Source organism: Elaeis guineensis, chromosome 7 (genome assembly GCF_000442705.2).
Source record: "Elaeis guineensis isolate ETL-2024a chromosome 7, EG11, whole genome shotgun sequence".
Taxonomy (NCBI): domain Eukaryota; kingdom Viridiplantae; phylum Streptophyta; class Magnoliopsida; order Arecales; family Arecaceae; genus Elaeis; species Elaeis guineensis.
Genome location: NC_025999.2, coordinates 91,612,604 through 91,684,692, shown reverse-complemented (window position 1 = coordinate 91,684,692; position 72,089 = coordinate 91,612,604). Strand labels below are relative to the sequence as shown.

The 72,089-nt window shown below is 36.8% G+C and overlaps 5 protein-coding genes across 5 annotated transcripts in view; 4 read left to right on the top strand and 1 right to left on the bottom strand.

Annotated features, from left to right (window-relative positions):
- LOC105048496 (ubiquitin-conjugating enzyme E2 variant 1D) overlaps positions 1–6,534 on the top strand; it is a 9,658-nt gene extending 3,124 nt beyond the window's left edge. The window contains exons 2-5 of the mRNA XM_010927813.3: positions 5,422–5,561; positions 5,670–5,795; positions 5,914–6,040; positions 6,149–6,534. Coding sequence (XP_010926115.1) covers positions 5,422–5,561; positions 5,670–5,795; positions 5,914–6,040; positions 6,149–6,207 — 452 coding nt within the window. The 3' untranslated portion in view covers positions 6,208–6,534. The remainder of the gene's footprint in view (positions 1–5,421; positions 5,562–5,669; positions 5,796–5,913; positions 6,041–6,148) is intronic.
- Positions 6,535–7,635: 1,101 nt separating this feature from the next.
- LOC105048495 (plasmodesmata-located protein 7) lies at positions 7,636–8,765 on the top strand. Its single transcript, XM_010927812.4, has one exon. It carries the CDS (start codon positions 7,781–7,783, stop codon positions 8,570–8,572), a length of 792 nt encoding a protein of 263 aa, XP_010926114.1. The 5' UTR covers positions 7,636–7,780; the 3' UTR covers positions 8,573–8,765.
- A 23,103-nt stretch (positions 8,766–31,868) lies between these two features.
- LOC105048494 (probable inactive receptor kinase At1g48480) lies at positions 31,869–34,937 on the top strand. The gene is made up of 2 exons (XM_010927811.4): positions 31,869–33,309; positions 34,170–34,937. Exons 1-2 carry the CDS (start codon positions 32,001–32,003, stop codon positions 34,784–34,786), a joined length of 1,926 nt encoding a protein of 641 aa, XP_010926113.1. The 5' UTR covers positions 31,869–32,000; the 3' UTR covers positions 34,787–34,937.
- A 4,052-nt stretch (positions 34,938–38,989) lies between these two features.
- Positions 38,990–56,513, top strand: LOC105048493 (phosphoglucomutase, cytoplasmic 2). Its single transcript, XM_010927810.4, has 18 exons — positions 38,990–39,220; positions 40,098–40,179; positions 43,335–43,390; positions 44,162–44,275; positions 44,399–44,461; positions 45,682–45,801; positions 45,884–45,984; positions 46,367–46,426; positions 46,526–46,625; positions 46,726–46,883; positions 46,964–47,059; positions 51,949–52,012; positions 52,089–52,170; positions 53,577–53,752; positions 53,865–53,941; positions 55,622–55,754; positions 56,013–56,129; positions 56,222–56,513. The coding sequence occupies exons 1-18, from the start codon at positions 39,140–39,142 to the stop codon at positions 56,291–56,293; spliced, it is 1,752 nt and encodes a 583-aa protein (XP_010926112.1). The 5' UTR covers positions 38,990–39,139; the 3' UTR covers positions 56,294–56,513.
- An 11,284-nt stretch (positions 56,514–67,797) lies between these two features.
- The window catches only part of LOC105048492 (glutamine synthetase cytosolic isozyme 2), a 4,318-nt gene continuing 26 nt past the window's right edge, over positions 67,798–72,089 (bottom strand). Inside the window, exons 1-13 of the mRNA XM_010927809.3 lie at positions 71,953–72,089; positions 71,166–71,205; positions 70,949–71,052; positions 70,789–70,837; positions 70,492–70,598; positions 70,193–70,280; positions 69,317–69,445; positions 69,151–69,225; positions 68,923–68,976; positions 68,701–68,738; positions 68,394–68,553; positions 68,252–68,312; positions 67,798–68,155 (exon numbers count right to left, since the gene is read on the bottom strand). The exon at positions 71,953–72,089 is cut by the window's right edge and continues 26 nt beyond it. Of these exons, the coding sequence (XP_010926111.1) occupies positions 68,061–68,155; positions 68,252–68,312; positions 68,394–68,553; positions 68,701–68,738; positions 68,923–68,976; positions 69,151–69,225; positions 69,317–69,445; positions 70,193–70,280; positions 70,492–70,598; positions 70,789–70,837; positions 70,949–71,052; positions 71,166–71,205; positions 71,953–72,026 (1,074 nt within the window). The 5' untranslated portion in view covers positions 72,027–72,089 and the 3' untranslated portion in view covers positions 67,798–68,060. The remainder of the gene's footprint in view (positions 68,156–68,251; positions 68,313–68,393; positions 68,554–68,700; positions 68,739–68,922; positions 68,977–69,150; positions 69,226–69,316; positions 69,446–70,192; positions 70,281–70,491; positions 70,599–70,788; positions 70,838–70,948; positions 71,053–71,165; positions 71,206–71,952) is intronic.

The window sequence follows — 72,089 nt, the reverse complement described above, 5'->3', positions numbered from 1 at the left end:
AGATTTTTTTTCTTTTTTATTGTCATTTGATTTTACAATTGTAACCACACATTTTTTTGGGACAACAATTAGGTTAACATTTGCTGTTTCATGACAGGTAAATGTTAAATCGTAACATTCTTCCTTGTAGTCTTCTGTAGTCTGAATAAGGAAATTACTTTCCTATACAACACACAAAAACACTACATATTTTGCTTTAAACCTCTGAGGTTACTTGCACTCTTTAACTAACCAAAGAACTGGATGAAAGCTGATATTACTTGCAAATTCCTAGAAAAACTATGGACGAACATAAATTATCAAGCATTTTTTCAACAATATATCCTTGTTTATGTAATATTTTTAATGAGTTCTTAACTATTTATTTTTACATAATATTTTTTAAGCCAAAATATATGCACATTCTGGAAACATGTTTTCATTATTTTCATATTGTAATATACTTAACTTGAAGTTTTATGTATCTATGTGGAGGTCTTGGATGTATACTGATTGTAGCACTCTTTTTGTGGTTCATATGGATGGAGTTGAATCATGCTAGATGAAACTTGGTTTTATGTGGCTTTCATACTTCAGGTGGGCCACTATCCTCCTATAAAGTGGTCAAGAGATGTATGCTTGTGGCAATTGGGAAATGATGAGTGCTACACTGACATGTTTGATGAGGTTTCCCTCACCTGCACATGGCATAAGCTTCACAACTCCACCCACTTTTGCAAAGTTTCAGACAGGGGCCACACTTAATGGGAGGAAGGAGTGGTTCACAAGGCATGTGGTTAATAAAATCTTACATGCCATGTATACAAAGTGCATATCTTGGATGGTGGTCTGGGAATTGGATTCACATGGCCAAAGGCCAGTTATGAAGTCCTGCAACCATTAGATAAGATGCTTCATGATAAATTGTGACTTTAAGATAAATAATATGGCTACATGCAAGAGTCAAAACATTTCCATTGCTATTCTTGTGTTCCATCAACCACTAGGTCCGTTGGTGATCCATATTATTAGAAAAAATTATCTATAGATCCTTCGATTGATTTGGACTTATTTTTAAGTCTCTGGACCTCTCAGGTGGAATAAAATCTCTCTGAACTGCATAAGAAGTTGTTTTAGGTTCCTACCATCCACTCAAGTCACCTGCTGCTGTTTAAGTCCACAGAAATGACAAAAGTGCCCTTGGATGGTTTTGGAGGGAAAGATTAACCCTTGTAACCAAACCATATATCCATGTCATCGAAAATTTATTATGTGTAACCAGAAATAAAAATTGGATAATCAGACCAAATGACCGTCTAACTAAGGCATATAACTGTGTAACCTGAACATAAACCTGTGTAACCAATTATCCAAAACCATCCAAGGGCACTTTTGTCATTTCTGTAGACTTAAATGGCAGTAGGTGACTTGAGTGGATGGCAGAGACCTAAAACAACTCCTTATGCAGTTCAGGGAGATTTTATTCTACCTGAGAGGTCCAGGGATTTAAAAGTAAGTCCAGGTCAATCGAGGGACCTATATATAATTTTTTTCATATTATTATTAGTAGCTATATTTGCAGCAATGGGGCCTTAATCAGCCCTTGCATGTTTACAAGGAAGATAATTCTGTGGATAATGGAGATCAAGAAAAAGGCAACAGAGGAGAGGATTGTTCTTCTTCTCAATTCTTGAAAGCACTCAACGCTTCAAAAGTGCAATTTTTTGAAGTCCTTTATAGATCCAATTTTTTTAAGGTCTAGGTTTTTGTAGCATTTCTCCATCTGTTGAGAACCTAAGAAATTAGGATTCAGAGTGATAACAGGAGCTTTAGGGGGATATGTTGGAGGAATAATGAGTTATTTACTGTTTATGATTCAGAGTGCCGCAGGGTGCGGGAGTTGGAGAAGGGGTGGGGGGAGCAGGTGTATGGCTTAGGAACATGTTAAACATCTAATTTGTGGTCTTTTCTTTTAACTTCAAAATTAATGACTTGGGATGAAAATGAATTGTTGAATTATTGGTTGGAATGTGGCACTGATATTTATGCAAAGGAATTATAGCACAATGAACACTAGGGCTCACACCATAGATAAAAAGTACAAGGAGAAGGTAAAATGAGAAGAGAGAGATGAAGATTTGGCATTTGGGCTTTGATATGATCTGGATTTTTCTTTCCAGTTATCTGTTGCTGTCATGGTTTCCCCTTGCTTTGGACAGGTTGGATACTCAAACGAGGGAGTCAGAACAAAACATGTCATGCAATTGTGTATGAATATAAGCTCAGCACTTTAAATGTCGGTACTTAAGCTTTTATTCACAGAATTATGAGCACATATATCTATCATAATCTATTAGATGGCTACCAAAAATTATTTCTAGGAGCAATTTGCATTCTTTCCATGTAAAACAAAAAATATATATATAGATATAATTAGACTCAAGGATTTAGGTACCGGCGGGATGTCCCGCAAGATATTAGGACAAGTATCATTCCATGTGTCGGGACAGGATCATCCTGCTAATGTCTTAGCATCTCAATCGGGACATCCTGGGACATCCTCTGTCCTAAGTGTTAGGATGGGGATGGAAAGTAGTGGATCTCGTTCCATGAAAAAATCGAGACAGTCCCATCACGCAGGGTTTAAAACCTTGATTGGATTTACTTTTGGACCAGGAAAAAATTGATGAACTTGCATTTTCAATGAGACTTTCTTTTGCCATGCAAAAGTGAGCCAAATTGATTAGCTTCTAGCTTTTCTTGATGACATACAAGAATAGGGTTTCCTCAATCACAAATACAAGATACAATGTTTAGCTCCTTCCGGTCATTAGATTGGTGATATGTTTTACGTAGAAAATTTTGAAAATTGAAGCTCAATTTGCAGCTTGTTCATTTTTAATTTATTCAATGAATTCTTGAAATGGGATATTGCCGAATTATTGAAGTTAGTATTTTAATGCAAATTGTTAGAAAAAAAGTGATGCACCAATCTGAATAATCACCGAATCAATTTTATAAGCTTTAATGCGAGGTTTTTTGTGTGAACTCATTGGAGAAAGATGGAGACAAATGACGTCAATCTTGAACAACCAAGTTGACTATACACTAGGAAGGCCAGTTCTGGAGATTGTTTTCTTATTAAAGGCAGATGGTGAAAATGTATAAAGTGGAGAGAATCCACTCCTAGGTTCTTGCTAGCATGAAGAGAATCAACAATCATTATTGATGCAAAGAAAGCATGTGATAAAGTGCAACATGAAGTCAGTTAGTGGTTGTCAAGGTAGAAAGGTGCATATAATAAAGTATATCAAGTGTGACTAGTGCTCAGATTAGCTATGGTGAGACAAAATAGTTGCCAATAGTGGCATAACCATATTAATTGTGGCCTGGGTCATAAGTTCATATTACTTCACCGATATTCCATCGATTGATTTAATATATATAGCGTTCACATTGATGCTGAAGTGTTATATTTTTTAGGGAAAGGAGGGACTGCAAAATCTATACTCTAACTGTGGGACGATAACTGATGATGATGAACTACCTCAATTTGATCCTTTTGCTGCTTTGGTTTTATTGCATAGAAATTGAAGGGTGGGTTGTAGATGCCTTTGGATGTATTTGGTGCTTGTTATGAAGGGTGTGGCAACATAAGTGTTAAATGATGAGAATGTGCAGGTGTATCTGTGATAAAAGCAGAAATATGAGTGCTTGAAATGAGGAAATTAGAGGAAGCATTGAAGATAAAGTTCAGGATGAGTAACGAACTTCAATCTTTGATTCTAGTGTTTGATTCTAGGGGGCATACATATGACACGAAGATGAAACAGGCTCAATAAGGAGAGGAACCGGTAAGGAGAGGATCTTGGATTACAAGTGGTGACAAATTGCCAATGGTTCAAGACATATGAATGTAATCGAGGTAAAAGTTCTAAGAATTTGTTGAATTTATGGTGGCATGTAACTGTGTCTGGATTTAATGACAAAGGAGGATTTTGTAACAAATTCCAACCATTGGGATTACAGTGTTGCTCTTACTTGGAACTTATCTATTCCATTCCTCATGTCAACCTGTGGAACTCTAGTTAATTTTCTTCAGTGATTTGATTATTAAAAATTTACTTATATCAGGTGGTTGTAAAGTGTTGTGATTTTCCAGTGTAACCATCTAGATTACCAATTTGTCAATCTTCTAATGAACTTGGTTCTTGTATAAAACAGATGGAGCAAGGTCAACATGTATCATCTGAAAATAAGAACAAATTGGATGGAGCAATTGTTGTCATGTTGCAACATGCTTGTTTTTCTATAAGCTGTTGTGAACATTAGGCCATTGGAATTGTATTTGACAATGTACAACACCAAAAAGCCTAACTAGAGCTAGCAATTGGTTGGTTTTGGTCAGTTTCAACGTGGATCAACCTCCACCATCAAAGCCCAACTGGCCTGAGCTGATTGCACTTCGCTGACTAAATCCTTTGACAAACCGGTGAAAAAGATCCAGCCAGAGTCCGGTGGGAGAAAAGGGAGAGAAAATGGAAGAGGAAAGGAAGGAGAGGACATCAATGGACTGTGGTTTCTTGTGTCTTTGATGGTGCAAAGGCAACATATGGCAGCAAGATGTTGGCCTGTTGCGAGGCAGTGGGAGGACACTGATATGGGGACAGGGTGGTTGGTTGTGGCGGGCCTACAAGTGACTGTAGGACACTGGAGGTGACAGGGATGGAGGCAGTGGTTGGGATGACTGGATAGGTCAAGGAGGGGAGGATGAGGATGATGGAAGGGTACACAGAAAAGAAGTGCAGGAGAGAGAAAATTTGGAAAGAAGAAAGAGACTTGGGGATTTACCATTTATGAATTTGGTATCATATTAGTAGCATCTGTATAAATTTTCTTATTAAAATACTGTACGTGCTGATTCTGTGTCAGACCATGTTAACTCAAATTTGATCGTACCTGATAAGTGCAGCCTCTCTTGATCCAGACCAACCATATGGTTGCAAATGGGCTTGGTTAGGTGGATCAGGTTGGGTTAGATCAATTAATTGGGATCAAGATCACCAGTGTTAAGCATAACGAGGTAGCATTTATAATCTTGTGGTCATGTCTCTTTGTACTTGGGCAATTGATAGCCTCCTATCAATGATGAGTTTTTGGTGCATTAATTAAGATTGACAGTCCATTCTCACGATATCTTGATCGTTGATTTCTTGAAATTTTCCTATTGTTTATTTGTTTTGCTTTCAGTTCAGGCTGTTTCAGAGCAGAACTGCAGCTCATTGTTTTACTTTGCATTTTAATCTAATTACATGCTTAAAACAAGCTTATGTTTCTGAATTATTTGATGCATCTCATACATGTGCAAGGGTGTATTGCTGATAAGGCAATTAATTTTGCATATGTAACTATACATACCATCTCATTTGTTTTATTTTTCAGTTCCTAGAAACTTTAGATTGCTGGAAGAGCTTGAGAGAGGCGAGAAAGGTATCGGTGATGGAACCGTGAGCTATGGAATGGATGATCCTGATGACATCTATATGCGTTCCTGGACTGGGACAATTATTGGTCCACACAATGTATGTGTTGTCCTTGCACCTTGTTTAAATTAATGAAGATGTCATGTTCATGCTATCCTCTCTGCCTTAAATAAATGTCTCTGATGATATATATTGCTTAACATTCAGACTGTTCACGAGGGACGGATATATCAGTTGAAGCTATTCTGTGACAAAGACTATCCAGATAATCCACCAACTGTGCGATTCCAGACTCGTATAAACATGACATGTGTAAATCAGGAAACTGGAGTGGTACATATATTATACACTAGCTAAGACTTTATCATACATTATATGCTAGCTAAGATTTTATTATCTCTAATACTGATGAAATGTTGCACTTTAGCTAGTTATAACTTTATTTTGCCAGGTTGAGCCGAGCCTCTTTCCAATGCTTGCACGCTGGCGAAGGGAATACACGATGGAGGACATACTAGTCAATTTGAAGAAAGAAATGTCGGCTCCTCAGAACCGGAAGCTTTACCAGCCTCCGGAAGGTAGGTCTCTCAGTGTTCTAGAACCCATCTGTTAGATATTTAGTTCCCTTACAAATATGTTGCGGTAGCTTGAGATTTACAGTTTAATAAATTAATAAACTTTTGCAGGCAACGATGACCAGAGGGTGGAGCAGAAGGGTTTGGTTCTCAGGTGCTGTATCCTTTAAGTGAAAGAGATGAATGCAGTGATGTAAATATCATCTGGTTAAGATTGAGGGCGTCGCGAAAAGGCACCCTAAATTGGCACTGTTTGCAAGCCAGTGCCAAACCTGTGAAGTTGGAGCTGTAATCCTGTTTCTATAACTAGTAAATAAGTTATATGCTCCAGTTGCTATTAGCAATGATGCTCCTGCGTATATGGTACTTTTGAGTGCAGAAGGCATACGAGCTTCAAATTAGCCGTTAAGGTATTCTTATGTCTTGACTTTGACCTTTGTCAGAGAACAGTGCAATGAAGGTGCAATAAAAAATAGTGCTAAGAGACCTATTTATTATGTTTTCTCATTTTTCTTTGTTTTTGTAAAGTAAATGTTTGCCTCGGGTGATCAATTATACTATTGAAAATATATTCAACAACATGTTGATTAAACTATAACAGTTTATATCCTTAAATCAAATTTACATGTTTTAGTTTAAGTTCATGGGATATTATTTATACTTGTAAATATCGATGTTTATTTAAAAAGGCTGTACTGAAAATACTCTGTCGTAATCCACATTTGTCCTGCTTTCACTGTTGCTGGCTTCGTCAATGATTACATGTCAGTGATTGCAGAATCCTAAAAGTTATTACATCCGCGCTGCTCTCTACTTTTTTTTTTTTTAATATTTTTGGGGGAGAGAGAGAAGATTACACAAGGCTAGTTCTTTTCATCAAGAATAGTTCGCATGTTAAGTCTAACATTTAGCCTACAAAAGTCCTCATCAAAAGCTTTTTGAAGGTTTTTTTCCTTAAAAAAAATGATAAAAAATAGTTTTTTTTTTTTTTTCCTGATAGAGGATTAAAAAAAAAATTTAAAGAACTAACGGTGAATAAACATAATATTTTTAGAAGATATTTGATTCATAATCAAAATTAAAATATATTGAAATTAAAATTAAAATGATCAAATCATCTAAAATATTTGGTTCGATTTGAAATTAAAATCGAAATCAAAATTTGAATCTTTAAAAGAGATTAAGAATTGAATTTTAGATAAATTGAGTCATTTTTAATTTACTCTGATTTTAATTTTAAATTTCAATTTTTTCCGATCAAATATCTCCTTAGGCTACCATCAATCCAGCATCTTGATCCTTCTGGACATATGCTGGGGACGCCAGAATATAATCTCACTGTGCAACTTCATTGTCGGTTATATCCTCCTGCTTGTCGTTCATCCGGTCATTCAAATATCCGCCACATTCCTCAACTATTAAAAATTCCTAAAAAGAAGATTGCAGAGATCGCAACCACAAGAATTTGTCCATCCAGGTTTTACCAAAAAAAAAAAAAAAAAAAAATTCTCCATCCAGCCCTAAAAATTGATGCATCTTGTACCTTGCACGTGCCTCATCAAAAGTATCAACCAATGATTTCGCCCAGAGATTCGAGCTGTCTACCCTGGAACCGCTACCACCTTTGCTTCCTCTCGCTCCCTCTCCCTCGCTCACCTGCCAAGTTACTTCCAAACTAAGTATCCATCAGCTACATAAACCGCAAACAGACAAACCCAGAGAAAACAACCACAAAAACCAAAAATGAAAATTTATCCCCTCTCCTACGTGTCACTCCTCCTGCTCCACTCCCTTCTTCTGTCCACCGGCGCCGCCTCCGGCGACGACTCCACCTTGGTCTACGCCGCCTGCTCCAACCTCAAGTACGATCCAAACTCCCCCTACCAGTCCAACCTCGACTCCCTCCTCACCTCCTTCGCCAACGCCGCCGCCCTCTCCACTTACTCCAACTTCTCCTCCTCTTTCGCCACCCCCGCCGCCCCCATCTTTGGCCTCTACCAGTGCCGCAGCGACCTCTCTCTCCCCGACTGCGCCTCCTGCGTCCGCTCCGCCCTCCCCCAACTCTCCACCCTCTGCCCCTCCGACACCGCAGCCACCCTCCAGCTTCGCGGCTGCTACCTCCGCTACGGCAACGACTCCTTCCTCGGCCGCCCCGACACCTCCCTCTCCTTCAAGCGCTGCGGCCCCGCCGCCACCTCCGACCACTCCGCCACCATGAGCGACATGGCTCTCTCCTCCCTGGCTTCGCCGGGGGCGGCGGTGGGACCGTTCCGGCTCGGCGTCGCCGGGCAGGTGCGCGGGGCGGCGCAGTGCGTCGGGGACTTGAGCCCGGAGGACTGCGGCGCGTGCCTCGCCCACGCCGTCGGGCAGCTGAGGGCGGAGTGCGGCGACTCCGAGTCGGGGGACATGTACCTGGGGAAGTGTTACGCGAGGTTCTGGTCCGGAGACGGTGATGATGACTTCTCTTCGGCTCACCGGCGGTCGCTGTACCGGGCTCTGTGGCTCCTTCTCAGTGTGGTGGCGGCGAGCATCTAGTTTACTCGATTGCTTTCTAAAGTTTGGATGGGCCTTTTTCCTCTTTTGGTAATGAAGTTTGGATGGGCTTTTGCTAGCTGTTTATAAAACGACGAGCTTGAGGTGGCTTTGTCTGCTTTAATTGTGCTGGATCTGAGATTGTACACAACTTTGTTTTGCTTTTGGTAACTTTTGTACACAACTTTTTTTTGGACGTTTGCTTGTGCGACGCTTGGTTTGTTAGCTGTACATGATACGAAATGGGTGTCTCCTTTACGATTGCAGCTGATTTCTTCCATCAACCTTGCGGTCTGATGGATTGGCTAGTACGAGGGTTGAATTGCCGCCCAGAACTTCGTAGTATGATTTGACACTTGCTCATGTTTAGTTTGAACGACTAGACCTAACTCAAGCCAAGCCAAATATTAGGTTGGTTCGTATGGGTGTTGTTGGGATAAATCATCCTCCCTTGGCCGGCTAATATTTATCTTCATCTTTCTGCTCACTAAATATGCAACATTATGAATTGAGCCAATTTAGATCGATAAAAAAAATTCAAGTTGATATTTGGCCGGCTAAGTTCGACATACCATCGGCATCTGATCGATAATTTTTTTAGGTGCTTCATCGGCTATCTTAATTCCATAAATTTAAAGATCAAACAATGATTATTTGACACAAGTATTACTTATTAGCGATCGTAGGACGTAATAGTTGCTCACGAATGATCCATTACTTGACCATAATGATGATTAACGAAGTAACCGTCTAGTAAATATCATAATCCCTATGTTTTATATTTTAGAGATGGGAGTTACATACTAACGATATTCTTCACTCTATATATAGCGTTAAGCAAGAGGATTGGATAAATTTTTTTCTAGCTGATTACAAATTTTTTGGCTTTTATTTTTTTTGGCTCTCTCTGTTATTTTTTTCTCCAACTAACTTAAATATCGGAGGATTGCTCATCAGACAATCTTCGACAAATAAATTTTATCTTGTAAATTTCCTACCGCCCAGCATTCAGATGCTATAACTTGGCTTACCGTTGGCCAATCTACCGGAAAACGATAGCAACAGGTATTAATTGCACTTGATTTCGATGGGGTTCGAAGGCTCCAAAAATTTTATTTAATTAAAATAATTTTTAAATTGATATAGTGTAACTTTCACATCAGTCCAACATAATCGGGATCAACTGGTCGATGGTTCCGGTACTTTTGCATTGCATTTTATTTTTTAATTTTACTAAATGTATTCAAATCAGATGGATGCGGTCCATTCGTTGTATTTAAAAAAACATATTTCTGGAATGTATAAAATTGATATAAGCAAAATCTAAAATGATTGAAACAGCGATTATGTGTCATGCTTGCATGTCCGGTCATACCATGCAGGTCATTTAAACAAAGAAGAAGTAGATAACGGGCCGTAAGAGTTTCATCATGCATGCAATGTTAAGTGCAGCGATGCTCGCGGTCACATCCCACTTCCGTTCGCAAAACAGATCCATGCATGCAGATCATGTATGCCAGCCATGTTGCATGGACCAAGCTACGCAAATCAACTATGAAGTTCAATTAATGCAATCAAGAATGTTTCGTAGTTTTGGTTATTTAAGCGCAATTCAATCCATCAAGGGGAATTCGCTCAACCCTAAAGTACAACCCATCTAATTAAGCTAGTTAATATTTGAGCTCGGTTTAGGGAGTTCTTAAATGCAAGGAGATTGTTGTTCGAGCCTTGACATCAAACTAGGCCTAAGCTTCTTTTGAAAGTTCATAAATTCGATCGATGCGGGATTTGCTACAATTATCCTATAACAGTAGAATTATCGATTTATACAACATAAATACATTAAGCAGTCCTCTTAATTGGTTTTGAAATGATTATATGAGTTTGAACTAATAAAATTTTAGATGAGACCTATTAACACAGTTAGAAACACAAACAAAAACCTCCTTTGTTGGTATTGATCAAATGACCCAAGAGAACCTATAATAGTCCCACTCTTAGTTCTATCTCTAGTAACATGGAATTTAAATGTGGATCTCGTTAAACTCATCATTAGTTAAAAACAAATATGAATTATCGGCATCTCCGAGGCACTAACCTGTGAGCCTTGGAGTTTTACTTGGGAAATCCGCGGAAGGTCAAAATCTTCAAGGATGGTACCATTCAAGACACAATCCCTCGACCCTCCGGCCATCAAGCTAGCGCTCATGTTATCAATCATACGTTTTCATCTAGTTTAATCTATTGGGTTGAAATATTAAGTTTAGATAGACTAAATATAGAATGAGTTACTTAACCAAGAGAAGAGGTAATTTTTTTTTTTTTTATTGATATTCATAATTAGTTTACCCAAAGCTCAAATCATATAAAGACATGGTATTTTATTTTAATTATCATGCTTTTTCCATGAAAAAAATTAAGAGAGAGTATTTCTCGCAAATATATAATATTACAGGGCGTCAGTTGGAAAAAAATTATATTAATATCAGCCGATTAATTTAAGAAAACAACCTTATGGAAAACAAGTAATAGCAGGGCCCACAAAAGGCAAAGATGGGTAATGTTTTAGATGACGGAGATCGTCGGCAAGCCAGGAGAGCATTTGAAGGAGAGAATGGGAAAGGGAGAAGCAATAGCTGGAAAAGGACTACCCCTTAATCTTGTGTCTGAAGTATTGAGGAGTGTTATGCATGGATTAATTCAGCAGAATCTGTACACAAAACCAGACAAGAAGTGAATGTCTCAACCCTGATCATGCAGTAGTCAAAGTTGGTTGAGTAGATGAAAAATGACCCATAGACCTTGTAGATTACGGCCAACAAGTGACCTTAAGTTGGACTGGGGGACACCATTGCAAGGATGATCTATCCTTCAGAAAACCCTTACAAAAGAAGAAAGAACAGCAGTGATGTAAGGATTCTGCATGTTAAAATTTCTAGGTCCTGAGATCGATTTGAATGCTCTTATGGAAAAAATGGCTTTCCTTGTGGTCATATAAATTGCTGTATTTGCCTGCCATGTATATTAAGTTGCGAAGCTTCATGTTTGAGAGGAATAAGTAACAATTGGTTCTCTGGTCCTTGGGTTTTGAGGGAAACCATTAAATATCCAAAAGGAAAAAACCTTGCTTCCTATGCCTCTGTCTACTTCCATAAATCCATCAAATTTCCTTCATGCATTTCTATTTAGAATGCGAATGAATATGCTCCTCATGAGTTCGGATCCTCTGTATGGTGCAACTTTTGCACGACAAAGTCCTATGCTATAGCAGATAGCCACTGCATCATTTATCTTGGAAATGAACGGCTTTCATTCATTCCTGAAATATGATGATATACCATTAGTGTAGTACACCATGCATTGCAGTGAGGAAGGAGAGCCACCCATTTATGATGGATGACATGGTGGCTACCTAAAGTAGTATAGGACTCTGCAATGCAAAAGTTGCATTATGGAGGATCCTGGTTCTGCTCTTGGGGAGTGTTTGGTTCGCAACTGGAATTGAAATTGGAATGGATTGGAATTGGAATGGTCAAATTTTTTAAAGCATTTGGTTCGTGATCAGAATCAGGATCGGAATGAAAATTTGAATCCTTATAAGAGAGGACGAATTGAGTTCTAAAAAGATTGGGCCATTCTCATTTCATCCCAGAATCGAAATTGGAATGGAACTATTTCTCTTAATCAAATGGTTAGAATAGTAATCACACATACTTGTTCTGATTCTAAACCCCAACTCTCTCCAACTAAATATCCCCTTCATATGCTTCTAAGCTTGCCCAAGTAGGCAACACTGATGGCAACTAATAATACAGAGCATTCAAACATGTGCATGGAAGGTGCTTGTGATACTGCAACTGCATACCTAAGAAAACTATCCTTCTTAACTGGAAATTTGAAGAGTTTCGCGCATGGTCTGCAAATGGCTTTAATGCAACGCAAATAAGATTCTTTACCATCTGGTTACAGTAATTAGAAACCGGTACCAATATCCAAAGTTAGCTGGGGAGAAGGATTTTCACTTGTAATCATGAGACTGATCCTATTGATACAATCTTAACATGTAAATATAAGATCTAGGCAATATAGATGTGTGTTGAGCCGCTAAAATATTGTGCGTAGCATTCCAGGCATAAAAATGACCTGAGGGAATAGGATCTCTAGCTATGTTGATTCATGTAACAATATTACAGTTGTCCACTTCCAGGAATCAACCATGTTCACTGTCCACAGCTTTGCATATTCATGGAGTTGCTGATGAGCGAACGATGGGAAAAATATATATATATTTAGGATAATTTATTTCATGACTCTGCATTTTTCTGAGCTAGTTGCTTCTGATCCTTCGCATCTTTTTTTTCACAAGATCTCACCATTGAAAGAAAAGAAGAAAAAACCACCCTCGATTAAATGAGGAGATTTATCCTTGATGCATGTTTGGGTGGAGGCAGATGCGGAAAAGAAGAAAATAAGGAACCTACATGCATATGGCCAGTTTTCTTGGCCAAAACTATCAACAATTCATTTTGATACTGGCTTGTTGCAGGGTATTGCTAGGAGAAAGGCTGGTCTAGGATGCCCTACTAATGCTGTGTGACTTGAGAGGCTGGTCTCGGATGCCCTGCCATATCTGTTGTATCTAATAATTAGCAATGAGGTGGATCAGCTGTCGAGCAGTGGATATTTTGCTTCAGTGTTCCATTTTACTCTCTTATCTTGGAACTAAATTTCTTTCTGTTTTTTTGCTCCCCAAAAGAGGAACCAGCGAGATGATGGGTTATTTGTAAATGAAACTAATGCTAATTCTCAAGATTGATACACTAGACAGACTGAAAACTAAAGCAAGTATGAAAAGATAGCAACAAAAAATGTGCATCTGATCTCAGTCTTTTGCTGTGATATTTCCTCTTGCATTGACGATTCTATTTGAAATGGAGCAACGATTTTGCCTCAAAAAAAAAAAAAGATGGATGAAAGAACAATCTAATGAACCCAGGCACCAACTATATCAAGACAAGCTAATTGGCATTACTCAAGACGGATAGAATTCCAGCAGCTGATGGTGGCTCGGCAAGACTGCTTTGTGGATGTAAGTTTAGTAACTCAAAATGTTTATATAGTAGGCTGAATTGAAAGCTTGACATGGCAGTTCAAATTTCAGCCCTGATGCTGGTTCATTAACATTCTTAATACAACATTGGAAGTGTTTGTTTTAGACATATGCTTCAAGCCTAGTTAAGATGCACAGGGTTCCACATAGAGATTGCCACTACAAAAAATTTAATTTTTTATGATAAAATTTTTGCATCGCTAAAAATTATATTTTCATCGCTAAAAGTATTTGTGACGAAATATATTACCACTAAAAAATTGTAGAGAAAGCCTCGTAGCAAAAGATCTTAGCAACGAAACGATTTTATTTCGTCGCAAAAAATAGTAAACCTAGACGACAAAGTATTCGCTGTATTAGCGATAAAAAAATTTTGTCGCAAGAGCTTAAATTTTCATCGCTAACATTGCAACGAAAAATAATTTCGTCATAAAAAATAATTTTTTAATTTTTAATTTTTTTTATCTTAACGATGAAAATTGAATTTCATCACAAATATTACCGACGAAAATAATTTCGTCGCTAAATATAGTGATTAAAAAAAATATCCTCTTATTTTTTGCGACGAAACTTCTCTTTCGTCATAATTTTTTGTGACAAAAAATAAATTTATCATAAAACATGGCGATGAAATTCGATGCAAAAATAATTTATTGCAAAAATTTCATCACGATAATTGCGACGAAATAAAATGTTCGTTGCTATAATTGCGACGAAATTAAAATTTTGTCACAATAATTGCGACGAAATAAAAATTTCGTCGCAAAAAATTAAAATTTTTAGCGACGAAACTATTTTTTCATCACAAAATTAGCAACGAAATAAAAAATTTTATCGTAATGTATAATAAAAATTTTAGTTTTTTGGGTTCACAAATTTTTTTTTTGCGATGAAATTAATATTTCATCGCTAAATTAAATTTTGGATAAAAATTTTAATTTTTATTTTTTTTTATCAAAAAAAATCTGCTCAAATACAAATTCTTAGATCAAACATATTTTACATAACAATATATTAACATAATAAAAATATTCTAATTCAAAATATCAATTCCAAATAACAAAAAGTTTCATAACCATCGTTGTCATATACAAAAATATAAGTCCATACATCATTTTAAATTTAAAAAAACTACAAACTAAGTATGATCTGACTCGTTGGCCTCGTTTTCTTCTCCAGACGTCGATTCCTGATCCGATATGTGTCGCGATGGTGGTGTAGAGGCGGTGTCATGTGACTGTAAAGGTGCTAACTCAGAAGCATCAATACCGAGCCATCCCACCATCGCAGCTACTATCCTCTCGAGCGTCTGACTACGATTCATCCAGTAACTAATCTGATCTTGCATCATGCTCATGGATGTCCTAACTGTCTCTGGCACCGATGCATTATCAGAATGGTCGGATGACGAACTGCGTGATTTTTTGGACCGCATGCTATGACCAGATCCTAGCTGCCGCCCGAGGATGGTATCCAAAATCGTATCATCTGTCATCAAACAAACCTGCTGCGATCCAGTATCACCATTAGATCCAACCTCCCTCATCGCCTGCTCTCTTAATTGTAATATTTTTTCCTTCATGATAAACCAAATAAAATCATAAATTTTTTTTAAACTCTTTAAAAGTATTCAAAATGTAGAGTAATGATACTTACATGACGCTGCCTCGCCTTCTCGGTCACGAACTCGTCACTCTTGTTTTGATAGAATTTAGCATAGGCATCGACTCCGGATAGTCCCTATTCAAATAAAAAAAAATATATCAAAATAATATAAATATTTAATAAGAAGTTACAAAGTATGATTGCAAATGTAGTTACGTACCATCCTCTTCATTCTCTGTGCAAAAGAGGCACTTCCTTGCGTATGAATAGAATCAATCTTACTCCTATTCACTTTATTCGCCTCCGATCGTCGCTACAAAATACATACAATTATAACCAATAAAGGACATAATAAAATTAAAATAACTTGAAATACTAGACATACCTGAAATAGCTCACTTCCAAAATGCTCACATAACCACCGTCAATCGTCACTAGACCCAGCCCAATTTCTGTATGGCTGGGTCACAGGATCAATCCCCTTCGTCTGCAGCTCATTGCAGTATTTATGAAGCCTACATCGCTGATCTCTGTATCTATTTGCAGTCATTTTGAGAATACATGCCGTCACTTCTTCGTTGGTGCAATCCTCGAAGTCAATATTATCCTACACAATCATCATACCAAAAAGCAAATACATGAAATTATTCATATAATAAAAAATTTATTTATATAATCAAAAATAATATAGATCATGTAATGATATGCAAGACATCCAAATTTAATTCTTACCTTGATGTGAGAGACTAGAGCATCACGGTATCGAAGAGCTACATGCTTGAAACTTTCAGCAGCCCACGAAAAATGATTCCACATATACAAACTGATCTCATTTGCGATGATACTAGCCTCTGTGCCAACCGGATGATCTCGAAATATCTGTACCTTTGGCTTTTCATTGTGCACATGCACATATTTTTCTAAAACAAGACCCCTACTAGGACCACGCACTGCACGTCGATGCTGTGTTCCTGCATGTAAAAATTGATGAAATGAACATATATCATGTATCAATAAATGCATATAACAAAAAAATATATATGGTTTATAAATTGATAGAGATATACCTATAAGGGGATGATGCTGCGGTGCCATGACCTCCGGCTGGACAAGCTCTGGCTGAGCACTAGTCTGTTCTGTGAACTCGGATAACTGAGTCTCATCTAAATTCTCTGACTCATCATGCAAAATGCTAAAGTGAGGATGTGTATCATCAAGCGGAGCCTGCTGCCTACCCCGTGGACATCTACGTCCAGGACCAGTCATGATGCTGCAATGATTAAAATAATTTAAATCAGCACGTAATCAAAAAAATTCTAGTATTACATGATGTAACAAAAAAAATAAATTGAATTACTTATTCATATTAATTATTGTTCTCAGATTTTGAACTCGTGTCCATATAGTCGTCTTCGACGGGAGTCATAGAAGACTTTGACCCTGAAGTGCTATCATCATCGTCGTTAATGAAGTCATTATTGGATCGTGCTCGTGCCTGTGCCCTTATCGATGATCTAACAATAGAAACATCCTCAAGTTCATAGTCGTCTCTTTGTAATTGTCCTATGTCAATCGTATCATCTGACACTAATATGTTATTTGGTGCTTGCATTTGATATGCTTCATTTTCAATAATTGCACGGACTTTATTCTCTAGATCTTCATCGTTCGGGCATGTGAAAAGTGCGAGATCAAACAAATGCCTACGCTGAGCCCTTATTGCAACTCGCCAAGGCTCTTTCATTTTGTTATCATCAATATACCACACTAGTCTCGCTTGCTTTGCAAAAATATAAGGATCACTTTCGTACCATACATGACCAGTGTGGACACTGACGAGTTGAGGATCTATAACAATGGGCCTGTGTCGTCCTAAGTCATACCATTGACACTTGAATAACACAATCCGTCGAAGACCACTATATCTCAACTCTATAACCTCATGCAGAATACCAAAAAGATCTATTATTTCACCCTTGTGCTCGCCCTCCACGCTTATTCCATAATTCTGTATGGTTCGATCACGATCGTGATTTTTCGTTAAGAACCGCACACCATTGACTATGCATGCTGAATATACTGATACACGTCTGTCAGATTTTCGTGCAAGTATGCCTAAGTCATTATTGATACAGTTAGGATTGTCTATACGTAGCTGAGCTATCTACAATTAAAAGAACAATAAGCAGGTTAAATTTGACAAAATAAATACTATATAAACAAACTTTTAATCATGGATGAACATTAACATAACTTACCCATTCGTCAAACCATGATGCGAATTGATTCCTATGTCATGCCGCTGCTAACGTAGGATTGATTCTTCTGAGCTCATTTTAGTGCTCACTGAAGTGATACAATAATACCATGTATATTTTAATTTAGAGTCCATGTACATTCATTAATATATCAATAAATAAAAATTAAATGTATATACTCACATCATGTACGCTTCTACCTCCTCGCAATTGTTTAGCACATACCAATGCATGTCATCTATTTTTTGTGGTGTCAACATTCGAAAATCTTTTTTACCATATGGTCGGGCAACATTGGAGAATACGGACAATCCATCGATCAGAATGTCATCAACATCGATATTCCGTTGTGGCCTTGTAAATTTAGTTTCCACTCTTCGAAGGTACATAGAGCAGAATGTCAGACATTCATTCATAACATGTGCCTCTGCTATTGAACCTTCAGGCCGTGCTTTGTTAGTGACGGCACTCTTGTATTCTCACATCTCCCTATTCAATAAATTATCAATTGATATCACATATAATAAAAATATAATAATGAATAATAAATATTACAATATCATACAATTACCTTTCAATTGGGTACATCCATCTTGTATGTACTGGCCCACCCAATCTAGCCTCATGTGAAAGATGAACAGAAAGATGCACCATGATATTATAGAAGGCGGGAGGGAATATTATCTCGAGCTTATAGAGAGTAATGATAATCTTCTTCTCCAATATGTCAATCTGACTTCGTCTCAATGTCTTCGCACATAAATCTCGAAAATAAGTTCCTAGATCAAGTAACGCATCACACACATTATCCGGCAACAATCCGTGCAAACTAACTAGGAGCACATGTTGTAGAAGCACATGACAATCATGACTTTTCATCCCGACGATCTTTCCATCTTTCGACTTGATGCACCGTTTCAAATTTGAGGCGTATCCATCAGAAAACCTCACTGATCTCAAATATGAAAGAAATTGATTTCTCTCTCTTTGATTTAGTATATAACATGCCAATGACTTCACCAGCCTATCCCCCGTCGAATCAAATGTAATTCCTTTCTAATCCGCATATCTTCTAAGTCAAGACGAGCTTTCACGGTATCCTTCGTTCTTCCTTCGATATTGAGAATGGTATAAAATATATTATCAAATATATTCTTTTCAATATGCATGACGTCAAGATTATGTCGAAGAAGAAGCATTTTTCAATATGGAAGATCAAATAACTTGCTCCTTTTTCTCCAATTTTCGATACTTGTTCGCACCCCTACTTAGCTGGCCAGACTCTTACCAAATATGACATCCTGTGGGTTGGGTAACTGATTTAAAATATTGTCCGTAGACCAGAATCTTGGCTGCGTATGTCGTTTATGCTTGCCGTTGAACTTAAGACTTCTCTTCCATCTATGATCATCTGGCAAGAAACATCGATGGTCGGTAAAATAAATTTTTTCACGAGTACGATCCGATATAATATCATCGTTACAAGTTGGGCATGCTTTATACTTTTTTGTACACCATCCAGAAATATCGCCATATGTAGGAAAATCGTTAACTGTCCAAAGCAGTGCTACATGCATGCGAAAGATGCCTCCTGTAATATGATCATACGTTTCGCATCCTTCTTCCCACAAATATTGTAACTCTTCGATCAACGGCTCTAAAAATATATCTATGTCTCTTCCAGGGGCACGGAGACCCGAGATCAATAAGGCCAGTAGATTAAAAGATGATTTCATGCACTTCCATGGCGGTAAATTATAAGAAAATACCATAACAGGCCACATACTATAAGTAGTACTAAGATACCATATGGATTAAATCCGTCTGTTGCCAACCCTAGCCTGACATTTCGTGAATCAGCTGCAAACCATGGATGTTCACGATCAAAATGTTTCCATGCATCTCCATCTGATGGATGTCTCATGACATCATCGTCGATATTATTTTCCTCCTTATGCCATCGCATGTCACAAGTAGTATGCCTTGACATGAACAATCGACGCAATCGTGGTATAATCGAAAAGTACCGCAAAATCTTGCATGGTATTTTTTTTCTTCCTATTCTTACCACAACTTTCTTTCCATCTGCTTAAATGACAAATCGGACATGCTTGTAGATGTTTTTTATCCTTCCGAAACAGAACACAATCATTCAGACATGCATGTATCTTTTCACGGCGTAGGCCCAAGTCATCGACTCTCAAACTGAGTCCTTTCAATAATTTTTTGGCTTCATAATGACTTGACGGAAGTAACTCTCTCTCTGGCAATAAGTCCTTCAAAAATTTGAGCAACCAATTAAACGAGTTGTTTGACCACTTACCAAGTGTCTTCATGTATAATAACTTTATTACGGCGGACAACAGAGAGTACTTCTTACAATCAGGATAAACATCACTTTGTGTATCTCTTAATAGACGCTCGAATCTATCATTTATAGATATGTTACTGTCCTCTTCAGCTTCTTGTCTCAGAATGGGATGCTGATATTCTGCTCTCGCTTCTACATTTACTTCAAATAATTTCGGATGGAGATCCTCTAAAATTTCTCTATCTTCTGCACCGAGTGTTTGTCTTTCACGACTGCATGATCCACCGACTGATGACAGATTTATGAGACTCCTAGACAATATGCTCGAGCTAGTTGGCAAATCTTCACCATGACAAGTCCATCTCTTGTAAGTCACATCTATATCGTGTTCGTATAAATGATTCTGAATGTCTAATAAGGTACATCAAAATAAATTCCTACATCGACGACATGAACAACGAGCTTTTCCATCTTCTCTAGTATGATTGGACGCCACATTCATAAAAGATGTCACACTCGTAATATACTCGGGACAGAACTTATCACGCAATGACATCCAACCACGATCCATACCTACATATTTATGATGCAAACTATACAATCAATTTTATGTAATAATAGTTGACTAATGCCTTATATCTCCTACCTATAGGGTGATGGTCCTATTCCATTCAAGAACGTAAGAATTTAATATTGTAATACATGTCTTCTATACCAAAAAAATTTCGGCAGTATTTCGACGCAGTTCTCCAGATACACAAGCATTAAAGTTGTGCTATGTATCCAGAGAACATGATCAAAAATACCGACAAAACTCTGTGATGTAGAAACATATGTGTTGCAATATTAAATTCATTCACGTGCCCAAACTGTTTACGAGGACAATTCAAGAATAGTGTGTAAAGCATCAATATTTTTTTCATAAAAAAAAATATTGATTTATGCACGCTATCCTCGAACGAAAATTCTAAGGCTTATAAATTTATTATACTATAATTAATATATTATTATTATAATTATTTTTATTTTTAAAATATTTTAAAATCATGATTAAAATTAATTATATCAAACAAATAATTATATCTAATATTATATCTAATTACTAAAATAACAAATAATTACTTCTAAAGGCTAAAATTAATTGAAAAAAAGCATAAAAATTAAAAAATATATAAATTAAAAAAATTGTTCTCACCTTCAACTCTTCCGTGAATCCGACAGCTATGCAGTGACGGTGACGACAACCGATGATGGTGGTGGCGGCCCGACGGCGGCAGCCCTACAAAACCAGACAAGCCAGGTAAGGAAGAGTGACAGAGAAAGTAAGGGAGGGAGACTAAGAAAGAAAATCAGGGAGGGAGACTGGGAAGGGAGGGGCCGACCGATGGCGGCGACAGCATTGCAGACCAGGTAGAACGTGCGGCAGGCGGCGGTGGGGGACGAGAGGCCGAAGCGGCGGGCGACGCCGCGGAAGGGGGTAGCATGGGTAAGGCGGAAGAGGGGCAGAAGAGGAGGAAGAAGATGAAGGAGATGGCTCTAGGGTTAAGGTTTCGAGGGATTGGAGGGAACTGGAGGGAAGGAGGGAGAGGAGGCGAGAGAGGGAGAAGGAGGCGGAGAAGAGGGAGGATTCGAGGGACAGGGTTTGGGAGGGGAGGAGGAGGTCGGAGTCGGAGAGGAAGCGGAGGGAGAGGGAGATGACGGAGGCGAGGAGGGAGAGGACAGGCGTGAGGTCCTCTATGGTGAAGGGGGGACTGGGAGAGGGCCTACTCTTCTTCCCGGAGGTGGAGGCGTCGAAGGAGTGACGCTTTCCACTGCCCATTGGGGAGGGAGGCCTCGATCGGCGACGATGGCGGGGAGGGAGGACTCGACCGACGGTGACATAGTGGAGACCGAAAGGGAGAGAAAGAAATAGGATGGTGCACGGAGGAGAGGGTGCGAGGCGGGAGGGGGACGGTGCGCTGGGGGGTAGGCTCGATTGGCGATGGGGGGCGGGCTCAAGCGGCGACGGTGGCGGGGAGGGAGGGCTCGACGGTGGCGGGGAGGGAGAGAGAGAGAGGATGGTGGCGGAGAGGGAGAGAGAGAGGATGGTGGCGGGGGAGGGAGAGCACTTATCAGGAAGGATGACCGACGATCGGGGAGGGAGGACTGTCGTCGGAGACCGGGGAGGGAGAAAGATCTTTGACGACCGCGGCGGCGTGGGCAAAGGAGAGAACAAGAGGTTTATTTTGAATTGGGGCAAATTTTTGTCCTATTTCAAAGTACTTTTTTTTTAATTAAAAATATTTAGCGACAAAATCAATTCATTGCGAAAAGTAAATATTTTGTCGCAAAAAAATATATTTTTTGACAATAAATATTTTTTCGTCGCAAATGATTAATTTTTTGCAACGAAAATTTAAGTTCGTCGCAAATATAAAAAAATTATCGTAAAAATCAAGTTTTTTGCAACGAAACAAATATTTCGTCGCACAAAATCAAATTTTTTGCGATGCAATTATTTTCGTCGCAAAAAAAAATTTAGCAACGAAAAATTTTTCCGTCGCCAAAAAAAAAATTTTTTGTGATGAAAAAAAGTTTCGTCACTAAAGATTAATTTCTAGCAATGAAAATTAAATTTTATCGTAAAATATTCAAATTATTTCAATAAAATAAATTTTAACGATGAAATAGTTTCGTCGCTAAATATAAATAAAATTGATAGGGAAAACCCCTTATTTTTTGCAATGAAATATCAATTTCGTCGCAAACAATGTAATTTTGTTTACGACAAAAAAAAATTTCATCGCAGAAAAATATTTTTTGTTACGAAAAAAATATTTTATCATAAAAAAAATTATTGTTTACAACGAAAAAAAATTTCACCGCTAAAGATCAACTTCTAGCAACAGAAACAAAATTTTCGTTACAAAAGATATAACTTTTTATAATGAAATTTTTTTCATTGTAAATATCTGATTTTTGAGGATAAAATTTAAATTTCGTTATAAAAATTTAATTATTTATGATAAAATAAATTTTATCGTTAAAATTTTATCATTAAAAATCAAATTTTTTTTGTAGTGCAAGGATTATCTGATGTCAGTGAACAAGTAATAAATATGTACCTATCTGAGAATGGAGCTTCTTCCCGAGTGTATTCGCTGGCTTGTGAAATCTTGACCTGTAATAGGTGATGTCTCAGTTGGCACAACGATGGAATCATTAACTCGACAAGCAAAATAAATGACATGCAACAGAAGTTCTATAATAATTGGAAGTTAATGCGATATTATTATTACAACGTTTGATTGATGAGTTCTTTTATTTACTACCTAATCTCGACCCAAAGATGTAATCTTTTATGAATAATGATGACTGTTTAGATGACTTGTAATCAATCATATGGCTATCTAATCTAAAGAAGTCTTCCATAGGTAATGACTTAAGTAGCTACTTTCATTAGGCCATAATTTCATGTCTTTATACATCGCAGCTTTTATATATATATATATAGACATAGATTAGTTTAGGAATACCATTTGTTTTATGACTTCCTTTCTGATGGGAGTCATTAATTTGTAACTTGGGTCAAGCTTTTTGGACCACCAGGATGTTACATCCGTTGGGCTCCATGAATGCTAACGAATCATTGCGTGCTGCTGGTCCAAAATGGCCTCTTGGCATCCACCCTCCCCTTTAATTTTGTTGGTCTACGGCCTAACTCATGTCTATTTGGATTTACTTAGATCAAAAAAAAAAAAAAGAAGAAGAAGAAGAAGGGAGGGAGAAAAATAAAAATCTATTTTAAGGGCCCAAAGTCCTGGAACCTTTATCTCGCCCTTCTGGAACTTCAAAGGAGAAGGGTGATTCCTTATGGTAAGAAGAAGGGCTACTGGAAGGCCCCAAAGTGATGGTGATATAAGGTGAAACATGCTTCACTAGAGGAAAGTAATCTCTTAGATTTCCATTGTCCACCTTGTGAGTGTGATCTCTTCTTCCATACCTGGGCTGAGCAAGTTAAACACCCACCCAACACAAGATTTCTGTGGAGAAGTTAAAGCGACAAGCAAGCTGTATTCTGCCTTTTTGTTCTCCTATTTGCTGCACGTGGAGTGTGGCTTTACAGGACAAGCACCAATGAACATGCAGAAGGCGTTTGGTGTGGGGTGATGGTCCCAAGATTAAAATTGACGTGGATGAAGATGGCAGCGATCACTATATTTAATTATATCATGATTATTCTACGGTAATAATTCAAAATCATCATTGCTCTTAAAATTATCATGTTCCTTAAATCAATTTTTGAGTATGGGATTCTAAAATCATCCAAAGACAATGATCTTGAACTGAAATTTAAAAACAAAAATATTCTTCAATTTAAAAAAAAATTTAATAATTTAATATTTTATTATTATATGATATCAGTATTATATATTATATTTTATTAATATTATATATATAATATTCATTATATATATTATATGATAATATGTTGCTAATCATATTATTTTTTAGTTATATCTTTATAATTATAATAGAAATATATTATTTTTCTTTATATTTATATTATGAAATTATCTAATATAGTCTTCTCTTTATCTTATTTTCTCAATCAAAAATAAATATTAATATTAGAATAATAATATTATATATATATATATATTAATTTTATAATAATAATTAATATATTTTTATAGGATTAATAATTTTGCTGTCAAAATTATAACCGATAGGTCTAAACAATTTCACATATAAATTGCATGGTTCTATTGCTAGCCAATTATTTATGCTTTCATATGAGTTATTTGAGATTTCTATTTAGCAATTATAAATTATATGTAATATATCAAAGATGGTTAGGTGTGCGGTCTTGAATTTTCATGATATACTAAACAGGTTACTCCTACATTATCAGATATCTTGAATCAACAGAATATACCATACTAAATGCATTAATTTTAGATCATCAGGATCATATTAACCCAAGATGAAGATCGCCGGTGATCTAAGACTATCGTACCGATCCCATTAAGATCAACACGCCACCGCATGGTTCAACAATGGCATTACCTAGTTTTTTTCGTTGTGTGGATGGCTAGGAAGGGGATGTGGATCAGACCTCATGTATCATGTTTATCACTTGTACAGTATATGCTGAATGAGGCAATTTGTATTTATCATTTGCACAGCTTATGTAGAATGAGGCAATTCAAGGAGGCAACAATCACGCTTACATTCACATGGTGCACGCTTGTAGTTCCACATGGTAGTAGGTTGCAATGGGATGCAGCTGGTGCTATATAGGTCCTCTCCTTTTTTTTTTTTTTTTTTTTTTTCCTTTTTCTTGGTGTTTAGCTTGGTTCTTTCTTTAGTGCCAGACTGGCAATGCAATTGTTACATGTGAATTCGGGTGTGCAATTTAGCCTACTAGTTAGAGAAAACAGGCGGTATGTTTTTGCTGCACCTTTGCATCTTCCACGTCGCTCCTTGAAATACACACTACATGCACGGGGACATGTTGTGGGCCTTGCGGCTCATGCGCTAATCTCAAAGGAGGTTGGTGGATGAAATTTTTTTTGATAAAAAAAAAAAGAAGAGGGGACGATCAGTATAGCAACTCTTCTGAATGTGACCATGAGGACTCTCTTCCTGCTGAATGTTCGATTCAAAAATTCATTACTGAGTACCCCCTCCCCACCACTAACGGTGAGTAAGTCACAAGGCTGATGGATGAAATTAGAGTGCAGCGAGCACTCTATTTCCGTCACATACCTAACGCCTTGGTAGGAAGAGAAGGATAAGAAAGCAAAGAAAAGAATGGAAGAGAAAGTTACTATTTTTTCTTGGTTGAAAGTATTTTTATAAAAAAAAATGGAAAGAAAAAAAAAATAGAGGAAATACAAATCTCCTCAAATCCATCATCTTTTTCTCTTTCAAATCGAGTGAAATTGGAGAGAAAAAAATTGAGAGTTAGTGAATCTTTTATAATTTTCATCTTACCTCTCTGATGATAAAGAATAAAATTAATATTGTATTTCAATCCTAAGGCTTATTTCAAGTACCCCACCTAAGCCTCCCATTCGATTGAGACTTTCGTGGATGGAAAAAATCAATGAAAATAAAAAAAATAAAAATAATTTAAAAATATTTTTTTTAATTTTTTTTATTAAATTTGTTGGATTTCTTTCAAAGATATAATAGTAAAAGAAGATTATAATATTTTTTTTCCTCTTCGCTTTCAATTAAGAAGGGAAGAAATTTTTTTTTTTTTTTTAACTTCTAATCAAGAAGAAAGAGATATACTCACTTTTTATTTATTTTTTTTTTTTTTCCTCCAAACTTCCAACCAAAGCATGAGGGAGGCATGACAATCGCACGAGCGGAGCAGCTACTTGTTGCGATCCCCCCATAATAAGTTTAGTTTTTAAATTTTTTTTATATTTAAAGTATGATGCGTACAAATAGCTTTTCTAAGAATAAAGAATAATGGTTTGAGATAATTTGCAATATATATTGAGTCAACAAAACCCCAATGTGCAAGATGGTTAGGATCTTTGGATCATGGAAGGATGATATATCTATGCCTGCATAGTGATGTACATTTAAGCAGTTGGAAGGTGGTGTATAGAAATAGTAATTTATGATCTGCCCCACTAATTTGACCAGTTTAATTTAGAATATATGGGATTAGATCATAAATGAGCCGATCCAATCTAACTTATTTATTGGATAGGTTAGATTCAGATTTAGAGCCCGTTTCCCAACTGTTTTAACTTATTTATTTAATAATTAGATCAAATCATACCCAACTAACTCATTTAATTTATTTAAAATCTAATTAATTCATTTAAAGCTTACATTTGACTTCTTCATTAAATAGGTTGTAGGTTGGATTTTCTATTTAATAAAAAAAACATGTTTTAAATTTTCAACCATCTAATAAATGAGCCCAATTTGAATTGACATATATGAAGTTGGCCATATTCGGCGTCATTGAGTTGGACAATGGTTTTTACGACCATTTATACTCGACCAGAAGGGAGATGATAAGATGAGTGGTTACTAATTATGATCTCTAATCACGTGCATAGATGGCATAGCGGTGATGGACCATACTGGGCATCCTATGTACCATTTCAATATTCATGTCCTTTTGGAAGAAGGGCGGCAAGTAGAGTCAAAATAAAGCTAACGACCATTTTGACCTATCTTTAATTGAAGTCGGTGAACCTGGGTTTGTGGGACCTGGAGCCCACGGGCTAAGCTTTTAATTCCTCTAACCCCACCCGAAAACCAGGAAAAAAAAAACAAAAAAAAGGTTACGAACGAGTTGGTGATGTTGAATTCTACCTACATTTTAACGTCGCTTTCCGATCAGCAGGTGAAAAATTCTTACCACCGCGAACCCGAAGCCACGCTTAAGATTTTTTTTGTGCAGTCGATGTTTCCCCCATCATGGCCGCTCAACGGGATCAGAAACAGCTGTTTTCCGTGACCTCGTTGACCCCACCCAGAAAAAAAAAAAAAAAAATCACACACGTTGGTTGGCTGTCAGGCGTGGTGGCCCACCTCGTCTCTTTGCCATCCCGGGTTCTTCGCGCGTCCCACGTTATCCCCACCTACGTTCCTCCAATCTCGCCCGTCTCCATCAGGCGGCGCATCTCTCGAGAGATCACGTCCCAAAGAACGGTCCTGATCAACAACATCCTTCTTGTCTTTTCCTATCAAAAAGAACAAGATGCTTCTAGAAGTCCCACGGCCCAATGCAGTTCAACTAATCGGTGATTTGTTTCGAACCCCGAGTCTTCCGTCAGCGGAGCGCCGTCGCCGTCGGCGATTCCCTGTCCAGTCTCGCGGTCGGAGCGTGGACCACCGCCAACCGCGACGTTGCCGTCGAACCGCCGTCCGGCTGTCAGCCTCAGGCAAACGAATGGCGACAGCCTCCTGTACCGCCGAGGGCAATAACTCTCTGACACGTCGTTGCGCGAAGCGACGAGGGACACGGACGCCGTTTCACTCCGTGACGCATCACGGTCGGACGGTTACGATTCGAATGGGAGCGCGAAGCTTCCGTGATTAAATTACCCCGCGCCTCAGCGAAACTAACTCTGGGCGGTAATTCTTTATCTTTTTAACCGTTAAGAGCACGTGACAAGGAGACCGAAGCGTGGAACTTGCTTGTACTATGGGTCGGACATTGGTGGCTGTCGCTTTGGTCCATAAGGGCTCCGCATTATACAGCGGACTCCTCCATTGTTACAACATCATTTTAAGTAATATTCGTACCTAAAACACATCGTCCATGTTTGTGTATGGAAGTATATATACTGTTCTTGAAATGTGTCATCTTGTAGTTTTCAGATTTTTTTGTTGTTTTCACAAATTTATTTTTTTTTTTAAATTATGATCGATTAGAGTCTCTCAAGCTCCGTTTTGATATATATATATATATATATATATATATATATATATATATGATTCAGTAATAATTTGTTAGAATATATAAAATTAGAAATAATCTAATGCAGCAAGATATATATTGTGCAAAATTTAAGAGCTTGCACTATTTCATCATTTAAATGGATACTCTATCCTATATAATTGAAGTATGTTCTATTTAAGCTTAAAAATATATTTAGCTCATCATTTAAATGGATACTCCTCCATTGTTACAACATCATTTTAAGTAATATTGATACCTAAAACACATCGTCCATGTTTGTGTATGGAAGTATATATACTGTTCTTGAAATGTGCCATCTCGTAGTTTTCAAATTTTTTTGTTGTTTTCACAAATTTATTTTTTTTTTAATTACGACCGATTAGAATCTCTCGAGCTCCATTTTGATATATATATATATGATTCAGTAATAACTTGTTAGAATATATAAAATTAGAAATGATCTAATGCAGTAAGATATATATTGTGCAAAATTTAAGAGCTTGCACTATTTCATCATTTAAATGGATACTCTATCCTATATAATTGAAGTATGTTCTATTTAAGCTTAAAAATATATTTAGCTCAATAAATTTTAGATTCTTTGGATAAATGAAATAAAATTATCTGACTAATTTTTGTAAAAATAATATTATTGTCAAAAGGCTAAAAATATATAATTTGCCATTAAACCTAATTTAGTTCTCTAAAATCCACTATATGTGTAGGGTTATAGTCGATAATGAAATATTAAATATATAGTAATCATGGCGCACAAACAATATTCAGTTGCTGAACCACAGTAATGAGAATTTGATAGAGGACAAAGACGTCACTGGAGATGAGCTCTTTCAGTGCCGGAGGGATTTTTGAGGCTGATGTTGTTGATTCCCGCACTATTCCACCACCAAGCATTACTTTATCAAGCTCTGACAATGAAAAGCTACTAAGGGAGTCCAGTAATAAAGAAATTGAGGACACTTGCATTTGATATCAAGGTACAGAATTCTAGATGGCTTCCCTTCTTTTTGCCCCAAGCACTACCGGCCCATCATCCCAAAAGATGTCTGGTCAAATATCAAGCATTTTTTTTTTGCTCACTCCATGCCTCAAGCTTAGGAGTACAACTTCATTACTTTGATCCCTGAAGGAAAGGACACACTTCTCCCCTTGCTCTACCATCGCATTAGGTTTGTGTACCACTTTGTGCAACGTTAGTAACGAACTGTTACCGGATAGAATGCAACCCATGCTTGATCCTATAATTAGCTTGGAATGGAAAGCCTTCATCAGTGGCACAAGCACTACCAGTAATATCTTATTGACTTATGAAATAATGCATGACTTGCTCAAAGCTTTCTCAGGTGCAGCTACATTGCTATGAAATTGGAGCTTGGGCATGCTTATGGTCGAATGTTGTGGGACCTTCTCCTTAGCTCTCTTCGATGGATGGGCTTTCATGATACATGATTGAGTTGATACGAGGTTGTCGTATCCGCATCCTTCACTCTTGTCGTATCCGCATCCTTCACTCTCCTCATCAATGACATACTTTTAGAGATTTTCAACTTGAATATCGCTTTGGGACAAGGATGCTTTTTATCACTATTGTTGCGGAAGACTTTCGATCGCGATGGGAGATGACTGAAGTGGGATGAAGATCATCGGAGTGGTATTTTTATAAAATAAATTTTGATCGAAATTAACTTCAATATAGATTTTTTGATGATCAAATTAAAAATCTAACATAATAAAAAAAAAATCATGAGTGAACACAAATATAATGAGCATACGTACGTATCTGGAGGATCTCTCTCTTATCTCTATTTATGGAGGGATCGAGATTGAGACTGAAAAGATAGAAAGTTATTTCGGACCATTTGAGTCGTACAGACCATGTTACATATTTTGGTGGTGAGTATGCCTTTACTCAGTACACAATCGATAAAGGAGGCGACGTGACGCAGATGTAGTCGGCGCATAGCTGGCAAGTGACATGGCGCAATAAGGTGATGTATCCTGACTTGACATGATTAAACAAAAACTATAATTAGTATTCTCTGACCTGCATTTTAGATGGGAGACCGTCATCTAGTGTTAGATCTTTCCCCCGATATCAAAATTTGGGGGCCAACAGATGCCTCTATTGCTGAATGGAGGGCGTCGGTCAGGAGAGAGGACCAATTGATTTGTCCGAATTCATCCATCTGTTAACTGATGGTAGCTGAAATTGACGGTCGGAGCAAAGATACCGGAGGGTCCTCCAGGAGGTCCTATCCGAAAACAATGGAGAGTCAAAAAGATGAGGCTCGACTTTCTCTGGAGATTGGTTCGATCCACCACTTGGGGTTCGGGATAGTGAGGACTAATCTTTCTGAAGTGATAAGTTGTAATAGTGAGCGACTCAGAGACTGGTTAGGAGTAAGGATCGACTCAGATTTTTCGAGGAAGGTGCCGAAGTTGAGCTTCACTTGGTTCGATGCCCTATGTTTGGGTGTCGGCTTGGGGGTTGATTGGCTGATATATAGACCGGCAAGGAGCCGAAGTCGACGGTTGAGGCGAGAATCGGTTCTGCCATGACAATGATAAAAATATGCTTCGGTCCAGATGTGATGCCTTTCCCCCAACAACTATATTTAGTTAGTATATATGAAAAGTGCTCCCGAGGATGTTAAGGTTATGGTGCAGGCTAACTCGTTTGCTTATCAGCCAACTCCTTCAATCATTCCAATCTTGCATCCTCCTTTTTCGGATAAATGATGTTTTGACTATTTAACCTAATGGTATGGTTCTTTCCAGCAATATTAGAGAGTCTTGAGAATTTTCTACCCAGTAGATGAAACTAAGTAAATATGTGGCCAGGTTTACCCTACGGATTAAGCAGGTGATTAAGCCAGATTAAAGATCACTTGCACGTCTAACAACTTCTGTTGTTCACTAATGAGAGCAAAACATGGACTGTGGTCTATCTCTAAGCATCTCCTCTAAGTACCGGCTCAGAGAAGCTCCCATATATATATATATATATATCGGTAAGAAAGAAGCTCCCCTATGTGGAAGAGGGTTTGTTCCTATGTTTTAATCATACCCTCCAGCCTTAGACGGTCGGTCAACAACGAGGCTTCATTGATGTGGCTAAATGATACTTGGATTTTGATGCACTTCTCTTACATAATGGCCAATTATGGTTGTTCTTCCAGCGGGGGTTATGGTCACGTCCGCAGAAGATAGTTGCGCCGGATCGCCCCTCCTCCAACTCTCTTTTTTTATATATATAAAAAAAAAATTATGGTTGTTGCTGGTGCCTTGAGCGGCTTACCAATAAAGTTCCTTCTGGTGCTTTTGATTGTCCTAATAGATTGGTGTGCGCTTCATCCACTGGTCTGTTCACCAAGGCGAATAGCTTCTATAGATTATTCTTTCCTACGCTTATTACAGCTGAGAACGTTGCTTGGCCTTGGAGGTCTGGCAATCACGCGAGAAATAAATAATATATCTTGCTGGCAGAAAAAGATCTTATATTCTCTCGTCTTAGCTAACGGCACTTTTTTAAGTAACTTATCGGTAAGTAAAGAAGCTAAGTTAGAGTTCTATAGCACCGGTACAGACCCTCCAAACTCTGCCGCTCTGTCCTCCCTCTCCTCTCTCTCTCTCTCCCCTCTCTTTTTCAAGCAGGTGAGTGCTCCATGAGCTAGTCTCCACTGACCCAGAGTCCGGTCACCGCCCCCATGGCTTCCCCTCTCTTATTCCTCTTCTTTCTACTATCCTCCATCCCCGGTGGAGCACCGGATCTGGTCTCCGACCGGGCCGCCCTCCTCGCCTTCCGCTCCTCCGTCGGCCCGGTGGTGCTCCCGTGGAATGACTCCATGACGCCGTGCTCGTGGCTGGGCGTAGCCTGCGACGCTGGCCGCGTGACCGTCCTCCGTCTCCCTGCCGTTGGCCTTATGGGTCAGATTCCGGCGGGCACCGTCGGCAACCTGACGGCGCTCCGGACGCTGAGCCTCCGCTACAATGCCCTCTCTGGCGGCCTCCCGGCGGACCTCGCCAAGTGCTCCCAGCTTCGGAACCTCTACCTCCAGCGCAACCGCTTCTCCGGCGAGATCCCGGCATTCCTCTTTTCGCTCCAGAACCTCGTCCGCCTCAACCTCGCCGGGAATGACTTCTCCGGCGGTATCTCGCCGGATTTCAACAACCTCACCCGCCTTGCCACGCTCTACCTCGAGAACAACCAGCTTTTGGGCGAGATCCCGGAGCTGAACCTCCCGAGCCTGTCCCAGTTCAACGTATCATTCAACCAGCTCAACGGATCCATCCCGTCCAAGCTCCGGAAAATGCCGGCAGAGGCGTTCTTGAAGACGGGGCTCTGCGGCGGACCGCTGGGCCCCTGTCCAGGCGAGATCTCGCCGTCGCCGGCGGCGGAGGTTCCGGCGGGCGTGGAGGCGGAGGCGAAGCACGACAAGAAGAAACTCTCCGGCGGCGCGATAGCCGGGATCGCGATTGGAGCCGCCGCCGGTGTTTTAATCATTCTCATACTGGTGGTCCTCCTCTGCCGGAAGAGGAGCAGCAGAGCGGGCAAGACGAGGACGCTGGAGGCGGCGGTGGAGGCGGGTGGGAAGCCGCTGGAAGTGACAGCGGCGGGGAGGGATAAGGGGGCAGGGGAGGGAGGGAATGGGAACGGGACCGGCTCTCATGCGGCTGCGGCGAAGGGGGAGGCGGCGGGGAAGAAGCTGGTGTTTTTCGGGAGCGGGGCGAGGCCGTTCGATCTGGAGGATCTATTAAGGGCTTCGGCGGAAGTACTGGGGAAGGGAACGTTCGGGACGGCGTACAAGGCGGTGCTGGAGATGGGGACGGCGGTGGCGGTGAAGAGGCTCAAGGACGTGAATCTTCCCGAGAAGGAGTTCCGGGAGAAGATCGAGGCCGTCGGCGCGATGGACCACCCCAATCTGGTGCCCCTCCGGGCCTACTATTACAGCAAGGAGGAGAAGCTTATTGTCTATGATTATATGCCCATGGGCAGCCTCTCCGCCCTCTTGCACGGTGCGCTCCACCTTCTAGCTTTCTTCTCTTTTATTACAATTCTGCTAGCCACTTATGAACTCCTTTTCTGGGCAAAGGGGGTTCTTGATTTTTTTTTTGCCATTGAAATGGATGGATGGTGTAGATCTATTTTTGGATATGATGCGTTTAACTCAGTGATATAGATTTTTTTCTTCATGGTTAAATATTCTTTAATTGACAATGTGTTACTTTAGATGATTGTTTTGCTGAGTTCATGCGTCAAAAAAATGTTGGTGTATACGAAGGATTTATATTATTATCACTGCAATTCTTCTTGTATTAATGTTATGAATGGAAAATGGTGATGAGATTTGAGTTTTGAATCTTCTCTGAGTCTCTCATACTCTTGTCTCTCTAAATTCGTCCGAAGTGCTCCGTAGGGCTGAACTCAATTGCTTGGTTCTCTCACTGGATATTAGGTCTTATGTTATGTTCTTCTTCTTAATCAATATACTCCGATCATGAATTTGAGAACGTTGGTTTTTCTGCTTGTTAGAATTCCGCTGTTCTTTTAGTGCATACCTTGTTCTGTCATTAGAAGTTTGTATGCATTGGAAAATCGGAGGTGCTTGTTTAATTAATCCTTCTTATTTGCTGATGGGAATTCATGGAATGAGAATATGTATGAGCATCATTTCTCGAACAATTGTTCTTGGCGACATTCTATATGCAAATCCATTTAGTCTCGGCATACTTTAAGATTCATTTCTCAAACCACACGATTCTGTTTTTGTGTCTGCTTGCAGTATGTCATGCATGAACCTACTTGCATTCGTAGGAACTTTTTCCCCGACAAAAGGTTATCTATCTTACCTCCATTTCATTCAACAATCATGCAGGGAACAGAGGTTCTGGTCGGACCCCCCTCGACTGGGAGACACGATCCAGCATTGCTCTTGCAGCAGCCCGTGGCATCGAGTACATCCACTCGACGGGCCCTTCGGCTTCTCATGGCAACATCAAGTCATCCAACATTCTGCTGACGAAGTCATATGAAGCTCGAGTGTCGGATCATGGGCTTGCCCACCTTGTAGGTCCAACCTTGACCACCACCCGTATTGCTGGTTACCGTGCTCCCGAGGTCACTGATGCCCAGAAGGTCTCCCAGAAGGCTGATGTGTACAGCTTTGGTGTGCTCCTGTTGGAGCTGCTCACTGGCAAGGCCCCTGCACAGGCCTTCCTCAATGATGAGGGAGTCGACCTTCCAAGGTGGGTGCAATCCGTTGTTCGAGAGGAGTGGACATCGGAGGTGTTCGATCTGGAGCTGCTGAGGTATCAGAATGCGGAGGAGCAGATGGTGCAGCTACTGCAGCTTGCTATAGACTGTGCTGCTCAGTATCCAGATAAACGGCCCACAATATCGGAGGTGGTGGTCCGGATTGAGGAGATTCGTCATTCCAGCATTCAAGCTGTAGACCGAGGCCAGAGCATCAATGATGGCAATGACCAGTCCTAAAGGACTGACCCCAAGTCCTCTGGGTCTGAGACTTAAGTTATGACCAATCGCTGCTAGAATGGACTCATGGGTGAATGAATCTGTTGTCTAATTATTGGTTGGGAGCTGAGAGGTGGTTCTTTTTCTTTCATTTCTTATGATTAAGCAAAATGTGCATGCTGTTTTTCTTTTTCTCTTCATTCTATAGCACATGTTATTGTTTTTCTTCTGTTTTTCAGAAGGGGATGGACGTTTGTTTCCAGAATGAATACCTTATGTTGATGTTGTTCATAGTTTCTTAAGGAATCCTTTTTCTTCTTCCCTTATCTTTTGCATGGGTAGAATGTGTCCCTTTTTTTTTTTAATAAATTCGTGGAGGTTCTTGCCGTATTGGAAATTTAAGTTGGTTGCTCACTGGTTAAACAACAATTGGGATGTGAGGGGGACCTCTCTTTAGAAGGTTGGTAAACCGACGTGGCAGAGGTGTAGGTGATGGAGACATTAATGATGGATTATATCTGATAACGGGGGCTGGTGACTGACCACATGCTTTTGTACCTACTAGAATCAAATTTAGGTGATTTCAATATTTTAATTGAGGAACTTTATTTATATAAGAGATCGTTTGGGAGGAGCTATTTGGCTTGTATATTTTGTTCTTTTATATATACTGTCCATTTGCGTGTGTTCTTTTTGGTGCTTCTGGTAGCATTAAGAAACTTAGGCTGGATACCTTTACCCTTATATACGAGAAAATATTGGTTAGAGCAGGTCCCCAGCTCAGCGATGGACCAGTCCAACCATAGAGGGACATATATAGAAGGAAAAGGGAGCAATACACATCATGTTTGTGCATGTCCCTTTGCGGTTGGAGTGGTCTAATGCTAAGCTGGTGGATCTGATCCGACCAATAACTTTATCTTATGTAGGGTTATTTGATTTGGATGGTAATATATAGACTCTCGTGTTGGCCCTTGTGAACTAATGATCTCACCAATTACATAATACCTAGTCTTAAATGAACCTGAGCCTATATCATGCCTTTCAAGTGGGTGGCTATCATCTAGAAGAGGCTAGGCAAGAAGGGATGTGGTTATATAATTCTTGCGGCAATAATACTGAAATGAAGACAAACCGGCCATTCAGTCATTTGAGTAGCTTGAGATTTCAGCTACACCTGGTCCAGTGGTCCATCACCATCTCATCGAACTTTTATGTTCCCACCTCGTAGATGTGTGTCTCGTAGATTATTAATTTGCATATGATGGGATGCGTTAACCTACAGCATCCTGATATTTGAAGGAAACAACTAGTGGATTTTTGGTCAAATTCAGCCACTAGCAGAGCGAGATGATTTCTCTTTCGAAATGGAGCTGAAGTTTAATGCCAAGAAAAGATTGAGGGCATGATTGGTTGGGGGGGGAGTTAGAGTTTAGAATCGGAATGAAAATGAGTCTCTCAATCCAAATGAAAATAATTCAATCTACTTAAAACTCAATCCCCACTCTATCTTAAAGATTCAAATTTGCATTCTAATTTCGACTCTAATTTCGATTTCGGTCATGAACTAAATACTTTAAAAGATTTGACAATTCCGATTTCGATTCCAATCTATTTCAATTTTCATTCTGATCTGATTCCGATTGTGAACCAAACAATCCCTCGGGTGTAACATGGTTAATAGAGTTAAGAAATGTATTATTAGTGGGAAGTGGAAATAAGGCTGTTTCTCTGTGGAAGGGAAAGCCGAAAACAAAGCAGAAGTGATAAAGACAACGAAGGTTCGGCCAGTGGAGATGCAGAGCATCAGTGACATGCCATGAAGAGAGTTGAATGGAATAGAGAATTCGGTCCACCATCCTTTCATCAGAAAGGAATAAAATAGATAATCCCATCTATAGTTTGGAATTCAATCAAAGAAAAAAGGTAACCAAGTCTTGGGTGCTTTAAAGCGTCAACCAAACCATAGCTCAATCCAAATTTTGGGAATCATTGTATAGGTTGCGGTGCTTGGCTACTTTATCTTGGATGAGGAAAGGATGACTAAGTTCATCATAGCTACATTGGTCACATGGATCTTCGCCATTAGGCATGGTTTGCAATCTAATTTGCCACTGGACTGCCTCATGATGCATATATGTGCATGAACTTAGTAGGATTTTTTTTTTTTTTTTTTTTTGAAAAAAAAACACCTCAGCCTCTCTGGTTCTTCACAAAATTTTGCACTCCTTTACTTTGTGGGAAGCCTTTCTAATGCCAAATCCTTGGATAGTCATAAGTGTATATTAAGTAGGATGCCTTCTCTGCTCTTGTAACCTCCTCTTCTCTTCTTTCTCTTACATGAAAAATCCTTTATTGTTTTCTTAAAAAGGACTGAGGAAGTTTCTTACTTCTTCCATTTTCCATCGACAAAAAGATTTGAAGATGGTCTCGGACTAGTTTGCAAGGAGCTGAAGCTGTTTCATGTGAGCATAAGGTTGTTCAAACTTGCCCACAGGTTCTAAGAATTACAGATCAAAAGCCGACATAGATTCTTAGAGGAGAGCATGGTCACTGTAAGTGTAATTGGTGCCAGATTGGTCGAGAACTAGTAAATGTAATTGGTGGCAGCGGTACTGTGCTGTTTACTTTGCATAGGAAAAGAGTTGGAAGGTTCTCACTATCTGGTTTAATTTGTTTGTTTTCTAAGCACTGGCATGTAAATTCATAATTTTAAGATGTCCAGCTCAAACAGTGGTAATTACCAAACCCCCCTCCAGGAGAGGCTAAAAAAATATGTCAACGATGTGGCCCAAACAAGACGGCTGGCTTTACTTGCAGCTCCACAATTGTTCCAAGAGCATGCATGAAAATTTTAGCTCACAAGTTCTCCCTAATTTGGTTGGGCTATGTGAGCTAACGGGGCAATCTGATGATTTTTAAAAATCATTTAGCTAAAAAATAATTATTAGAAAAATAAATTTTACCATATTTGATTGGTGGAAAAATTATATTAGAAATAATATTAGAAAAAATTACTATATTTGGTTGAAGATAATCTTATATAGAAATTTGCTAATCCAAATAATGATATAATTTTTTTATCAATCTATTTATTGACTATTTATGACCTACTTATATTAACACAATCAATATTGACTATTTATCTTAGCAAAAAGTATTGGATATTTAGAATATTGAAATATATTTATATGAGTTATACATGTAGTCATATAAATACTGTTTAGTTTAAATATTTTAAACTAATTATACATATATTATAAAAAGTATTCCTTATTATAAATAAATTTTAGTTTGTTGGTATATAAATAAATATATTAGTTATTAATAAATGCCATGTTAGATTTGTTAATAATTAATAGTATTTATTAATAAATGTAATATCTTAAATATATTATTTATAAAAATTATTAGTCAATATATCAATACATTTATAATATATTAATATAATTAATATTAATTATATAATATGATTAATATATTATTAATATAATATAAATGAGGATATTTTTATTAAGAAATGATATTTGTAGATTACCATCATACGGTAATTCAACATGAGAAAATAAATACCATCTTCTCATAGCGTTTATTTTATCTTCTCAAAAATATAGATGCATGACCCATCATTTGTTTTATCATCTTTATCATCCACTTTTTATAGTAAATATGATAATCTGACACCCATCATTTGTTTTATCATCTCTATCATCCACTTTTTATAGTAAATATGATAATCTGACAGACAGGTTCTAAGGGTAAGTTTTATGTAGCATTAGGATTGCTCCATTATATCTTAGAGGATTTAATTTAGAAACATGATATAACCTCTCCATATAGGATATTAAGGCTGCATATCTCTGAACCTTTTTGCAACAGCGAGAATTATCCTTTTAAGATTTCTCTTATATTTCATGAAAAAACAAACTCACATGACACAACAAGACACATATCTTTAGTTGGATATGTTTAAACACTAGACACTTACCACAAAAAAAAAAAAAAAACAAAAACAAAAACAAAAACAAAAAACAAAAACAACACTTGATACTAACAAAATTCTATGGATGCCACTTTTAATAATTAGTGGAGAATTAAGCTATTCCATAAGACCCTGTTCTTCTGGGCTGGGCATCCAGGAACAGGCGTTGGCAGTGGACCAAAGGTAGCCCGGCCCCGACCGCCGAACCGCCATACTCGCGGCCCACAGAATCCGCCGTGGCTTTCGATAACCACGTGGCCTCTAGATGCAGCGCCATCCGCCAGCTCCTCGCTACCATCCTTCGTCGTTCCCCTGCTTATCTTTCCTTTCTTTCCCCACCTCTCTAGCGCTTTCTCGATCTTGATCTCCATCTCGATAGAAGGGAGGAAAAGATGGTGCTGTTTACGGTGACTTGGAAGGAGACGACTCCTTTCGAGGGGCAGAAACCCGGGACTTCGGGTCTCAGAAAGAAGGTAATGATTGCCTTTTTCCTGGATCTAGGGTTCCGTTGTTCTTTTTTTTTTTTTTTTTTTTTTAACTTGTAGATCTTGAGATCAATGGTTTAGCGGTCCGGGTAGAGTTGGCGATTGGATCTTTCTTTCTTTGTTTTTTTTAAAGTGCTGAATTTAGACTCTATTCGTATTGGTTACGTTCCAGAGTATCTGCGTCGATCTTTTTGCTATTTTTTCGATCTCAGTGGTGGATGTTTTCCCTAAATGAGGGATCTTTTTGCTCGTAAATCAGATCGTCTTAGTTTGATTGACTGATAGGTGTTATGCCCATCTTTTGCTTCTTCTTGGGTTGTATCGGCCATCTGGTTTTTGCAATGCAACGACCGTTGGGATCTGGTTGGTTATTTTAAAAGAAATCGAGGGACTGTAGAAAATCAGGAGAATTTACGGTAGTACTGAAAATTTAAAATTGCTCAAGAGACAGGGCAACGGTAAAAATTTAAATTTGGTCGGATTATAAGTTTGTTTTGCACCTTCTGTTTCATTGTTTAGTATTGATTATAAAATTGCACAATTAATATCATTAACACTGCTGCCTGTTCCAGAGTGATAGACAACAACAAGCATGGAGCCTCATCTCAATTCTCAACTATATCGGTTTAATTAACTAAAACTAATCAATTACTCTTAAAAAATTTATTACCTGAAAGTTGAATCGTTTATCTGGTTAAAAAATTAATATATTAGAAGAATTCTTTTAGTGTCTGTCTGGGACTTGTGGTCCTTATTTCCTCTCTTATTGGTTGGGGTTCATAAGCATTGTAACGATCACTATTCAACCCTTTAGACAATGTTTTTGTATTTTTCTAACAATCTAAATTGACATGTTTTTTCTCAGGTGACAGTATTTAAGCAACCTAATTACCTGCATAACTTTGTTCAATCAACATTTAATGCACTTTCTGCCGACAAAGTGAAAGGTGAGTTTTCTATCATGGTTCAGCAATTGGTTAATGCTAGTGATACAATGGTCTGGTGAGAAGTTGCTGGATTGCTATGTCTTTCTAAATGATAGTAAGTCAAAAATCCATAATTGCATGCAAGGTTTTAACTCTGGGCCGGATGGGTCGCATCCCAGCTGTTCGATACGGTTCCTATGAAAAAATTGGATTGGGATGAGGTTGAACTTTGAAACCCATCTATGCGCGGAGAGAAGTACAAGGAAAGAAAGAAAGGAAGGAAAGATGAAAAGAAAAAAAATGAAAGAAAAGAAGAAAAAGAAAAGGAAAGAAAGATAAAAAGGGAGAAGAGAGAGAAAGGAGTGAAGGAAGAACGAAAAGAGAAAGAAGAAGAAAAAGAAAAAAAATAAATGAAGGGATAAGTAAAAAAAGTAAAAGGAATGGAAAGAAAGGAAGATAGAAGAAAAAGTAAAGGAAGGAAAGAAGGGGATAGAGATAGAGGATATCTACTAGGATGCATGATCGGGACCGCTACCAAGACTAAGCGGGATAGTAAGGCAACCTATTTTATGGAGAAACTAGGACATCTCCATCCTATGAAATTTAAAACTTTGGTTCCATCATTATACACATAGACCTTTTTTGTGAATGAAACACTGAGAACCAGTGAATATGATCAGTAAATTGGTTTCCTTTGCTATTGACTTAGTTCAGACAGTGTTTTTGGTACAATAATGAAAGGGAGAAGTTCCCACCTTCAATGATGCAATGAATATAGTGTTATACCTTAGAGTGGAAGACAGAGAACTTAGTTTGTTCTCATTTTTTGAAGATCTCAATAATAGGAAGTGGGTAAATATGGAACCGCCAAAGACATAGGATTTTCTCATAGAAAGCAGCTCATAGTTAAGAATTTGATAGCCAATATACCGCATTCCAAAGTTGGATTATTAACTTAGCTGAGATTGTGTTCATACTACTATTAGTGAAAGAGTTGTTTTGAATTGACTTAATTTCACAAATTATCATAAATCTCGTATAGGGGAAAACCTCTAATATGAAGAACTTGAATGCAAATTGGTGACTTTGAGTGTAAAATGATAAGCTCATGGCTAAACAAAAGAATCTTAAAGAAGGCCTGATGTTAATAAAACTTAAAGGAAAAAAGAATGTCTATTTTAGGGAAGCTGTAGTAGGGTGGAAAGGAGTGCCTAAAATAATAGCAAAGAGAGGGAAATGAAGGCTACCGTTTGAGAGAGGGACCATTGCTCTGTTGCCATACCATGAACGATCTCAAGAGAAGAGGTTGGAGGAAGGTATGAATCAAAGTCATGGTTTGCCGTACCATCTTATACCATATGATACAGAGCATATCATACTGTACTGAGAGGAAACCAGAATGAAACTCCACTTCAAGTTGGTACAAGTCCTATACTGTCCGTACCAAGGTGTACTATCTCGTGTCAAGGCGTACTGATCTGTATCGAGATACGTACCGATTCATACTGAAACATACCTACTTGAACCGAGATAAAAATTGAGAAAAATAGTTTGTGAGCTATTTGGCACAGGATATGTACCATGGTGTATCAACCGTACCGTACCAAATCAATTAAGATACCGGTATGGTACCCAATACCAAGATAGTGGATCTTGAATCAAATCTTACCAAGTGTAGGAGAGGGAGGGAGGGGGAATTATTTAACTATTAAACATTAATTATTAACTGAACTATGTAACTATTGGATGATGCTTTGTCATATAAAAAGCCCACCAAGTCTAGGAGAGAGGGAGGGGGGAGGGAGGGAATTTGCTGCTTAAGCATTAATTATTAATTGAAATATTTAACTACTTCGAAAATAGTCCAGGCAAGTGGATTTCTATGCAAATGTCTTGATATGAAGAGTTTGTACTGCTTCTTGTTGTATCTTTTCTGAAAGTTCTTGTTCAATTATTGAAATGTTTACGTGACTCCACACATAGATTTATCCTTTATTTGTTCTTATGATGTTCTTCCCTTCGGTTTTGCTCTGAAATCTAAATGTGTCTCCCCACATTACGCACGCACGCACGCATGCACACATATGTACAGTTTAGTTTGATTATGACACTGATTATGACTTGGACTTGGTCTAGAAGTTGAGATGGCAGATTTTCAATTAGCAAGTTTGTTGGCATAGACCGGCTTAAAATCGAATCTAAGAAAAATGACATGCTGTCTGAGTTGGTGGTAAAGTCATCTCAATACTTTAGCAACAAGAGGTTAATGGTGATCTATCAAGAAAAAAGTTGGCTACCCTATATTTCTGTCAAGTTTCTTTAGTTGCATCTTTTCTGATAGTCCAGTTAGTTAGGGCTTTAATTTTCTATTTTTTCTCTTTCATTGATCGTACTAGACCTTGCAATCATTTGATGATCCTTGCTTGCTCATATATAACTGAATTCTTGAAGGAAGTTGATAGATACCACTCTTGATCCTCTTTGCTACATGGAAAATATGACCTCAGTCTCAACTGGAAAATTTTTTACATTGCATGCTTTCCTATGCATTTGTTGTCATCAATCATGTGATTTTTCAAAAAAATTGTCACCACACAATGGTCATAAGCAATTAGCTTTATCCTGATGATTATGGTTGGCACAAGCCATTTGAACTGTTGCTTATTGATGCAATTTCTGCTATTTGGTTGTTTCAAACATATTCTGCTTAGAGATGCCCTGTCCACTGAAAGATATCAGGCATCTACTAATATATTACAGGAAAGGCTTTTTTGGCTGGTTGCTGTATCCAAAAGTTTATAAAAAAACTATATTCTTTTTACTAACTTGGCAGGACTCTTTTTCTGGGGAGATCCCTTGTGCATGCATTGCATTTGCTACACTCTAGTTAATATAAAATTGGAAAGGCTCTAAGGCTGGCCTTATGCAGCTGGTTCCAGAGCCCAAAGCCTCACTATGGGTCCTTCCACATGCATTGCACGTGATGGATTGTAGTCCCATGTAATCCTTTTTTTCTTCACCTATTATTTACCATGTGCTTTTCTGCAATAGTATACTATGCATGTAGGATTACATTTCGCATCTTTTTTTTTTTTAAACCTATTATTACTATTTTGCTGTTTCATCCTCATAAGTTTTCTCCTCTAGTATATCATAGCATAAGCTTCATAGTGCAGGTGCTACAATTGTTGTTTCTGGGGATGGCCGTTATTTCTCAAAGGATGCTATTCAGGTACTTTAATGCAAGAACCTGTGAATTCTAATTCTTTATGCCTTACTTGATGTTACATTTAATCCTTTGGTGAGAATCATCATTTTCTCAGGTCAGTTGGAGTGTCTAATGACAAATCTTAGTTGTTCATCACTAGTTCATTTGTTTAGATCAGTTAAAGAAAAAGATCACTAAGTTATTTGTCTGCTTTTGTTGCCTTTCTTTCCCATCAACTTCATGTGCCACTTATACAAGACATATAGGAAACCCATAGTTTTTATAATTTCTCTCAGTGGTGAAGGGAGGTGGTTGTGGAAGAGAGAGGTGGAAGAGGATGATGGTGGGTAGCTAGTTGTGGAGGAAGAGGGAGTTGGAATGGAAAGAGAGAGAGAAAGAGGTGAAGGGATTTTGAAGCCTACTTTTTGCAGGCAACCAAATGACCCCTGAATGGCTAGACACCCTTTGTTGGTTTCTTGTTATGTGAATAAAGCTAAAGTGTCTATCAATCATTCAGCTATTGGCTAGAATTCCCAATGGACACACAAGCATGCATGAGCTTCTTGCTAAAAGTACATACAAGCTTGGCCTGTTGAAAAACCCTTCATTATTTGGCAGGCTAAATTATATATGGACTTATATATGTATTAATGATGCGAACATTTCAAAACCTAATGCGTGGTTGGTCTTTGTTTGTCCAATAAGATGACTAGTGGTTTTTAAGACAATTTGAAAGTGATATTGTTTTTCCTTCTGATATAGTTTGTATTCTTATCCTTTGTTTAAATTTGGCAGATTATTATCAAAATGGCAGCTGCTAATGGAGTAAGACGTATTTGGGTTGGACAAAATGGTTTACTGTCAACACCAGCAGTTTCAGCAGTCATACGTGAAAGAGTTGGTGCAGATGTGAGTTGGAATTTTTATTAGATATGGTCCTGTGTACCCATGATATTTGTGAATGGATTGTTTCTGTGCTGTGAATAGTTCAACAAAATCTAACAATGTTCCCTATCATGCTTTCAACCACAGGGATCTAAGGCAACAGGAGCTTTTATATTGACAGCAAGTCACAACCCTGGTGGTCCGCATGAGGTATTTTCTTTACTTGTGCTGTTAATTCTGCACCACTATAGTTCTATTAATTTTTTTTTTTTCTTTTTAACAAAAGACTGAAAAATTTTCAGTAGATAAGTGGGAGATCAAAATTATTCTCGGCTAGAGAGATAAGAACCACATTGCTTGTCTTCAACTTTTGGTGACCGTGGTATTGAGTAATAAATAACTATTTGTCTTCACTTTTTAAAAATTTGAGATATCACAAAAATATGGTTATACTTATTCATTTTATATAGGAAGTGAGTTATGTAGCTTAACCTATTCTGGTGAACTAGTCTGCTGATCCTCCTCGTCATTTTACATAAAATTTTGGGTTGGCTCCACTAGTGCTTTTGATATTTTTCCCAACCTTCTGACATGTAAGCTGGATTTCCAAAACCTTATTCACATCAGAAGTGGTTTAGTACTAGTTATAAAACTTGCTTGGCACCCTAGACAAAAAATCCATTTGCTAGGAACACAACATAACTGAAGACTATGCAAGGATGTATTTTTCTTCAGAAGGGGCTCGGTATTGAGTTCTTATTGTCAACTGTCAATGATGAAATTAGTATTCATTATGGCTAGAATGTGAAAAAAGGTTGATCGTAAATTGAATTAAGCATGGTGTTTCATCACTAGAAAAACTTGCCTTACCAATTTTTATGTCAGGGTTTTATTTCTTTGCCCTGACTTAACAAACTTTTGCTAGCCCCATTCAGTACTTTTGCTGTCAAAACTTTCTTTATTTTATTATATCTTGCTTTTACATTTCCAAAAACCATGCATCATTGCATGAAGGTGAGTGGGAGGGTCAGTTGTACTCACATTAAATTAAGTATCCATCCTGGCTCTTTATCTTTCCCATGAAAGAAAAATAGCTCTTTTGTTGTTTAACTGCAAGCAGGAATATTTAAACTGTGAAACGTCTTATTCCTTGACCTCGATATAGCCATCATGGGTCAGATCAAAGGGAATTTTGTGCTTGATGGTAGTAACATGTTCATGCACTATAGATATATCAACATCTATTACATCCTTGTCTGGGTTCAGTTAGTGAAAATGCTTAAAATTTTAAACCAAACTTTCATCTTCATGTGGTGAAAATTTTTCTCTTATAATATTTTTTATAAACTCATTCATGACTAAAACTCTGTTTTATTTAATAATCTTTGATTCTTTTATTGTTATGTTTATGAGATTTTTTCTTATGGCAGGATTTTGGAATCAAGTACAACATGGAAAATGGAGGGCCTGCTCCAGAGGCTATTACTGACAAGATCTTTGCAAATACAAAAATTATAAAAGAATACTTACTTGCAGAAGATCTTCTAGATGTATAATCTGTGCTAAGAGCCTGCCTTTGTTTCATAATGCTTCATTCATTCCACTGATGCTTGGTTCATTTTTTAATTGCAGGTAGATATTTCTGTCATAGGTGTAAGTAGCTTCGATGGGCCTGAAGGACCTTTTGATGTGGAGGTCTTTGATTCAACCACTGATTATGTAAAATTGATGAAGTAAATCTTCTTTTCCTTGTGTAGTTTAATTTTAGGGTTGTTTTATGTCAAGTCTTCGTATTGCTTTCCTTTTGATCTGGCTTTAGCTTCTAATATTTTCATTGTGATTAAGAGTGTAGAGGTGCTGATTCTGTCATTCTGAGAGTATCATACAATCTAACCATGAGATTGATGCAATCATAGTTCATGTAAATGTAATTTAGCAGAAGCAATTGGACTTGATTTTTTAATAGCAAAAACCGTAATAAAAGTGGCCGAATTATCCAGTGAAATGGTTGGTGATTCCATCATTTGGTTAGGAAAAAGAAAATAAAAACATTGGCTGCAATGATTGGATGGATGGCTTTATGCAAGTTAATATGCTTCTTCATTTCCATCCCAGGACAATTTTTGACTTTGAGTCCATTCAAAAGCTGCTTGCATGTCCAAAGTTCACATTCTGGTATGTATGTGGTGCCTAGCTAACATCTCCTTGTTTTTTTTTCTGTTATGCTTTCTGTTTGTGAATGATTCTGAAGGCAGTTCTTTTTGTCAATCTCAGTTATGATGCACTTCATGGTGTTGCTGGAATTTATGCCAAACGTATTTTTGTTGAAGAGCTTGGTGCAAATGAAAGTTCACTTATGAATTGCACTCCCAAGGTACCTCTGTAACCTTGGTTAATTTCTCTACCGTTAGGAGATTGTTGAGTTGAATATCTCTTCTGAGGCTGCATATATTGTTACCATGCTTTAATCTCAGGAAGACTTTGGAGGGGGTCATCCAGATCCTAATCTGACGTATGCAAAGGAATTAGTTGCACGAATGGGACTGAGTAAATCAGGCTCTCAAGGTGAACCACCTGAGTTTGGTGCTGCAGCTGATGGTGATGCAGATCGTAACATGATCCTTGGCAAAAGGTATCCATGCACTGAGAGTGACTATGAAGCGATAAGTATATTATACATTAGTACTTAAAATTTTTTTCTGATGTAATCAGATTTTTTGTAACTCCATCGGATTCTGTTGCTATAATTGCTGCCAATGCTGTTGAAGCCATTCCATATTTCAGCTCCGGTTTGAAGGGGGTTGCCAGGTATCTTTTGACCCTTCCTTGATTAACTGATGTGAATAAAATGATCTTCAGGTACTTTTAGTTGTATTCATGGGTTCCTTATTGTTATGAAAATTTGCATGTGAAGTCCAAAGGGTGACTTTCTATTGGACTTATGAGTCACCTTGATCTGTAAGAGGTTAAGGCTTAAGAATTAGTTTGTTCACCCATTAGCTTAATTTGGATGTGAAGTCTGAAGGGCGATTTTTTAACTGGATTTACCAGTCGCCTCGGTCTATAATAAGATGTCAAGGCTTAAGAATTAGGCTGTTCACCGATTAGCTAAGTCATGCAGTCAGATTGGTGATGGATCTGGATAGTACTAGTGAGTGGATGATACGGTAGATAGCATTGAGCAAGAAATGTTACGAATGATGGGATTAATATACTTATGCATGTATCTAAAATGTAAGCATTAGTTATTTGGTTTCTTAAGAAGAAGGGAATATGCATGATACAAAGGTCTAGATTAAGAGCTCTTGGATGAAAATATATGGAGATCACTCTAAGAAGGCTTCCTTATTGTACATTGCATAGGGTTACGAATCTCTAAGTTTTTGTCTTGGGGTTTAACATTCAAGATTCACTAGTAAGAGTAAAATGGCTGGGGGGGAAGACATGGTCCTATCCTAGCTTTTACTAATTAATATTTCAACATTCTTTCAAAGAATTTGTGAGGAATGACTTATTCAAGAGAAATTCAAGGTTAAGGGAAGTAAAAAGATGGTAATATGAAATTTAATTTGTTTTTGTGCATTTGGTTTTTTTTTTTTTTTGAAGATATCACAAATCTAAACATGATTCTTTTTTTTTCCTTGACAAGTTGGATACTTCAAAGATGGGTAGTGGATGAATCCCAATCTAGGTGGTTTTGATCCATTGTGATTGGTTTTATACCATTTATTCTTTATCAACTTATTAGTAGAACAAAGATAGCCCCAAGTTTTGCGGGTTTTGGCCAAGTTGTTACATTATTTATAAAACTTTTAGTTGAATAAATGGATGGAATGCATAACATAACGACCTAGGACGTCACGCAAAAAGGCCACCTGATAGATATTATCTAGGCCGCTTGACCCTCTATAAGTATCCAAGATCTCTTCAGTGCATCACCGATGTGGAACTATATATATATATATATATATATATATATATATATATATATATATGCACATACATACATACCTGCATATTTAAAATCTGTTGTATTTGTTAGGCTAAGGGCCCAAATCTAATCAGATCTCATCACAAACACTATGTTGCCTATGGTCAGTCCTACATGGGGTTGTACTAGCATCTCCTTGTCCATGTGGGTCGTGGACTGGGTTGCTCTGATACCATTTGTAATAATCCAGGACCTTACTCAAAATAATTAGTCAGAAGCTGCTAGTTGGGTTCTTGGCCTTGTATAACTATCTAAAATCGTCTCAACGCAAAATTGATGTGAGACTAAAAATACGCTCATAGGTTTGATCATATATTTTTCTGTTTAAACTCTAGTATCCTCACCAAGTTAAGGGTCCAGAATAATCAAATCCAACCATAAACATCACAATTGGCCCATGGTTAGTCCTAATTGAGCTTGTGTAGTAGTTTCCCATAGTCTATATCTGCTCTGATACCATTGTAAGAACCTAGGACCTCATCCAAAAAAGCTTACTAGAAAGTATTGTTTGGGTTCTTTGGTCATGTATAAGTACCAAAGATCTCCGTAGTGCATAACTAATGTGGGACTAAATGGCTAAATGCACACCTGCGTACATTGTCGCATATAATGTGTTCAGGATTTGTAGTAGTACATTGAAAATAAGTGGATAGCCAATGTCTATTATTCTCTTGGAATGATATTCTCAGGAAGAGGGTTGAGGATATCTGGATTGTCAATATGGTTCAATCTAGGATTTTTAGGGCAAGGCACGTAAAATTTAAGATCTTCTATTTTCTTAGGTTTATAGTGGATAAGGATCATGGAAAAATTTGGACCAAGAATTGGAGTACTTCCTTGATAAGGAAGAAAATTTTTGAAATTGTATTTCACAACCCATGAGTATGTTACTGAAACATAAAGATAAGGAGCCAGGAGTAGTCACTAAGCTTTTATAGAGGTGTGTAATCATATGGACTGGAGTTTGTTGATGAAGATTCTAGAACTGGCAGGCTTACCTTTGAGATGCATTTTCTGGATTATGAGTTGTACCATTTTTATGAGGTTTCAGCTCTCATAATATATCAATATCTTCAAATTGGAGGAAGGACTGTAGTAAAGCAATGTGTATTTTTATTCCTATATGATGTTAGCAGATGGCACAACTATGTTTTCATTTAATAAGGAATAGCCATTGCTAAATCTTGGTGCCTGGTCTATCTGAGATGTTGTTGGACCTTAAATATTTCTTTTTGAGAGCATGTTTGGAGTTGGATTGTAAAATCTGAGTGACTAATTTGCGTAAAATAAGGATTGTAGAAGAAAATCTTATTCTTGAGAGTTCTCTCAACTTTGCATGGTTCTCTAAGGATGATCAATGTCAGGGTTGGCAGAAAAAAAACTGGTTGGTTTGAATTTTGTCCCTTCACACACAGCTCTGAAAGACACCTTTTGAGTGACTAGCAAAGTAGCAAAAAGAATATCTCTGTTAAAAAATTCTTTTGTTAGGGAGGGCATACAACTAATGAAAAGGTGACACACATTTTAAAGTGGAGTTGAGTGTGCAATAGCTGGAAACAAGCTCATGTTAGTTTAAATTGCTGGTAGCATACATGTAAAGGCGGCTATGGAGTTTGTGATTTAAATGTCGTTGAATTTTGAAAGTAATCATAAGGAACCTGCTATAGAAGTTCTAGAATATGATATGTAAAGCCTTCATTGTTGATTCCTCTGTTGTTTGGATAGATATGGCATAGGGTGCAACCAAGTGAGACAGGTAAGTTATTTCTGGAAAATGATGTCTTTCTTTCTCTTATGGAACTAACTGTTATTCTTTGGTCCATTTGCTATTTTGTTTCCATGAATTTCGCTACATACAGAAAAGGACTTGCTGAATGACTGTTTGGGTTCAGGGTTTTGGTGGTAATTGACATTGATCCCTTGGTGGAACATTTGGAGCTTATGAATTGGGCTGCAATATGGTGACTTAATTGAGTGCAGCATTTTGATAAAAGTTAAACAAGACTCTTACTGTCAAAGTATCAAATGCTATACTTTGTTTCTTTGTATGAAGGTTTGAAGTTCTGGTATGAGACACATAATATGTAAGCCAATACTAACCCTTGTTTTGAATGGAGAAACCTTCCTGTTTATGGCATCTATCCAAGTTAATAATGTGCCAAAAACTGTTCAACCTCTGATATATACATCTATGCACCTGTCTGTCCTGACTCTTCAAGTGTATGACATTATGATTGATTTTATGGACGTTTTAGTTGTGTATAGAGTGAAACTAGACGTGAAGCATTTATCTTGCAGTTTCTCCATTGGACTTCCTTACCTTGGCCAGAAATGCTACTTAGATGGAAGAGCCGGATTATTGTGCTAGCTGACCTCCTATCAGCAAGATTTTTAGACTACAATTTTGTTTCCTTCTGGGTGAGAGTTGACTCCAAACATGCAGAGGGAAAAAAAAAGGGATCATGATTGTATGGGAAAATATTTTTACCAATAAAACCTAAAATATTTGTTGAAAACGTAAAGTTTCTAAATATAAAGAAAGGTGATCTTTTCGAACCTTTTTCATTATTTCTATCATTCTTTAGGAATTTGTTCCATCCATTTCTATCATAATGTGAAAGTACTTTTTACTTTTTACATGGTGAAATTCCAATAGTTTGGGATGCTGATATGCTACAACTCTAGGATACATGTTGACTAATCTCTCTCTCTCTCTCTCTCTCTCTCTCTCTGTTTGTGAGGTGATGGATGAGAATGCAATATATTGTAGGAATTCTTCAATCCCAAAAATGCCATCGATCAATACTGTTTTAGTAACATGCTTCTCCTCACTCTTGTTTCGCTTTTGTTGCTAATCTGGCTTTGACTTCCAGTTTTTTTGGGTCTCCTCACAGCAGACCTATGCCCTCTCCTTTAGCGTTCCACTTATGTATAATCTTAATAATATTATCCAGAGTCTGTGATTAAATGGATGGGAGCACAAAAAAACATATCACTAATTTCTTTTGGATGTTTATGTGATCTAGTCTGAATTAGGTAAGTTTTTGTCTTGGTTCCATGATATGATAATGTAAATGGGTCATTTTGTGGTAACAAATCGATGTTAAGCCTATGTTTTCTCTAATAGCTACTCATATTCATCTGTAAATAATGAAACTATGGGAGAATGAGGTAGGACTTCATGCTGGGATTTTTAGTTTTTTCTGCCTGGTTCAGTGGCAGGTGAAACCTAAAATGGGGAATGTCTTTATTTATCATATTCTTGGAGAAATTTTGGAGGTTTTCAGGGGTGTTTGTTGCATTGGTTGTTGGTGCTGAGGTTTGGATGCAAGACATAAAAATCCTAATCACTTTTAATAGTCACTTCTAACTTGTAGCTTTTTTGGCAAGGATTAGCCATGACACTACAAGTTTTGACTTCATTTGATGTGTTCTCTGTAATTGGAACTTACTGAGAAATAAATAAAGAGAAAGCCAATAATATTGACTTTAAGTGGACTAATAATGTACTCGTTCAATTTTACAATTGATTACCTAAATACTGGCTATACCAGTCGTAATAGATCATGTCACATTTGTTGCATCATAGTTGTGTTGATTTTCTTTTAGTGGTTGGACGCTGCTTATCACTCTTTGTTAAGAAAGTCTTAAATAAAAGTTCCTAGAGAATAATCTTCACTGAACATATTGTCCGTGGTACATGCAGGAGTATGCCAACATCGGCTGCCCTTGATGTTGTGGCAAAAAATTTAAATCTTAAATTTTTTGAGGTATTTATTAATCATAGAGCACCGTGCTTTCAATTTTAGGCTTTGTCCGAATTAGATTAATGCTGGCATTTTTCAGGTACCGACTGGATGGAAATTTTTTGGGAACTTGATGGATGCTGGGCTTTGTTCAATCTGTGGTGAAGAGAGCTTTGGAACTGGTTGGTGATATCTATTTACCGCATGCGTCTTGCAGTGTTAATCTTCTGGAGGTCTATGTTGCGTTAAAAGGAAAGACATGAAAATTTTGTTTGAATGGAATAGAAAGACCTACAATGTAATATAAAATGCTTTGAAGCATGTGAACATGTGTGTGTCTCTCTGTTTCTGTAAAGTTATGAGGAAAAGCAAGCATTCAACACCTCTGTTACTCGTTTCTCTTGTAGCCCAAGCAACCTTGTTCTTGGCCACTTGCCTACATCATGGCTGCTCTTACATGTCAGACTTTCCTTGCCAATCTGTAACTCCACTTACACAATTGACCATGCATTCCCCAGTCTTCTTCGTTTTCGAAACCATCTTTTTAGTTTTTTCCATTCTATTATTGTTGCCCTCCCATCAAATCATGCCACCTTCTCTGTGCAACAGAAGTGTGAGGAAGACAAGGAAACCAAGTGACATGTTAGTTGTGACTGAGAGAAGGGGCCTAATTACTGGATTAGGGAAAGGGGGAGGGGGTGCTGTTCATAGGTGGGAAGAAGGGAAGAAGTTGAATTGAGAAGTGACACCTTAGTAGCGGGAGACTTCTGCATAGGGTGCTGTCCACTTTGAAAACTTGTCCCGCACCTACAGCTTCTCCAGCTTATGGAAACTAGGGTACCATGGATAATGCTAGGAATTTAACGAATATTTGGATGGAAAGGAAGACACTGGTGGTGTACCAAGAGACAGTGTTGAGACAATGTTTGTTTCTTGTTCTTCTGTTATAGTTTCAGAATTCATTGTAACAATGGTGCTGCATTATTTTATTTACCTCTGTATTATTGTTGTGGATCAATTACTAATGAAATCAGAACAAAAGGCATAAAACATGTAGTTTTCATATGTATAATTGTTATTAATTGTTAGGGGGAAAAAAAATCCAACAACGAACAAAATATAATGATGCAAACCCATAGATGTACACATGTATGCATGTATAATTTATGTATGTATGTGAATACATTTTTTTTGGGGGGGGGGGGGTTGTGTGTATGTATGCATGTACTTTGTATGTTTGTATGTCTGTCTGTCTGTGTGCACATAATATGTAGTACATGCATGCTGGGCATGTGTTGTGTGCTTTATCTGTGTGTGCACACATTCATGTAATGTCTATATGGGAAATCCTGTTTTAAGTGTATGTGCATATTCAGCATGATGTTCATGTCCAATATATTATGAATGATCGAGTTGAAAATTAAATTTAGATAATAAATGAATCGGTAACCATACCCAAGGTTTTTCTATTCCTGTTTATGTATGTTGCAGGAAGCTTACTTTGTCATTGTCTCAACTCTGGACATTATTATATGCAAGAATAGTTCTGCAATGAGCTTACGTACATTCTCGTTTGTTATTACTACAGGTTCGGATCATATTCGTGAAAAGGATGGAATCTGGGCAGTTTTAGCTTGGCTTTCTATTCTTGCTTACAGAAACAAGGACAAGCTTGATGGGGATAAGCTGGTCACAGTTGAAGATATAGTTCTTCAGCATTGGGCCACTTATGGTCGTCACTACTATACTCGATATGACTATGAGGTAAGCGAAAGTGCATGCTTATATTTACTCTCAAAAGTTAATTGCAGCTGACTACTCATCCTCCTAATGCACTTGCTAGTTCTTCTTACCTGGTTCATCTTGTTTTGTGCAGAATGTTGATGCTGGCGCAGCTAAGGAACTTATGGAACATTTGGTCAACCTGCAATCCTCTCTTCCTGATGTCAACAAGTACATTTCTGCTTGCAGATTTCTGAGCCTACTTTATCATCTCTTCCCAGTAGACTTTGATAAGACTGCCATTATCTCTACTTTATCATCTATACCCACTAGACTTTGACAAGATGGCCACTACATATGATATTCTTCATGCATTAAAATATCTAAGCAATTTAAGTTCTTGAAACAAAGTGGTCTTGAACCTTAAACCATCAGACTATGATCAAGTTGCACTCCTCAATGGTACATTGATTATTGTAGTTTAGATAGTAATTTTCTCCTTTTCTCTTCATAATATGCATGCTAAAGTAGTATGCTGATCGCTCTGTCTTTTTAGTTGAGACATTTCGTCAAATACATTATGTTATCCATGAATGGAGAGTTTTTGGTGATCATATGATTTGGTCTTATGGATGAAAAGATAACTTCTTGATAGCTGAGATAAATCTTGTTCCCATTGTTCAGCTATTTCTAACAATGTAAAATATAGGGTTGATAGTTGCTTCCAGCTGATTGGAAATGGAATAGCCTTGATATAATTGGAGGAGATCTCATTAGGTGGAGTGACTTATTAATTGGGAGTCATGAATTATACCGTAGATACATGAATGGAAGCATGAAACATGTCAAACAATATCCATTTGTGTGATAAAATATTGTGATTAATTTTTTGTTCAGCATATGTGCGATCTTAGTTTTTGTATCCTCTAATATCTTGTGGTTTGTTGTGAATTTCAGAGGAACAAAATTTTGTGACAGTGCTTGCTGTGAATAATTAAAGAAACTCGTGTATAGAGGATATTTTCCTTGATTAAAATGGAATATGGAATAGGATAATAAAGCTAGGCTGGTAGATGGGACAACGCTTCTTCATCAGGGTTGCGATTCTGCAATTTATCTATATACAGGGCTAATTCAGCACTGATGTCTTCATCATAAAGTTTTTATGGTGATCAGTTATTTATTCACCTCAATTATGAACTCAATTATGAAATATGAATTGCCTTTGTAAATATATTAGGTGTTAGTATGGATGAAGCATTTTCTTTAATATATAAATTTGCTTCAGTTGTTTTCCTTTTGGGAATCATTGCTTGGTGCAATGGTAAAGGCTTGGGCTGACAAGCTCAATGGCATGGGTTTGAGTCCTAGGGCAGTCACTGTGAGAAGAAAAAAATAAAAAATGAAAGTTTAGGACTGTCCCCAGTTTGCCAGGACCATAACTGGGTGATGAAGCTTCATTTGTTTTCCTTTACTGTTGATTTTTGCTCACATGTCCGTCGTTTGGTTTAATTCAATGTTAAAAATTTTGCTCAAAGAGTTCCTTCCCTGAAGATCGAATACTGTTTATGATTTAGTAGCAGATGATTCAATTGTATCATGCACATGCATAATAAAATGTTTACAAATGATGTTTTGAATGTTATTTAGGTTTATACACTTGCATAATTGATTCAACAAATCTTCCTGTTCAATTTTTGAATATTTTGTTTTCTAATTTCCATGGATGTATCTATACTCGAACAGTTTAATTCATCCTATTTACCAAAAGAAAAAAGAGTTTACAAATAATATGTGATTATTAGCTTCTGACTTACATTAACATACGATAAGCCTCTTCCTTCATGGAATGGATGCGGTTGTGTGGCAGGCGTTTGTTAAGAGCTATGTATGTTTGCTTGCTTTCTTCAGGATTATCAAGGAGATAAGACCAGATGTCTCAAGTGTTGTCCAAGCGGATGAATTTGAATACAAGGATCCTGTGGATGGGTCTATCTCCAAGCATCAGGGTATCCGATATCTCTTTGAGGATGGATCACGACTGGTAAGTAATTACCGTTGTTGGTTTTCTTGATTTAGTATTAATAGGTAATTCTAGGATGCTGACGGGGGGCTAGTATCTTGGTTGGAACTTGTTCTCTGACTCTGAAGTAGATTGCCATCAGATACTTGGATTCCCTTTCTTATATCCTTTGTCATAGACTGCATGATCTGTGCTAAATGTTAGATGGCATGCTCTAGAGGACCTCCTCCCCCTCTTCTGTGCAGCACTTTGTTAACTTCCAAAATCATTCACTTACAGGTTTTCCGCCTCTCTGGGACTGGCTCCGTCGGTGCCACCATTCGAGTCTACATTGAGCAATATGAGAAGGACCCTATGAAGACTGGGAGGGATTCACAAGAAGCACTTGCTCCACTTGTAAGGAGCTCATGCCTTCAACTTTTAATACATTGTTTGATGCCAATGATTTGATCTTCTAGGGTTATGACTTTTGATTCTTCTTGCTGTAGGTGGCTGTGGCGATCAAACTCTCAAAGATGCAGGAGTTTACAGGACGATCTGCTCCCACTGTTATCACATAAACCAGAGTAGATTAACTAATAAAATATGGGTCGAGCTTGCTTGGTTTTGTATTGCAGTGGTGCGAGACCAGGGCATCCTACAGGTATTTTGACTTGAAAGTTTACCAATACAGTCCAGTCTCATCTTGTGGTGAGAAGAGTGTAATAAAATTTATCCGATACTGCTCTCCTTCAAACACGGAACCTTTTTTGGATAACCAGTGATCTGGCTTTCATAAAACAGATTTGTGAATTCTTGCTTCCAGGATGGGGACTACGACTTTCATCCTTCAGAAATGATAGGACTGCAGTGATGCTTTATTAAGAGGAAAACTGTACTGGGGAAAGATTTTCTTGCAATGAGGCAGTCATATCAGGCATGGTGATAATGCAAGGAAACAAGAATTAGGCGATGACATAAATTTGTTAGATGGCCCAGTAAAGAAAAAAAAAAAAAATCTCAGTCTTATACACCCTATTCGATAAGAAAAAGGGTTCCAGCAAAAGAGCAAGGCACATCATTATGATGAGGTAAGAAGCACAGAGGCAGCCGAAGTTTTTTTTTTTTTTTGGCTAAAAAACTGAAGGTTTCAGATGTCGAGGTTTGCTTGTGGTTGCATGAAAGTGGTTGAAGTAGAAGGTGATCCCTTTTAGAGAGTTATTTTTCATAAAATATTTTTTTAATAAAACCTCAAAAGTAATATTTTAAATAAAATAATATTATTTTATCATCAATCTTTTTTTAAATAGGTTTAATAATAAATAAATATTATTAGTGATAAATAAAATAATAAATTATATTAGTAATTATTAACAGTAAAATTTAGAAAAAGTGCATTGGTCTTGATTTCTGCATCTTCTCTTTGCGGTTCTTTTGGTGAGTCCAGGGGTTCAGACTCCTTAAATGGTAACACAGCATAAGAGGATTTTGTTTATCTCCTTCACCATAGTAGAAGATGTATGGTTTCTTGATGAATTATTATGTGCAGAAACAAGTTTTGTTGCTAGTTAAGAAGCTTGATCTAAATGATCGGTACAGTTGGAACCTATCATCTTGTCAGCTGGTTAGGATCCCTCTCCCCTTTTGGTTCAGATCTTGGTTGCAGCCTCCCACTAGGTTTGCATGCGGATACATTTGTACGGTTAAAACAGGGAAAAGTAGTAATGATGTATATCTTTTCCGAGGAATTTTAGCAGTTGAAACAGTGGAAAATAACAGGGCAGTTGGTTCGAACAAAAAAAAAATTTTAAAAAAATGAAGGCAGTTGGACCGTGCTACTGGTACACTTAAGAACTTGGTTCTTTGATCTACTTTTGGTTTACAACCAAGAAGTTGCTACCGGCAATCTCATTTCTCACTTGGGTTGTCACAGATCGGTATTGAGTTTGTGATCGACAACGTTTCTTGGAGTCCTATATCGAGTTCTGAGCATCAGTCTGAGCTTGACAAGGTCTCAATCTGGAACTTAATAAAAACACAGACAGAAACACAAAAAAAACAGAAAAAACTGATAACGAACAAATTGTACTTCGGCCTTATCAGCCCAGACATTGGCAGTAGGGTACAGCCCAGCGAGTAATTACAACCTCACTAGGATAGCATAAAGAGCTTTCCAGGCTTTTAGGCAAATTAGTCGAGTATTTCAAATGGAATATGTTATCCTTCCCTTAGCAGAATAGCATAGAGACAATAATAGCATCCGGTTGTGTGATGGCCCGGCCCGAGTAAAGAATCTCAGCCCATCAAAATCCAAAAAAAAAAAAAAAAAAAAACAGAGGAGAAGAGCTCCCTCCAACTCTATTTAAGGAGGAGAACCCTCCTCTCTCTCTCTCATCGAAGATCCTAAGTCCAGTCGACGGCAATCGCCGGAAAACCACCGTATAGACCCGACCTGTGCCCGTCCAATTTCTTGTCGGAAAGCCTCACCGGCGTCGAAGGTGAGCCTCCTTCTCCTTCCTCTCTTCTCCCCTTTCCTTCCCGTGCCGGTGTGCATGCTCGTCGGCGACTGGAGTCACCGGATTTTGTTGCGGAAGAACCTCTATTTTTGCCCATTTTTCTTTGATTTTCGACGCCGGTGGTCACCGCCGACCACCGGTTTGGCCCTCCTCTTGTCGTTGGACCGCCCCCTCCTGCCGACGGCTGCCCCATGCCAGCTGCGCCGTTGGTCGGAACTTCAAGGAGGGGACTTGCCGGTCCTCTGTTTCGGTCAGGAAAGAGCCCGAAGAAGAAAAGAAAAAGAAGAAGGAAAAAGAAAAAGAAAAGAAAAAGAAGAAGAAGGAAGAAAAAGAAAAAGAAAAGAAGAAGGAAAAGAAAAGAAAAAGAAAAAAAGAAGAAAAAAAAAAGAAAAAAAAAGAAAAAAAATATAATAATAAATAGGATTTTCTCTCCTCTCTCTTCCGTGAAGAAAAAAAAGAAAGAAAGAAAAAAAGAAAAGAAGAAAGAAAAAAATAAAATAAATTAATTAATAAATAATGATATAAATAATAAAATATGAGAAAGAGAGTTTCTCTCTCTTCCCTCTCTTCTTCAACCTGAACTAGTATTTTCTCTCTCTAGAATTGGACTTTCTCTCTCTAGAATCCTCTCTCTAGATTATTTCTCTCTCCTAAGATTTTTTAAAATTTTGAGAAGAATGATGATGAATTTAAATGATCATAGTGATGGATTTTTGATCTGGGATCGTCGGACGGTACACCGATATCCACTTTGATCAGATCAGGTATTTTTAGATTTTATTTTTCATGATTTTATTGAATTATCCACATGATAATTTCAGCATGATTTGATCCGATCGATCAGATTTGTTGAATCATATTGTCTGAAGAATTCAAGATGAGTTTTCTCTCTCTAGAATTTTCTCTCTTCAAAATTTTCTCTCTCTAAAATATTCTCTCTCTTGATTGATTCTCTCTCTAAAAAGGTTAGTGAATGAAAATAATTTTTTAATAGTCCTGATTTGATTCTAATGAAGAATCCTGATCCATGGTTGTCAGACAGCGTATTGGCATCCACCTTAATCAGATCATGAATCTTTAAATTTGATTATCCATGATCCCGATCTAGACATGACTTGATTTGATCATGTTGATTTCACCAATCGAGATATTGGACCAATCATAATGTTGGATTGTGTCACCTGATCAATTCGAATTGTACCTCATGAATTCTCTCTCCTCTGATTTTCTCTCTCCACTTTATTTTATGAAATCGATGAAGAAATCTCGATCCTATCACTTCTTATCCGATTTGATCTGATAGTCAAACTTTGGATCGTTTAGATCCTAATTAGATTTTGATTAGATGAAATTAGATGATCGGACCCAATCTAAATCGTTGAAATATGGTATTCGTATTCTTTCTAATTATTGAAATTGATTCTGTATAGGATTGTGGATGTTTGATCATGGGATATCGCGATATGATCTACAAACAAAATTTTTGAAAGAAAATTTATAGAATTATATGGATTTATTGAAATGCATTCGAGGTAAGTAATGTTTCACTTTTTCTAGATTTATCGATAAATTATAATGTATTTTTCTGACATGATTTGTGAAACGATGCATGAATTAGATGAATGGTATTTTGTTATGAAAATATCTTATTTGAAATGTTATGATGAAGCATGATTGAACATATTGATTTCATGATGTATTATATTGATTGATTTCGATACTACATGATTATATATTTTATTATCGAAAATTAGAATATGAAATATGATTTATGAAGAATTATGATATAAGAAATATTATGAATTGACAACCTGACTATGTAAAGAACCCCGCCAATAGAGGCATATATGTTGGCAATTGATTTGTCCTGAGGGTTTACATCGTCAGAGAGACCAGCGATAAACCGTCAGAGAGACCAGAGTTTCGAAGGACTTTGCTGCCAGATGATTCGCAGCTCACCGCAAGAAGATACGCGGTGTTATGACCCTGCCACAGGAAAAATATGGTCATAGCTCATAGTTGACGAAAAAAATTTAAGAACGAAAGAAATTAAAATCTGAAAAAAAACTTGAATTTTCAAAAAAAAAATAAATTTGGCATGAATTATGTTGCATAATTGAAATTGATTTCGAATTGATGAACTCTATATGCTTATTTTCTATAAATGATTATTTACTTAAATGCCTGATGAAATCTGTTGAGAAGTGATCATTGCTTACTGGGCTGTCTAGCTCATTACCTCCTATTTTACTGTTTTAACAGATGTTAAGGAATTAAGATGATATAAGATATGAATGAAAGAGTGATCAGAAGCAGAATCTCTATACTTTTATTTTCGGTTGAAAGTCTTATTGAATTTGATGTAAAGCCTATGAATCATTGTTGAATTTATTGAGACATTAAAGAAAAATTTAGGTTGTTATATTTCGGATTTAAATTATTGACTAATTATTTCGCTATTTTTTTAGGATAATATGATAAGATGCCTTGCATGCTTATGGAAAGAGTTTTCTATGAGTATGCGGCGGTTGCCATGACCCTCGATCCACAATCTCGGATCGGGGGCATGATAATTAATAGTGGTATCAGAGCATAAGTGGATGAATTATGAAACATAGAATTAGATATAGAATGAGTGTAAGTGGATAGACACCAGAGATATTATAGTGTAGATCTTTGATGATTGTAGTGGGAGAAATATTTAAAAATTTTAATTAAACATTGAGATTATGTATAAAAGGATCGCAAGAGATTATAACATATGGAGTTTGAAATATGATGGATAATCTATAGATCATGATATGATTAGTGAGATCTTAATCGAAAGTAATCACAAAAGGATTGACATAAAATTTTATTGTGCATTATAGTTATTAATTTGATCATTGATTATTCAAGTGAATCGTAAGTTCAAATTCGATGTGAGAATAATACTATTATATTATTTCTAGTTGAGAAGTTGACTATTATTGACAAGATAAAGATTTGATAATAAAATATTGTTCTAGAATGGGCTAAGAAAGTTTTTTTTATGATGCTTGATTGGAATATTTATCGAAAGTGAACTTGGTATGTGGATCATATATAAAGTGGCATATTAGGATGAATGCATATTTGGAGATATTGCAAAGAAACCTATTTCTTATTGATGAAATCGATTATGAAGTTGTAGAATATTCATCATACTGGAATCTTTAATCATTATCATTAGATCTAAATAATGGATCTTATTATGTCTCTTGGAGACTACATGATGTGTATGAAATTTCAATTTAAAGATTTCGTATCTAAGTTGATCAAAATATTTTTTGATATTATTGTTGAGGTTGTTAATAAAAAATTGATATCTTTAGATTAAGATAAAAGATCTGATTTATATTTATTTCAAATTAAGGGATCCATATGAATTTACAATTTAGAAATTTTAGATTTAGGAATTGATATGGAGTTCCTTTGCTTTTGTTAACGAGGTCCCTAATTGAATCTACTATTAAATGGAGATTTGATTTTTTTGAAGCTTGTATGATTGTTATGAAAGGATATTTGATAGATATTGAAGATCCTGATGATAGAAATTTTAGAAAAACAGAAATAATGATTTGAAATTCTTATATATTCTGATTATGTCCATATTTGGTGGAGCATCAAAAGATTTTTTTTTTCATTGACTTGACTTATAAGGATTTTTGATTTGAAAATTATCAAATTGAATTGTTATGAGAATTAAAATTTGATTCATATTGATTATAATAAATCTATATGATGGTTTAAATATGATATTGGATTCAAGGGTTAATCAAGATTATTGTACACCAGTAAAAGTATGAATGAGAATCGAAAGTTAATCTTTGACTTCAATTGAAATTTAAAATTTTAGATCTTTTCTATTGATAAGATAAAGAAATAATTTGATCAAAATTTTTTTTGGTGAAGCTAAGAAATTTTGATTGTTAGATCAGAGTGCGCAGCGGAAGCATGGTAATCTGGATTACTTTGAGTAAGTCAGAAATGTTGATTCTTTAAGTCAAAGAATTATGATAGATGATATAGTTTGATACAAAAAATTTATTGATATTAGAAAGAATAATATTTTAAAAATTTTAAATTATTTTAAATATCTTAATGTGATTTTTAAAAGTAGTGCTTCCATCTACTATGCTACAAAAATATTTAGCATCCTAATTCTAGGATGAGTGGATCCTTGATTTTTTATTTTAGATTTAGAATATTTAGAGATAAATTTTCTCTATCCTAGAATTAAATTTTATAATTCTCTATTTATTAGGAAGAATTTGAGATCGTTTATCGAATAATAATTTCGATCTTAGATTATTATACTCAAATATTTATCTCTAGGGTATAATAAAATTTGAAGTTTGGACTCTTGTGATTATTATTATTTCTCTGACTGAATAAAAAAGATTGAGATTATCTATTGATATTGATGATTATTCTACAAAAAATAGATTGGAGTTATTTATAATTTAATTTGATAATGAATCGATTAATTAAGAGTTGTTAATGTTTAGATAAAGAAAATTGATATACTTACTTAGAATAGAGACATTGATTTTGATTATAAGAAAAATATAGTTTTGATTTAGATCAATTTTTGAGTTATTGATTTTTATTATGGAATGACTTAATGATAAAATTTGCTTCAAGAATTATAATATTTAAGAGTTTGAGGGTTTGAGTAAAAAAATTTCGATGACTAGAAATAGTGATATTGATTTAATCAACAATGGTGATATTGATCTTCATGAAATGACTTAATGATGAAGTTGTATCGAGAGTTAAAATATCAAAAGTTCGAGAATGAGATTGAAATAATAAATCTTCAACTTTTGAAAGTATAAATAAGAGAAAATATTTTTAAATTTTGATTAATTGGGATGTCATCATATGATTCACATAAGTATGTTTTTCCTATCTTATGATGGGTTGAAATTAAGAGTGGATAATATTTTAAAAAATAAATAAATGATGATAAAAAATAAAATTTTTATTCAAGAATTAAGATATTGATTTTTTTCTATTCACAAGAAATAGATTTGATTTTGATCTAGTCATGAGGTATTGAACATTATTTTATAGGGAATGAGAGCATAATTTTGAAATTCTTGAAATATTAAAAATCTTTGAGATGTTGGTCTTGATAAATAAGAAAATGAAAGGTTCTGTTTCAGATCAATATTTGATGTATTAACTTTTTTCTTATAAAATAATTTAAGAATAAATTTTATATCAAGAATTAGAATATTGAAATATTTATGGATGAGATTCAAGTAAGAAACTATGAAGACTCAAGCAAGAAAAATTTCGAGGATAAAATTTCTTTTAGAGGGAAAGAATGTGATGGCCCGATCCGAGTAAAGAATCCCAGCCCACCAAAGCCCAAACAAAAAAAAAATTGAGGAGAAGAGCTCCCTCCGGCTCTATTTAAGGAGGAGAACCTTCCTCTCTCCCTCTCATCGAAGATCCTAAGCCCAGTCGACGGCAATCGCCGGAAAACTACCGTAGAGACTCGACCTGTGCCCGTCCAATTTCTCGTCGGAAAGCCTCACCGGTGCCGAATGTGAGCCTCCTCCTCCTTCCTCTCTTCTCTCCTTTTCTTTTCGTGCCGGTGTGCATGCTCGCTGGCGAACGGAGTCGTCGGATTTTGTTGCAGAAGAACCTCTATTTTTGTCCATTTTTCTTTGATTTCCGACGTCGATGGTCACCACCGACCACTGGTTTGGCCCTCCTCTTATCATTGAGCCGCCCCCCTCCTGCCGACGGCTGCCCCATGCCGGCTGCGCCGCCGATCGGAACTCCAAGGAGGGGACTTGCTGGTCTCCTGTTTCGGCCAGGAAAGAGCCCGAAGAAGAAAAGAAAAAGAAGAAGAAGGAAAAAGAAAAAGAAAAGAAAAAGAAGAAGAAGGAAGAAAAAGAAAAGAAAAAAAAAAGAAAAAAAAAGAAAAAAAAAAGAAAAAGAAAAAAAAGAAAAAAAATAATATAATAATAATATAATAATAATAAATAGGATTTTCTCTCCTCTCTCTTTCGTGAAGAAAAAGAAAAAAAAGAAAGAAAGAAAGAAAAGAAGAAAGAAAAAAATAAATTAAATTAATTAGTAAATAATGATATAAATAATAAAATATGAGAAAGAGAGTTTCTCTCTCTTCCCTCTCTTTCTTCAGCCTGAACTAGTATTTTCTCACTCTAGAATCGGACTTTCTTTCTCTATTTTCTCTCTCTAGAATCCTCTCTCTAGATTATTTCTCTCTCCTAAGATTTTCTAAAATTTTGAGAAGAATGATGATGAATTTAAATGATCCTAGTGATGCATTTTTGATCTGGGATCGTCGGACGGTACACCGACATCTACTTTGATCAGATCAGGTATTTTTAGATTTTATTTCTCATAATTTTATTGAATTGTCCACATGATAATTTCAGCATGATTTGATCCGATCGATCGGATTTGTTGAATCATATTGTCTGAAGAATTCAAAATGAATTTTCTCTCTCTAGAATTTTCTCTCTCTAAAATTTTTTTCTCTAAAATATTCTCTCTCTCTTGATTCTCTCTCTAAAAAGGTTAGTGAATGAAAAAAAAATTTTAATAGTCCTGATCTGATTCTAATGAAGAACTCTGATCCATGGTTGTCAGACAGCGTACTGGCACCCACCTTAATCAGACCATGAATCTTTAGATTTAATCATCTATGATCCCGATCTAGCCATGACTTGATTTGATCATGTTGATTTCACCAATCAAGATATTGGACCAATCGTAATGTTGGATTGTGTCACCTGATCAATTCGAATTATACCTCATGAATTCTCTCTCCTCTGATTTTCTCTCTCCACTTGATTTTATGAAATCGATGAAGAAATCTCGGTCCTATCACTTCTTATCCGATTTGATCTGATAGTCAAACTTTGGATCGTTTAGGTCCCAATTAGATTTTGATTAGATGAAATTAGATGATCGGACACAATCTAAATCGTTGAAATATGGTATTCGTATTCTTTCTAATTATTGAAATTGATTCTGTATAGGATTGTGGATATTTGATCATGGGATATCGCGATATGATCTACGAACAAAATTTTTGAAAGAAAATTTATAGAATTATGTGGATTTATTGGAATGCATTCGAGGTAAGTAATGTTTTACTTTTTCTAGATTTATCGATAAATTATAATATATTTTTCTGACATGATTTGTGAAACGATGCATGAATTGGATGAATGGTATTTTGTTATGAAAATATCTTATTTGAAATGTTATGATGAAGCATGATTGAACATATTGATTTCATGATGCAATATTGATTGATTTCGATACTACATGATTATATGTTTTATTATCAAAAATTAGAATATGAAATATGATTTATGAAGAATTATGATATAAGAAACATTATGAATTGACAACCTGACTATGTAAAGGACCCCGTCAATGAGGACATATACGTTGGCAATTGATTTGTCCTGAAGATTTACGTCGCCAGAGAGACCAGCGACAAACCGCCAGAGAGACCAGCGGTTCCGAAGGATTTTACTGCCAGATGATTCGCAGCTCACCGCAAGAAGATACGCAGTGTTATGACCCTGCCATAGGAAAAATATGGTCGTAGCTCATGGTTGACGAAAAGAATTTAAGAACGAAAGAAATTGAAATCTGGAAAGAAACTTGAATTTTCGAAAAAAAAATGAATTTGGCATGAATTATGTTGCATAATTGAAATTGATTTCGAATTGATGAACTCTATATGCTTATTTTATATAAATGATTATTTACTTAAATGTCTGATGAAATTTGTTGAGAAGTGATCATTGCTTACTTGGCTGTTTAGCTCATTACCTCCTATTTTACTGTTTTTACAGATGTTGAGGAATTAAGATGATATAAGATATGAATGGAAGAGTGATCAGAAGCAGAATCTCTATACTTTTATTTTCGGTTGAAAGTCTTATTGAATTTAATGTAAAGCCTATAAATCATTGTTGAATTTATTGAGACATTGAAGAAAAAATTTAGATCGTTATATTTCGGATTTAAATTATTGACTAATTATTCTACTGTTGTTTTAGAATAATATGATAAGATGCCTTGCATGCTTATGGAAAGAGTTTTCTATGAGTATGCGGCGGTTGCCATGATCCTCGATCCACAATTCTGAGTCGGGGGCGTGACAGATTGGCTTTAGTTTCCAAAGAAGATGCTGCCACAAAACAACTACCACCACAATTATTCGACAAATTATATGTTCCTTCTTTTAGTTTAAAATTACGACTTCCAGAAATGCTATAAGAATTGACATACGGGGTATCTTGGTGAGAGTTTGTGTATACTGTATAGATAAGACCTAATATTACAAGCATATTTATTGTTTGATTGTAATATTCTCGACGCTTTTGCAATTATTAACTAATTTTTTTAATGACAGATTAGTTCAGCAAATCATGCATGCCTCCTCAAAATACTCAAACCATTTTTTATTGTTTTTGTTCCTTGCTGAGCTGCTGTTTTCACAAGCACCAACACACAAATATATCAAGTAACACTGTGCATTTTTTTTTAATTTTTTTCCCCAAAATTTCCATCCTTTTAAACACCAACATTTGGCTGGTTTTCCACATTTACCATATAAGTTTCAACATTGGGGAACGCCTCAGGAATATCGAACTTGAAACAACGTATAGAATTGCACCAAATGAATAAAACTATTTTCAACATATATAGCAATTGCTGTTATGCTGAAAACAGAACAGGAAGCTACATAAAACAGCCGGAAAGATGTATGAAAGTAATGCAAGAATGGGGGAGGGAGGCAATGTAATTATATTTTGCGGAGAATTGCGCAGTAATCACACGCCAAAGGGGTCCTTGCATCTGAGATACAGGCATTAGCAGATCCTAGTTATCATTTTTCCTTTTTTTAAAGCCAGTCATGCAAACAAATACCTTCCCATATGCTACCAAATAACTAATCAGATAAATTCATGTGGGGAAAAAATATTTTTTTAATTATTCATGCCTTGCTTCATATTAAAATTTGATTTGGATAAAATAAAAAATGGAAAACAGCTAAATTTTTCTATATACTAGATTAAAATAACTGACATAAATATTATTATTTTTTTTTTTCCTGATCAATTTAGGAAAGTAAAATCCATTGAAAAGAAATAAAGAAAAAAATTTTTATGATAAAAAATTCATTCATCTGAGTTATTTCAACAGAGAAAAGAGAACAAGTAAAATGGTTTCTCGATGGTCATATAATTAATCAATGTTGAAGAAAATGAGGAAATTTTTTTAAAAGAAAAAAAACAAAAAGACAATGCAGATCAGTTCATAAAGGAAAGTCATCATTATATTAATTATATAAAAAGTTGCCTTTCTCATTGGATAACAGCAAGCAAAACTAAAATGCAAGGATCCGAGTGAGTTCCAGTGAACGACTTGCCAACTCAACAACCAAAAATCAAGATTACCACAAGTAATTTCATGGATGCATTTGACTGTCATCCACAGCAAATTTTAAAGCATCACACTGCAAACGAACAATTAGGATCTGCTTTCAGACTTGAGAGAGAGCATTTATGTTATTAAGATCCATTAGTTCCTGCTATTACTGACATCACAGATTGAAAATATCAAGCAGTGAAAACAACCAAGTATAGGCAAAACTCTTTGCCTTCCTACTCTCTCCCAGTATAGAGCAATGACTCCAAACTACTACCACAACCAGAACACCAACTGAAGTACATATGAAGAGATGAGAGAATTTTGCCATGCAATATGATAGAATCCAACAGAAGGTGCAGGCCTCTCATTATTAATTAGATTTCCAGAGGATGGTAGTCTCTGCAATCATTGATGTGACCACATAAGGGTCCATGTTGGAAGCCGGCCTTCGGTCTTCAAAATATCCTGATGATAGAAGAAAAGGGAACTCACTAGCCTGAGATTGGAAAGCAAAACAAACAGCAAAAAGAAAAATAGATTTAATTGAGCAACATTGTTAACCTTTGCCATTCTTCTCAGTATCACGGCCAACACGAATGGATGCCCCGCGGTTCGCAACTCCCTGCCAACCATGAGACAAAGATTAAAATTTATGCTCTTGTGAAGGATTTTTCTGAACAGGAAAGTTGTAAGACATGCATACCCAGACGAAGGTGTTGATATCAGCAGTCTCATGTCGTCCGGTAAGCCGGCGCTCGTTACCTTCTCCATAGGCAGCAATGTGCTCCTTGTGCCTCAAGCCAAGCTTTTCAATTGCCTTCTTTATGACTTCATACCCTCCATCACTTCTCATGGTCTTGGTGCTAATAGCCACAGACAAAATAAGAGAATACATCAACATAACCTTCAGATATGGAAAAGGATGTCCCTCCCTTTCCTTTAAAAAGATCTGAAGTGGTAGCAAATGCAGTAGGCATCTTCCACATATCATTCACTGTGAATTATATTACCTGTAATTTGTGTGAGCACCAGCACCATTCCAATCACCCTAGTAGCACCACACATTCAAGAGGCAACTTAAAACATCAGAAAAGCACAATGACATTGATATAAAATGGAAAGACTTTTGTTTATTTTTACAAGATTCCTTTTTCAATCCCTGGAAAATAAAAAATACAAAACAAAGTCAAAAGAACAACATCTGGCAAAGAAAAGAAGAAAGCCAATCTTACCTGAATTGGCTTTGGATCAAAGGAAAGCACCACGCCCGCAATTTCAGTGATTCGCTGTTCACATCAAAGAAGCAACATGCTATTAGAATTTTGGTAACTAGATAGCTAGCTTTAGGTTCTATGGAATCAAAACTAGCATATGCCTGTCCATTATTCATATGAGATACCCTGTGTAAGGAATATATATATATATATAAATATATTGATTGATTGAACATCCGCGTTTACCTCCAGTATGTAGCGAGCAACCCATAATTGATCAGCAGCAGAGATGCCAACAGCAGGACCAACTTGAAATTCCCACTGTACAGATAACAATGTCCAGATATGATGTCGAAAGATGACTAAAGCTTTTCCAACTGAAGAGCGTGAAAGAAAATATCAAAAATCTTACCTGTCCTGGCATGACTTCTCCATTGATACCACTTATGTTAATCCCTGCATAAAGACAGGCTTTGTAATGGGAGTCGACTATGTCACGCCCGAAAGATTTTTCTGCACCAATACCACAATAATATGGACCCTGATACAGATCCATATTCATTAGTACAAGTTGATAAGGTTAAGCATGTCACAGAAACACTCACTGTGTGATCCTCTATACTGAAAGACTTACACATAATCTGCTTTGGTGCAAGGAGAAAGCATTAAGTGAAAAAAACTTATCTATACATTCAATAATGATGAGAACAATGTTAAAATCTAAAGCAAATCAGCAAAGAACTAGAAAAAAAAAAACACTGCAAGATATATAACATTAAGCAAACAGTAGAAAATTTGAAAAACATAGTGTGAGGATCCATGCGGACATGTATTTAGTCCCACATCAGTTATTTGCTAGAAAAATCTTGGGTACTTATACAGGATCAAGGAATCCAAATAATACCTTCCGACTAGTCTTTTTGGATTAGATTCTGGGTGGTTATATATGGCACAAGAAGAAAAATTAATAAAAAATTCAGAAGTAGCCATTATATCTGTAATAAAGATAACCAGAAATGACAAGCTTCAACATACAAGGTGTGAACATCAAAAATTTAACAATAAAACAAAAGAGTCATGGAATAGAAGTGCTTAGTATACAAATTTTCAAAGGAAAGAAATGCACAAGGCATCAAGAAATGCACAAGGCGTCAATAAGATTCTACTAATTCTCTAAGAGAACAGCAGAACATATATCAAGCATAAACCAAAAACCATAAAAAGATGAAAAGCAACATAAAAATAAGAAAGTTGAATGATTCACCGCAAGTTGGTAGAAAATAATTACCTGAGGACCAGGATAGCCTCCAACAGGCCACCCAATAGGCCATTTCACATCTTTCTGAAGAAGAGTATACTCCTGCTCTATTCCATACCTGTTCCAGTTAAAGGAGAGGAACCACAAAAAGAACCAGCCCATTAACATAAAATACAAAATCATCGCTCTATTCCATACCTGTTCCAGTTAAAGGAGAGGAACCACAAAAAGAACCAGCCCATTAACATAAAATACAAAATCATCAAGAAAGAAGAAAAGGTTAAAGATAATTAAACATCATAAACAGTAAGAAGACATAAAAGTGATACCAAGGTTCTTCAGCAGCAACATCAGGGTGGCTGAAAATCTTAGCAGCATTGTATCTTTTGTTGGTGGGAATCGGCCCGCCAGCAGGTGTGTAACAATCACACATGACCTACTTATTCGAAAGGGAAATGATGATTTAAGTAAAAGAAAGAAATTTATCTAAAAAGAATCCAAACAGCTTATAACCATAAAATTCATATCATACAACACATGGAAAATTCCATGAGAAAACTAATATCACAAAATTCAACAGAAACAAGATTACTTATAATGATAATTTGAAATAAAATAATTCTTACCAGAATGTTGTCCCCCCGCCTGAAAGGGTCCTTGAAAATGGCTTGAGGACTACAAGAACACATCGACAAAATTAGCGCAGATGCATAGAGGATATAAATACCAAAACCAATGAAGAAAAATTAATAAAAACCAAAAATAAGGTGGAATATGGGAACGCACTATAGAATCACTTCACTGTCTTCCCCAGGAGCTTGACCCGTGCTTGAACCATCGTAATTCCACTTTGGAAGCTTGCTGGGATCACTGACAGGCCCTGAGAGCGTCTGTTAAATGAAATTATATATATCAAATGGACTGATCAATTTTAAACAAAAAAACATATTTAGTGGTCAAAATATGTTCAATTTAAATAAATTTTAAGGATTGTAAAATATACCCTTGCTTTACTCCGGATGTCCATACCAGATCCTCCAACCCTGTTGGATATAATATTAGCTAGATTAAACATAACACGCACAATAAACCCATTGAAGAAATGAGCAAAGACAATGGTGCAGTTGATCACTCTATTAGACTAGTGAATTTCTACCCAACAAAGCTTAAAAATATGGAACGCATAATAAAGGTTTACACACACTCACACACACACAAAAAAAAAAAAAAAAAAAAAAAAAAAAAAAAAGGAAGAAGGAAGAAGAAGAAGCGGAAAACCACCCCAAATGAGAGTAAGAGAAGAAACTAAAAACAGGGATCACGAGAACAGGCCAAGAAGGGGATGGACCAAACTTGATGTCCACATCAATTTGCTAGAAATCTATGCCAAGACAAAACGTAAAAAACAGAGTGACAGCACATTACCCAGATAATAAAAAGGAGAAGAGATAAAAATGGAGTATAAAATGAACCAAATCAAATTTCTTACCGACTACTTTAGAGGTTTATAGCAAACAAAACTCAATTATAAGTAAAGCAAGAATATCCAATAGAGAAAACGCAAAAGGGGAGATAATATAGCACTAACAGATCAAAATGGAGGAAAACCATAGCGGGATATCAATACCCTTAATCAGAGATCCATAGCAAAACAAAGTGCAATTATAGAAAGGAACAACAGAGCACCATCCAAAAGAAAATAATCGGATAGAAAACCAAACGAGGGAGAGAAAAAGAGAAACAGAGGAGAAGAGAGAGCGAGAGACAGAGAGGGGAGAGGAAGGGCAAACCATATGTATTCGGCAATGACCTTCTCCGTGCAATCGGAGAGGTTAAGGTTGAGGAGATTTGAGAGCAGAGACATGGCAGCTAGGAGCAAAAAAAAAGAGACCAGAAGAAGAAGAAGAAAGAGAACCTCCCCTGTCTC

Coding starts and splice junctions, on each gene's coding strand:
- LOC105048493 (XM_010927810.4), top strand. CDS start 39,140: ATGGTGCTGTTTACGGTGACTTGGAAGGAGACGACTCCTTTCGAGGGG. Junction 40,180..43,334: donor TTCTGCCGACAAAGTGAAAG/GTGAGTTTTCTA, acceptor TTCATAGTGCAG/GTGCTACAATTGTTGTTTCT. Junction 47,060..51,948: donor GGTTTGAAGGGGGTTGCCAG/GTATCTTTTGAC, acceptor TGGTACATGCAG/GAGTATGCCAACATCGGCTG.
- LOC105048494 (XM_010927811.4), top strand. CDS start 32,001: ATGGCTTCCCCTCTCTTATTCCTCTTCTTTCTACTATCCTCCATCCCC. Junction 33,310..34,169: donor CCTCTCCGCCCTCTTGCACG/GTGCGCTCCACC, acceptor ACAATCATGCAG/GGAACAGAGGTTCTGGTCGG.
- LOC105048495 (XM_010927812.4), top strand. CDS start 7,781: ATGAAAATTTATCCCCTCTCCTACGTGTCACTCCTCCTGCTCCACTCC.